Raw genomic sequence first — 72,089 nt, 5'->3', positions numbered from 1 at the left:
ATCATGAGATCACATTAAACATAAGGACACTATTCTTAAAGTATCCGTAGTCGAGCTTTAGTGTGAAGTGGGATAACATTAAAGCATTAAGACTATTATGTTTGTAGACTGATGATCACATCTCATGGATCATGGATAAAGAGTTATCAAGTCTTAAACATAGGTATGAATATTAGGAGTAATACTTATACCGGATTGACCCGCTATGAGAATACTATATAGAAAGTTATGCAAGGTGTCATAAGTTATTCTCATGGTGATAATAGTGTATTCCACTCTTCGACCTGAAACCACTATGGATCCTAGATGTAGAGTCGAGTGCTTTATTGCTGATCCAACGTTGTCCGTAACTGGATAACCATAAAGACAGTTAATGGGTACTCCACAAAGCATGCTGAGGGACATGAGTGTCCTAGATGGAATTTGCCCATCCTGCGTAACAGGATAAATGTCTATGGGCCCAATATTGAACTGAACAAGGATGACACGGTTTATGCCTTGTGTTCAATATAGACATAAGGGCAAAAGGGTAATTATACACATAAGTATTATCACAGAAGGAATTGTCAGATCACATGACATTTTCGTGTCTTGGGTAGCAGTGATGTGTTGCTAGATACCGCTCACTGCTTATTAAGTTAAATGAGTGATTTAATATAATTGCCAACGTCACGAAAACCTACAGGGTCACACACAAAGGACGGATTGATGAGAGATAGAGTAACTAAGGAATACCGTAAGGTACGGTGCCCTTAAGTGAGTTATAGAGCATCGTAAGGTACGATGTACTTGAGTAGAATACGAAATATGGTAAGGTGCCATGAGCTTAAGTGATTTTGGGCATATTATAAGATATGGGCCAAAATACACTTAAGTGGGCTTTTAGCTTGAAGCCCACACAAGTGGTTCTATAAATAGAACCCTTGTGCAGAAGCAAAAATTTGCGGTTGCATTATTTTCGTTTTCTATCACTCTCTCTCTCTCACTCAAAGCCTTCACTCGTACCAGCTAGCACTGAGATTGAAGGAACCCGTTCGTGTGGACTGAGTAGAGACGTTGTCATCGTTCAACGTTCGTGATCGCTTCGTGGATTTGCATCAAAGGTTTTGATCGTCACAAGAGATCTGCACCAAAGGTTTCAACCGTCACAAGAGGTAAATATTCTATCACTGATCATGACCATTCGTAAGGATCTCTAAAGGAGAAATTTTTTAATTTCCGCTGTGTTTTGGGTCGCAATTCTCCTTCACTAACTACCTAAGTGGTGTATCAACCACACTCCAAAGCTCAAGCAAGAGCTAAAAGCAAGCAACTAATGTACCTATACAAAATCTAACCAGTTAATATCTCATTCAGAAAACCAATATACAAACAATGGAACCTTCCAATATTTACAACTCAATGAACAATGCTCAAGCAATCAAGTGAAGCAATAAGCTCAATTAGAACCTACAAAACAACAAGAGTTAGTACTCAACGGCATTTGTATCTCACATAGTGAGAACAAATCAACCATCAATGCTAAATGTCCAAACCTGAAACACAAAGCATAATTAGTTTATGTACAAAACACTAGTGTAAAGACCAAGTTCAAAACCAAATCAAATGATCAAAACAGAAGTCAATCTTTCTCACAATGCACATTTAAACATGTCACAAGATGTCCTCAAAAGGACCAGCATCAATTCACAAGGCAAATGCATCAAATGATCAATGTAAAGCAAAGGCAAGCAAGCGTACACAAAATGGACAATCAAATTAGAAAATCCAAATCAAAACAGAAATGCATCCAATGGCTATGAATTTTTTTATGAAAGTTCCTCATGTTATGAATAAGCATCATGCAAAAAATCAAATCCAGAAGAGTTCAAATGATAGGTGAACAAAAATGCACAAATGCAACATCCAAAATGTGACACAAATTGTCACACTACATCATCATGTGTCAAAAACAGTGATAGCATATGATAAAAATTCCAAACCAATTATCAAAAATTCATATCACATGTGAAGATCAAGCATGCAAAAATTCAGGTCAATTGGATTAACAAGGAAGATTTCACAAAGCAATGAACATAGCATATCAATTTGGCATATGGTTCAAACAAAAAAACACAATTAAAAAACCAGCTACAAACAAATCATGAAAATAATGCTATAAAAAACTAGACATCAAAACAAGATTATGAAAAAAAATTGGGATCAATTTGGAGCATTTTTCAATTTTTAATGATTTTTTAAAGATGAACGAATAAAATGAAATAATAAAGAAAATTGGAGGGAAATGATTATTTGAAAACAATTCAGAAATAATCAGAGCCATCAGATGAAGCGCGAAAACAGATCTAAGGCTCATATTCAAACATCCAAAACGCACAACATCACTTAAATGCGTGGCATGCACAATCAACGGTCAACACACACACGCAAGCAGTCAAAACAAACACAGCCAATGGAATGGACAAGCAAGCAGTACACATGGCATGCACATCACATAAATGAAACGCATCGTTTCATTCACACAATCATCATGCATACATCATCAATCAAGATACATGCGAGCAAGTCAAAAGAAATACTACGAATCAAAAGGCCACACAAGGAGCCACATCAGCAACAACTCAGCATAAAACCTAAGAAATACCAAACGGCGGAGCTATTCTCCGATCGTCTTCTCCGATTGGATTATGGCGGAGCTTCAACAATATTTTTCCAGAATTTTATGAAATGTACATCATTCGAACCAGCATGCAAAGAGGAATCCAAATATCATGTTCATTTAACCTAATTCATGCTAACATGCACGGATCGAAGCAAAACATTTTCAACATCAAAACTTTAATTCATCACCACATGCTCATTTCTCAACCAAATTCAAATGTAATCATATCAGCATGCTCCACACAATCAGATCTACACAATTATGTACATAAAACATCAAAATGTGAGGATCGAATTCAACCTACTTGGAAATGGCAGTTGCTGTACACGTGTCCTCAAGCTTTCAAAATCTCCAGATCTTCTCCCTTGAACCTCTATTGAAGCTTTGTGCAAGAATAATCCACTGAAACCACTCGAATCTAGCTTAATTTTCAGCTTCCATCAACATGTTCATGTACATGAACTGCTCCAAATCTTGCTCAAATCCAATAAACGATGGATGAATCTTACTCAAAATTACACAAGGATCATGAATATGCAAAGAGATTGAAGGTTTGTGTGAAGAAATTTGAATTTCGAAGAGAGAGAAAATTGGAGGGAAATGGAAAATTCTAGATCTGAAATTCTGTTCTGGAGGTTATGGATTAGGGTTTGGCTTTTATATGGTGTGCTAATGATGCTGAAAACCAAATTAGGCCTTGGTTAATCATGATTAGTGAAATATGGAGTAATTTGCAAAAATGCAAAAGTGAGCTTATTTGGCCATGCTACACGTGAACAGTACCAATGTAAGCTTGGAATTCACTTAAAATCAACCAATAATTATGATGGAAATGGTATTTTGCTTGTATCATGAGCCAATTTTGAATTGTTGAAATTCCCTCCAAAATGAACATGAATGAAATGATGAGCATACAAACCTCTCTCATGCATGGCAATGGTTCATTTTAGAAGTCTTGATCATTAGAAGTATTTTGCAAAAAGAATGGACCAATTTGGAGTTTTGTATCAAAAGTTATGTCACTTTGAACTTCCATGCACACCTTGTGATCATTTGGCCATAACTTCTCAACCATTCATCATATGGACATGAATTAGGACTTTTTGGAAAGGGGAGACAAAGATCTACGACTTTCATGTTCACCAAAAATCCATTTGAAACTTCCTTTATGTTGATAAGTCAAGTTGAATGTGGACCAGAAACTTGCCATTTTTGGAAACTTGAAATTATAAGTCACTTTCCATTTTTGGAAACTTTTGCCATGACTTCAAAATCTTCAAGATAGATGTTTAGAATGATGAATGGACCTCTTTTAAACATGATTGAGGCGTCTCAACTCATTTCCTCACCTCATAGCCCTTAGTTTACTGTATAGTTGACTTTTTAGTCCTCAGATGACCTTGAAATGCCCTGATCAGCTTGAACCTCCACCACTTGGGGAAATTGCTTCAAAATGAAACCTTAGCTCATGTAAGTTCCTTATGATAACCATGTAATCCCCATCCCAATAAAATACCTCATCTCCTTGAGCAACCCTAGTTGGAAGAATGTCATTGATTAGGGTTGACCAGAGGTCACAACCCTAATCCAAAGGAACTTGAGAATGAACAATGAAACCCTGGATGATGAAAGAACCACGATGATGGTAATATATCCTTGCAAACAAAATAATGCTTAAGACCTTTGAAATAACCAAGAAACCCTAACTGAAGTGCAAACCCTCAGATGGTTGATAATCAATTCATAGAGACCCTCAGGCTTGAATCTTGTAACTTCTCATCTTCTGAAAAGACTTTGGAGGATGACCTTCTTATTTTCATATGATATGCAAAATGCAATGCCTAATGCTCTAAACATGAAATTCAATGTGTCAAACTAGTCTCAAGAAGAGGAGGGCAAATTTTGAGGTGTTACACCATCTTGATATCGTCTCATGTCAAGCTGTCTCAAACTCACTTTCAAGGTGAACATTTTCAAATACCCAACAGATTGGGGCAAGATGAGCCACAGAGGGGCAAAAGCTCTTTCTTCATGCTTTCAAACTACTCAAACAAATCTTGCCACACGTCAGCAACTATTGAGTTTAAGATGAGTGCCCTAAAATTATGCTAGCACGATTCATTAACCCTCCAAAATAATCCCATTGGCTAAGTTGTGGCTATCAAACTTGATATAATTCTCCTTTGACAACATCTATCACAAAATATTTGGTTGAGTTCTTGGTGTTAAGGAATCATGACCTCCATAAAAGCCTTTACAAACTCCCAGTCCACTCAAGTGTCAGCATTTTCATATCATGGTCATTCATATATCATGCATAAAAAAATCCAAATCATGCATAGCCGAAATGTACTTCGTGCTCATTTTGCATTGACCCAGGTCTTGTTGTTGATCCTATATCCTTTGACCTCTAATTCCAATTTGTCTTTGGTGCCCTTAAACCATCATTCGGTTTTTGCAGTCATTTTCAAGTCCAACTCAGTTGGCACCTATCAAAAAATTTGTCCATGAGGTTCAATTCCTTTTTGGATTATCCGATGAATTTCCGGATTACTCCTTCGTTTATTGATGTATTTCCATAACTTGTCTGATGTATTTCTAGATGTTTCCCCACCTATCTGATGTATTCTTGGATGTGTCTGTATTCTGATGTATTTCCAGAATTTCCTTGATGTATTACCAGATATGTATGTATTCTGATGTATTTCCATAATTTCCTCGATGTATTACCAGACATGTCTGTATTCTGATGTATTTCCATAATTTATGATGATTTCTCGAATATGCCTGTCTTGTATTCTGATGTATTTCAAGAATTTCCTTGATGTATTATCGGATGTGTCTGTATTCTGCTGTATTTTCGGAATATCACTTGTAATTCTGATGCATTTCCAGAATTTGTTTCTGTTACTCTCCGATGAATTCTCGGACATGTCATTTTTGTTTTGACGCACTTTTAGAACCCCTATGCCACTCCCTGGAATTATTTCAAGACTCATTGGTGTCTCCTAAAATTCAGGTGTTACTAGGCATTATTCCAAGCTCAGTGGTCACTAGAACTCATTTTATACCCAATTTTCGTTGGCATCACTGTCACTCCATTTATAAATACAATCGTGATTGGTAGCTACAGTTTGGTCGTTGCCAACATCATTTAAAGTCCAGTTGTTGCTGGCAAACTCCGTTGTAGTCAGTAATCATTTTACTATTACCCTCGATCAAGTCCAATTGTTGTTGGCAGAATCCGTTAAAATATGGTTGTAATCTGTTACTTATGGTCAAAGTCCAATTGTTGTTGGCACTTATTAGTTAAAAGCAGGTTGTAATCCATTGCTTATGGTCAAAGTCCAATTGTTGTTGGCAAAATCCATTAAAAGCTGGTTGTAAGCCATTGCTTATAGTGAAAGTCCAATTGTTGTTGGCACATATCCGTTAAAAGTTGATTGTAATCCATTGCTTACGGTCAAAGTCCAATTGTTGTTGGCACGTACAAATAGTTTGATTACCTTGTCTTTCCTGATGGTTCTGTGAAAGTCATGTATGACTCATCATCTTGAGTAATTCCCAGAAGCTTGGAGGTTTTTTCGTGTTAGAAAACTCCAACGATGTTGGTTTTGTTTGATTTCTTTGTAAAGAATCATCGTAGCCTTTTGCGTGGATGATCTACTTTTAAGAAGACTTCTGCTTATCTTAGTTTTGCATAAATTTCCTGTTAGAAATCTTCAAAATCTTTGATCGGATGAATTTCTTGTGAGAAATCTCCAGAACTGTCAGATGTATTTTAAAGTGTCAGGTCATGAATGAACCTGTTGATGAAACTCACTTTATATGTTTTCCAATATTGTCAGGTCATGTATGAACTTGTTGTTGAAGTTTTCTTTGGGTTTTCTAGTGTTGTCAGGTCACATATGAACCTGTTGTTAAAATCTCTATGAAACCTCCAGAATTGTCAGGTCATGCATGAACCTATGGATATATTTTCTTTCAATTTTCCAGTGTCGTCAGGTCATGTATGAACATGTTGATAAAATTCCCTTTGATTTTTTTCCCAAGTGTTGTCAGGTCATGTCTGAACCTATGAGTGAAACTTTTTTAAATATCCTAATATTGAGGTCGTGTATGAACCTATTGATTAAACTATCCTTGATTTTCTAGCATTGTCAGGTCATGTGTGAACTTGTTGTTGAAATGCTTTGAATTTTCCAATGTTGTTAGCTCACGTATGAGCCTGTTGATGGAACTTTCTTTGTATGGTTTTTAGTATTGTCAGGTCATGTTTGAACTTGTTGATGGAACCTTTTGATATCCCCCAACATTATCAGGTCATGTTTGAACCTGTTATTGAAACTCTTTGAATATTCCAATGATCAGGTCATGTATGAACCTATTGATGGGATTCTTTGATTTTTTTTCCAGTGTTGTTAGGTCATGTATGAACTTGTTGACTAAACTTTCCTATATATTCAGGTTGTCATCAGATCAATGTTTGAACCAGTTGTTCAAACATTCTTTGTATGTTCCCTAATGATGTCAGGTCATGTATGAACCTGTTAATTGAACACTCTTTGAATATTTCGGCTTTGTCGGGTCATGCATGAACCTGTTGGTAAAATCTCTGTGCATATTTCCCAGTTGTCTTTCCTCTAGTAGGATTGTTATATCTAGTGAATTTCTACTCTCATTTTTTATTTTATGTGGGTCACCTTTACTATATGTCTACATCATTCTCCATAGATCTTTATTTCATTCTGCATCCATCATAAAGCATCCTGCCAGGGTTTATCTTATGTCTGATCATATCCCTAGCAGATCAAAATAAAAAAGGAGAGAGTCTTGCATCAGCGCATATCATATCATATCATATCATGTCATAGGGATTCAGGATCAAAATCCGGGTCTTCTTAGTATTTAACTATCTTCCACTATGATCATATGAAAAGTTCCCTACTTCATATTCTCTTGTTGAAGATATTTAAATAGGGGCAATTGTCACACCCTGATTTTGACCCTAAATCACGGATTCTATACATTCATCATAGTTGTCACATCTCTACATAGCAAACCATGCATTCCATACCGCATAGTGCCTAAAATATCAGTCGAAATAAGTTTTTCAGATCTACAGGCAAATCGGTTGAATTAATCGACGGATGTGCGTCAAATCAGTGGACGAATTTTTTTTAAAATCAAGCTTCCAAACATCAGTTTTATTAATCTACGTTTCACGTAGTTCAATCTGGTATGCTCGATTTATTTTTCAGCTAATTTTTTGGCCACTTTTTGATCAGCTCGAGTCTGTTTAACCAGTCAAAATTTATTTCAAAATTAAAAGAAACGTTGTATTTTTCCAATAAATTTATTTCGCACCGATCATTTTGGTGCCTTCATTTTAATTTTTCGAGCACTTTTGCGTCCAACTTTTACTCATTTTGAGTCCATATATTTTTATCTTTTTGTCAACAAGTTCATGAAAAATAAATATGATTTTTTTATAGTTTCATTTTAATTTTATTTTTATTATTTAATTTTGTTTGAAATTTATTTTGGTTAATTTGTTTTAATTCATGTTGTTACTAAATAATAGTTTAAAGGGGCATTTGTGGAATTCTGAAAATATTAGAGAACCCTAGTATGCACTATATATTATTTCATTAGCTAGTGAGAGTAAAAGAAATCCAAAACCCATAGGAGCGGCGCATCCCATGACCATCAATAGTCCCTCTCATTTTTTTGGGGAATTCACAAAAAGAACCCACAAATGATCTTCATTTTCCTGCGTACAGTAAAAAGAACAAAAACTAAACAATCCATTTACTCTCTCTCCATATGCACAAGACTCCATTCAAAAAATCAGTAGAACAACAACTCCATCTCTCTCATTCATCAATTACCATCCTTCTTCAAAACTACGAGTTTTTGCTTGAAATGCCCCATTTTTCAAAATTTAATCCCAATATACCCCCTTTTGAAAAAAAATTCCCAGTCTACCCCCTTTTGTAGTTGGGCCTCGTCACTTGATCTGACGAGGGGATGCTGAAAGATATTTTGCCTCATGGGCTCGGCAAATGGAATGACGAGGGAGTGGGCGAATTTTTTTTTCTTCAATGGCTCGTCACTTCAAGTGACGAGCATGTGCAGGCATTCCTTTTTTTGTTTTTATTTTAAATAGTATTTAATTAATATTAATAATAATTAATTAATGTTATGTGCTATGTTTGGCCAACACAAAAGGAAAATTTAATCTTTATCAACAATTTTTTTATTCTTGTGTAAATGTTTGTAATATCAAAACTCTTTTTTTTATTTATAGTTTTAATTTTTGTATTATTAATAAGTTAGAACAACTTGAATCCATTGAATTATGATGTAAATATTAGCAGATTTGATTTTTAATATAGGTTTTAAAAACATTGATTGATATGCCTCCACATAAATCTACATAGTTTTTGTGTTATTATTGTATTATTAATTTTATTGATTTTGTTATATTAAATTTATAATGGATTAATAATTTATAATTTATGTATAAAATTTAATTTAATATTAGTAATTTATTTATGTATTTATTTAATCATTTAATAAAATGTTTTTAAATTTAATTGATTGTGTCAATTAAACTTTAAAATAGAGACTCCATTGATTCATCCCTTTCTCCCACTTTTAAAACATTGTATTTAACTTAGTTTTTTTTCCATTTGTTTATTTCTTATAAGTTATAATGTTAATTTAAGTATTAGTTTTTTAATAAGTTAGATCAACTTTTTTTAATTCATTGAATATGATGTAATGTTAGCATATTTGACTTTTAAAATAGTTTTTAAACATTAGGATATGTCAAAACTTTCAAATATCAAATTTTTAATGAAAATATCATAAAAAAGGAAATAAATAATGTGATTTACAAGAAAATTATGGATTATTTGGGATTCTTACACTCAATTAAGTTAAATAAGTAGCTTATAGAAAAAATAAAAATGGATTATCATAATTAGAAAAAGATAAAAAAAAGAAATATTTTTTTTATTGTAATGATCTGATTTTCAAAGGAGTGCAATCTAAAGTTTCATGAAAAATTAAATAAATAATAATTAATGATTATTTAATTTAAACTCAAATTTGTATTCTTCAAACAATTAGCTTATAATTAGAACTAATTAATTATTTGAGCTCATTTGCTTGATTAAATAAAATATAAATGATTCTAAGATAAAGTTTTGGAAAATTAAGAGATGTGATATTTTGATTTATGTGGAGGCATATCAACCAATGTTTTAAAATTTATATCTTATAATTATTTATATTTTATTTAATTGAGTAAATGAGCTCAAATAATTAATTAACTTTTATTAAAATTTGATTATTTAGATAATATACATTTAAATTTAATTTAAATAACCATTAATTATTATTCCCTTCAACTTTATTATAAGCAAAAAATAATAATTTTTTTTATCTTAAATAAATAAATATCAACAAATTTAGACACATTTAATGTATTTATTTCAAAATCATCTCCGATAATAATTTAATTAAAAATATATTAGCAATCATATTATTATTTTCCATAAAAGTTGTCTTTTATGTTAAAAATAAGACCGAAATTAAATTTAGATAATCATGTTATTCACTTCTAAAAGAATAAATTTCAGTCATTAAACGACTTGACAAAAAAATTATAAATTTAATAAATTTCAGTCATTAAAAAAATTCAGTCTAAAAAACAATTATATTAATTATTATTATTAACAATTATTAGTATTTAATAAATTTAGTATTCTATTTACACTTCCTATTAATTAATTATTATTAATATTAATTAAATACTATTTAAAATAAAAACAAAAAAAAAGGAATGCCTGTACATGCTCGTCACTTGAAGTGACGAGCCATTGAAGAAGAAAAAATTCGCCCACTCCCTCGTCATTCCATTTGCCGAGCCTATGAGGCAAAATATCTTTCAGCACCCCCTCGTCAGATCAAGTGACGAGGCCCAACTACAAAAGGGGGTAGACTGAGAATTTTTTTTCAAAAGGGGGTATATTGGGATTAAATTTTGAAAAATGGGGCATTTCAAGCAAAAACTCCAAAACTACACACATAACTCCTTCACCAAAACTTCATACTACTTCTAAACACCACCATCATTAACCATATTCTTATTCTTCCATCTCCATACATAAACATTAATCTCTATATTCTCAAACTCACATAAAAAAGAAACTTTCACAAAACATTCTACAAAATCCTTCATCATAAACTTCACCAACAACACTACATAAAAATCAACTGATTCTCTAGCCATAACAAGCCTTAAACTCCTCACACCTCACACTTCAAGATTCCATATAAAACCAAAAAGAAGCTCCTCATACTGTGTATATACTATGAAACCAAACCACGTAACCATTCAACAAAATCTACGCCAATAATGACATTCACTCGACCACCCTACTCCACCATGTACATCCGTCGTTCGCAACAACCTTGTTGTCACCGTCGTTGTTTCCGTTTCGGTATATCTTCCTTTAATTTCTTTTTGTGATGTGTTGTTGTCTATTAATTTTATTTCCGGATCTAAGAATGTGTTTGATTTATGTTTGATTTATTTGTTTTATTTTGTTTGCTATGTTTTGAGAGGAAAAGAGTAGGTCTTTTATATTTGTGTTTTAAGACAAGTAAGAGAGGAGATTTTTGTTTGTTTTGTACGTGGATTTAGAAAAAAAGTTATTAAAATGTTGTAGTAGAGAGAGTAATAAAGTGAGAGAGAGAGAATTTTTGTTTTATAAAAAAAAACTTAAATTCTTTGTTACATGTCAACGTGTAATAGGGAACCTTTTTAAATTTTTGAGAAACAATGTTCTCTCTTTTCTCCAACTTTACTGTCATTGTTTTGTTAACTAGTTTTTTATTTCTTTCTTCTTTTTTTAAATCCTTATTTATATTATTTTTATTATTGTTATTATTATTATTATCAATTAAATTCTATTATTATTATTATTATTATTATTATTATTATTATTATTATTATTATTGTAGAATTTTTGTAAGATTAGGATCTAATTTGCTTTGGGTCTCTTGAACCCAATTCAATATTGATGTTTGCACTCCTAATTCATGCATGCATCCCTTTTGGTTATTTCTTTTTATTATTTATTTTTGTTTAATTTAATTATTTAAATTAGTAGTTAATAAATTAATTAGATTTTTAATTGAACAGTTGATTATAGTTTTAATTAATTAATTATTAAATGTATTGTTTGATTAACTAATTAAATAATAAATAAAAATAAAATCAACCTTTCAAACAAGAATAAACACTTGATCAATATCAAGTTAGTTTTCAAAATATCACCATTCTCAAATCATGAATTATCCGTACGAATCAAATCTTGATCAAACATCAAGTGATTTTCTCAAATCAAACGTAATATTAAAACTTCTTTTCTCAATAAAATCTGAAGAAAAAGATTACCCTGGATGAAATATCCAGTCGTAATCCCGAATATTAGGCCCAAGTTGTAAGAGCTTGTAAGCCCTATGTATTCGTCTTCTCCCCAAAAAGCTCCAATATTCAAATCATTTCCATAAGTGAATTTGAAGAAAAAGATTACCTGGATGAAATATCCAGTCGTAATCTCGAATATTAGACCCAAGTTCTAAGAGCTTGTAAGCCATATGTATTTTTCTTCTCTTCAAAATATTTATAAATATTCAAATGTCTTTTCTCAATAAAATTGAAAGAAAAATATTACCTGGGTGAAAGGTCCAGACGTAGTCCCTAGTATTAGACTCAAGTTGTAAGAGCTTGCAAGTCATAAATATTCGTCTTTCAAGTCCAAAAATACATTCAACCAATCAAACTCTTTTCTTCGCCGCTGTGTGATTGATCTTTAAAAACCTTTTCATAAACGAAAGACACATTGTCTTAAGGTGATGTAAAGCAATACTTCGGCCATAATTGTTGAGTTGAGATAAGTGACGTTTTTCCGAATGTTGATTTGTAAATCCATTCGATGTGTGGTATACGTCCGCTCCTCATCTGTTTTGGGTAATACAATGTTTTTGTCGATTAATACAATATAGATTTTGCTAAAATTGACCAACAAACAAACATTTTCTTTCCAAAACTACGTAAGCCTTGAGTTCTCTATTGAGATACGTAGGAGCAGGATTGTAAAATCTTGTCAGGCCCATTAATAAAAAACTTAGGTTTAGTCCCCTTTATTGCAAAAATCTAAAAACATCTTCTCTTTTCTTTTGATCCTATCTTTATTTCCCACCTAATATCTTGAGAAGCCTAACATTTCAAGCTAACACTAACGCGCACAATTAACATAATGGTTCCCGTTGAGTACAACGAATGTGAGGGGTGCTAATACCTTCCCCTTGCGTAATCGACTCCCGAACCTTGATTTGGTTGCGACGACCATAATCATTGTCGTTCTTTCTTGGGTTTTATAGATATTTCCCCTTTCCTTTTTAGGAATAAATAAAGTTCGGTGACGACTCTGTTTAGTCCATTATGCGAGCGTGCGATTGCGCTTCGCTAAGTCGTGTTCTCATTTTTTTGAGGTGCGACAATATTATTTGCAAAAGGGTCCTTGTCAGCCAAAAAAAAGTTATTTTTCCATAAAGAAAATTTAGAGATACCTTTCATAAATTTAATTCGGATTGATATTTAAAATATGATAGTTGGTTGGAATATAATCAAAGTGAGGATGCTGCATATTGTTTATGTTGTTATCTTATGAGGTCACATCTTGAAGAACATAAAGGTTGCGGTGATGCCTTTATAATGGAAAACTTTACAAATTGAAAAAAAAAGTGAAAGGTTTCGAGTTCATCTTGGAGATGTAAATAACTCTCATAATCAAACATGGAGAACTTGTCAAGCTCTAATGAAACAAAAACAACACATTGAAGATGTCTTATGTAAACAATCCAATTAAATTAAAGAGGACTATCGAATTCATTTGACATGTATAATTGATTGCATTCGATATTTATTAGCACAAGGTTTAACTTTTCGTGGTAATGATGAGTCAATTTCATCAATAAATAAGGGGAATTTTCTTGAACTTATGAATTTTCTTGTTAACCATAATGAAGATATTTATAAAGTTTGGAAAAATTGTCGTGGAAATCTTAACTTAACATCTCCTGATATTCAAAAGGATATTGTTAAAGCTGTTGCAACGGTTACTACTCAAGTTATACTGGACGATCTTGGAGATGATTTATTTGTTATTTTAATTGATGAATCTTGTGATATCTTAGTGAATGAGCAAATGGTTGTGGTTATACGTTATGTAAATAATGAAGGAAAAGTTATTGAGGATTTTCTTGGTGTTGTTCATGTTTCAAATACTAGTGCTCTAACATTAAAATCGGGTTTGGAGTCATTATTTGCAAAATATGGATTAAGTTTGTCAAGGATACGTGGACAAGACTATGAAGGAGCAAGTAATATGCAGGGTGAATATAATGGTCTAAAAAGCTTGATTTTAAAAGAGTATTGTTCTGCATTTTTTATTCATTGTTTTGCCCAACAACTCCAATTAGCTTTTGTATATTAGTAAAAAAGCATTATAAAATTGCTTTATTTTTTAATTTGGTTGCTAATTTGTATAATGTTGTTGGAGCATCATGTAAGCGCCGAGATATTCTTCGTGAGAGTAAAGCTACAAAAGTGAAACAAGCATCAGAACATGGAGAAATCTCTAGTGGGCGTGACTTGAATAAAAAAATGACAATTAAGAAGGCGGGGGAAACAAGATGTAGCTCACATTATGGTACATTACTTAGTATAGTTTCTCTATTCTCTTGTATGATTGATGTGTTAAAAATGGTTGAGGAAGATGGAACATATTTAAATAAAAAAAAGGTGAAACACTAATGCTGATGAATTATATGCAATCTTTTGAATTTATTTTCATCTTGCACTTGATGAAAATAGTTTTAGGAATTTACACATGATTTATCTCATTTATTACAAAGAAGTCATCAAGATATTGTAAATGCTACGAAGTTAGTAAAAATGTCCAAAATAAGGCTACAAGCTATAAGAGATAATGATTACGATTCTTTGTTGAATGATGTTTCATTATATTTGTGAGCATGATGATATTGACATTCCAGATATGGATGACACTTTTCAACCGACACAAAAAAAGTCAAATAGAAAAATGGAGAAAGTATCTAATTTACATCATTTTCAAGTTGGATTGTTTTATGAAGTGATTGATCGACAACTTCAAGAGTTGAACAATCGTTTTACATAAGTGAATACTGAGTTGCTCATTTGTGTAGCTTGTTTAAGTCCAAGAGATTCATTTTCTGCATTGGATAAAGAGAGGTTGATTCGTTTAACTCAATTTTATCTTTCAGAGTTTTTTCAAGTTGAATTATTGTCACTAGATTGTCAACTTGAAAACTATTTCTTAGATGTATGTTCTGACAGTGAACTTTCAAAATTAGAGGGAATTGGTGATCATTCTATCAAGCTCGTAAAGACCAAAAAACATGTTGTGTACCCGTTGATATATTTGCTTTTAAAATTATCTCTGATATTATTGGTGACAATTGCAACAGCTGAAAGAACTTTCTCTGCTATTAATATTATCAAGAATCGAATGCGAAATCGCACGGGTGATGATTGGTTAAATGATTGTTTAGTTACTTACACTGAGAGAGATATTTTTGTTGATGTTGAAAATAAGAAAATCATTAACATTTTCAGAACATGAACAATCGTAGAGAATAATTATAATTTATATTTATATTTTTGAAAATGAAATGTTATATTTATATTGACCCACAACTCAAAATTTATGACTCTGTCCGTGATTGTCTAGTCAATTACAAGAATTCAAGTAACTCATAACTTATATAACTAAATCATATATCTAATAAAAAAAGTATAACATAAGATAAAACTACTATTATTTAAAATATAAAATAAGAGATTAATTGGCATGAACCGAAGTCAAACCCATATAAAAATTTATCGAAAAATATCTTTAGGCTATATTTGGATCAGAAAAAACGGACGGAGCGAAACAAAGCGAAATGAAATAAAAATACCATTCCATTGTTTATCTATTTTATGAAAGAAGATATCAATTTTATCATTCCGTCCAAATTGAAGGATCCAAAAAATGATGGAATGAGATGTAATGCATTACATCTAATTCCGTTCCATTCCACCTATTTTTAATTAATCAAAACAATAAAATTTAAATTTATTTCATTCCATTCCATATAATTCCATTTCATCAATCCAAATATTATTCTTAGATTTTCGATTTATATCAAAGATTTAATTAAAATACATTGACAGTGTAAAAAGATTTTATACCGTGAGTTAATCTTAAGCGTTAGATATTAACATAAGTTTGACTTTTATTTTAAAAATCTATAAAATAATGCAAACGGATGATGATGAATCGACAATGTAAATCTTTTTATACTTATATCTATTAAATTTTTAAAATAAACTAACACCTAATTTACGTTATAACATAAAAATGTTTGATTTATAAGTCACATTTTTATCATATAAATATTCAAATTATCATATAAATATTCAAATTTAAATATTGATACCGAATTAATTAATTAAATTAAAACAAATATCTGGCACAAGTCCATGACTCTCTCGGAGCTTACGAAGGGAATTCGGTGAGAACCAAACTGAAAAGAAAAAAAAACTGTAATTGGTTTTGGTTGCTATGGAGAAGAAAAAAGAAGAAGTTCCCGTTCGGAAAACAATGGAGAAAAACGAATTGGAAGATTCAGTGGTTAGCAAAGTTGCCGAAGTGATTTCAGCTATAAAGAACGCGAATCAAGTTGATCAAGTCATTTCTTCGCTTCACTCCATCGCCGCCCTTCTTTTCCCTACCGACGCTAATCTTCTCTCAGGTTCACTCTCACACTACGTGTTTTTTAACCCAATGCTATTGCTTGTGCGTTGATTTTACCCTAGGAACGAAGAATTTGATTTTTTTTGTTGCAGGTAGTATCGATGAGAGTTACAGAGAACAGGTTTGTGTTCGTTCATTTCTTGCAATTTTTAGTTTTATTTAATTACTTTCAGCTTCATAATTCCATGTTTCTTCTTGTGTTTTGTTCAGTTTTTTTCCGTGAAGGTTCCTTCTTCGAAGGAACGAGATGATTGGTGGCATGTATTTTATCATGGACCTGCTTTTTCTACTCTCGCTAGGTTCTTGTTACTTGGTAGTAATTTATTTTTAACCTAATCCTAATTATTTGCTCAAAATATTATTGCATTTTTTTTTTAACTTTTCCTTGTTTTTCTCATATGGAATGCAACTCCTTGCAGATGTTGCTTCCAACTGGCTGGCTTGTTTCCCCTTTTTGGCACAGAAATATGTTTATGATGTTTTCTTTGTTCACGGATTTGTCACTGAGGTGTTGCAAATATTGGTTCCTTTTCTCCAGCAGAATAGGAGTGATGATCTTGATATTAATGTTGTTATCTCAAATACCGAAAGGTATGATATCAATGTTCATATTGTACTATCACTTAATTGCAGTTTTATCTTCCTTGATTATCATTTACTCTAATGCTGGTTATCAATGTGCGTGGGCTTAATGTGGTGCAGTGTAACAGTCCAAATTAATATAACATTGAGAATAAGTTTCAGATTTTAATATTTTTGACAGGTTGCTTGTACTGTGCCTGCTTGAAAATAATGGAGTTCTTCAGATAGCAAGAGAGTTTGGTGGTCCTTTTACATCAAAAGGTTTTACTGATGAGCGGATGAAGCCAGATATATCTAGGATGGCACAAATTGTCGTATCTATTCCTGACAAAGCTAGAATGAACTCCCTGACTTCATTGTCATCACAGTATCCTTTTATTCCCTTGGTTTTGATTCTATATTGGTTCCATATTAGACATGGTTTTGATTCTATATTGGTTCCATATTTGACATGGTTATGCAGTTTTCTTACTTGATTAAGATCTCTGTTGTTGGGAGGATTTATCCTGTTTATATTATTGTGTTATTGAGTTTCTCCATACAAACTTCACGTTTTTTCTTCACCAAGCCTATTCAGTGTATTCTTCAGGCAGGTTATTGTCCAAGTACTCTCGCTTGAAGAGGAGAGGGAGGTGATTTTGCTAGAAAAGATAGACACCTCAGATGAAATGGACAAAAATGGTGCACTATTATTCATAGGGGAAATGTTTTCTCGCATTTGTCGCCGTGGTTCTGCTGGTAACTAGAAATTTTCAGACACGGGAACAGGTTTTCCAACTGCATATATTAGCTAGTATTATTAAATTGCTTTGAATTAACCATTAGCCTATGTGAAATAGATCGGTTTTGCTTCATGTAAACTTTGTCTTCAGCTAAACCAAACTCCATATATAGAAATAAGTCTTCAATACCAATCAATATGTTGGAATATTGTATATAATGAAGGAAAAAAAACACATTTTGCCACTAGTCATACCCTTCGTAGTTTGTGGAAGAAGTAAATGTTACATACTCACATGTTATAGTTTGCTCGAGGCGTTTTAGTTTCTTATCTGCAACATCTGTCGGTGAGCTGTATGACAGAAGTAAATTGATTCTTTGTGAATCAATGTCAAGTTAACATCAGTCAGTACCCAGTTTGTCCAGTTTTTGAATGTTATGTAATAATTAAGTGCAGTGGGAAATGGTTAAGACCACTGTAAGTTTTTAACCTATTAAACCGCTGAACATCATGAATATTCACGTGAATAGTAAAGATATTATTTGGTGGGTTGGAGGTCATATGTAGTTTCCTTGGACATAATGTGATGTCAGCTGGCTTAGGAAGAACCCAAAGTAACCTCCCAAGTTTCAATCAACAAGTGAATGGTGTCCAATAGACTTACTTGAAGCTGAATTTCTTATATTATTTTATATTATTATGTAAGGGGAATATCTATCTAATCGAATGGTTAATTGAGTAAAAATATTAATTACAATTAAATGAAAATGTTAACCATTATATTAGATTCAATTTAAAGGCTATGATTTGGAGTAGGTTAAAAAAACTTACTCTTGTAGTAAGTTGAACCCCATATATATATATATATATATATATATATATATATATATATATATATATATATATATATATATATCCACTAATTATGGGAGGGAAAGGTGAACTAAGAAAGGAATGATTAAATTAATACAATAGAATAATATCCTAACAGAGACTAATTATAAATACAATATCTCAATACTCTCCTTCAAGGTGGTGCATAGACATCATATGCATCTATTTTGTCACATATGTAAGTAATTCGAGGACTTCGAAGAGATTTAGTAATGATGTCAACAAGTTGATCTTTGGAATTGACAAAGGAGGTTTTGATGATCTCGGAGATAATCTTCTCTCTAAGAATGTGACATTCGACTTTTATATACTGTGTCTTCTCATCAGAGTTATCGATCGCGGCCGCAAAAGGCGCGATCCCGGGCGGTCCGGACGAAGCGGCCACCAGCCGCGCGAGAAGAGGGTGGCGGAGCGCCGTTTGAAAACGCGTCCGAGATCTCCGCAAACGCGGGTCGCGGTTCGCACCCTGGGTGGAGAGGTTTATCCACTTTTGTTATTTTTTTCTCTTCGACTGCATTTCTCTGGTTGTTTTGCAGATGCGGTTGTTTTGCAGATGCAGCGGAGAAGAAAGGTAGTGGATAAGGTTTTATTTGAGTGTGTAACCAAATGGATTGGTGAAGAATAAAAAGGCTTTTTTGACTGAATAAATAACTGAAATGGTCCTTAGAGTAATATGTTAAAAGAAGGCATGTTAACCCTTTAGTTTATAATATGTTAATAAAACTTAATAAATATAATAATATTAAACTTAATAAATATAATGACATTTAATAATGAAAATAATAATAACCGTTGAAATACAAGAGACTAAGAGACATTTGAATAAACCGTGTGTCTTGAAAAGCACTACGGATACTTTATTATATATAGAGAGATTATAACTAATTACATGATATAGTCGATGTGGGACTATTCGATATACAAATATTCTTAATATTATATTTACAAATATCAACACTCCCCCTCAAACTTGAGCACATAAGTCAAATACATCAAGCTTGTTACATATATAATTAGTTCTGGGGTTTCATAGAGATTTTGTAAACACGTCTGCCAATTGATCATTAGAGTTGACAAAGTTTGTGACGATGTCACCTGATTCGATTTTCTCTCTGACGAAATGACAGTCTATCTCAATATGTTTGGTCCTCTTATGGAAGACTGGATTTGAACCAATGTGCAATGCGGCTTGATTATCACAAATAAGTGTCATTGGTCTTGCTTCTTCAATTTGAAGTTCCTTGAGCAACTGTTTTAACCAAATAAGTTCACATGTTGCCATTGCCATGGCCTTATACTCTGCCTCGGCGCTTGATCTTGCAACCACGTTTTGTTTCTTACTTTTCCAGGATATAAGGTTTCCTCCGACAAGTACACAATACCCAGAGGTGGATCGTCTATCAATGGGTGACCCTGCCCAATCAGCATCGGAGTATCCTACTATCTGAGTATGTCCTTTATTTTCATACACTAGACCTTTTCCTGGAGCACGTTTGATGTATCTCAGAATCCGGATAACAGCATCCATGTGTTCCTGACAAGGGGAGTTTAAGAACTGATTTACCACACTAACTGCAAAAGAAATGTCTGGATGAGTGACTGTGAGATAATTCAACTTTCCAATCAATCTTCTATACCTTCCTGAGTCAGATAGAGACTCCCCCTGATTGGATAATAGTTTGACACCTGGATCCATAGGAGTATCAGCTGGTTTAGCATTCAACAAACCTGTTTCTTCCAAAATATCCATAGTATATTTCCGTTGAGAAATCACCAAACCATCTATAGATTGGGCTACCTCAATACCAAGAAATAACGAAGTTTACCAAGATCTTTTGTCTGAAATTGATTTGAGAGATGTTGCTTTAACTGGAGTATACCCTGCTGATCACTACCAGTTATGACAATATCATCTACATACACAATAAGATAAATACACCCTTGGGCTGAGTGACGATAAAAAATAGAATGGTCAGCTTCACTACGGACCATACCAAACTGTTGTACTACAGTGCTGAGTCTGCTGAACCAAACTCTCGGAGATTGCTTAAGACCATAAAGAGACCTGTGTAACCTACACACCATATTTGATGACTCCCCCTGAGGAACAAATCCAGGTGGTTGCTCCATAGATACTTCCTTTTCAAGATCACCATGTAAAAAAGCATTTTTGATGTCAAGTTGATGAAGAGGCCAATGTCGAATGGCTGCAATGGCTAGAAGTCTAACAGATGCCATCTTGACTACAGGCGAGAATGTATCACTATAATCCAATCCAAAAATCTGAGCATATCCTTTAGCTACCAAGCGAGCTTTAAATCGATCAATCTTATCATCTGGACCAACCTTCACTGTATAAAGTCAACGACAACCTACTAAAGATTTCCCATGGGGTAGAGGAACCAGTTCCCAGGTACCACTGCTTTGAAGAGCACACATTTCATCAATCATTGCTTGCCTCCACTCAGGGTGAGACAATGCTTCACATGGAGTTTTAGGAATAGAAACAGTGTCAAAGAAGACAAACAAGTATACTGCAAAGGGGAAAGACGATGATAACATAAATCAATATAATGTGGAGAAGGATTTCGTGTTTGACGTATACCTTTTCGAAGGGCAATCGGAAGATCGGACTCAGGTTGCAGGATCATATCCGGTGATGGAGGAGGCGTAGAAGGAGAGTCTGCAATGACCTCATGGACAGGTATGACCTCAGGGACAGGTATGACCTCAGGGACAGGGGCGACAGGCGTTGGGTGACGACGCTGATATGTTTGAAGTGGTCGAGAAGTGGGTGGGTTAGGAGCCCTAGACTGATGAGGGATAATGGTAGGCGGGACATTAATAACTGCTGGAAAAGGTGTGTGAGTACTTTCTTGAATGGGTTCTGGAGTTACGTGACTGGACTCGAAATATGAAACCGACTCGAAGAAGGTAACATCGGCCAATACTAGGTATCGTTGTAGAGTATGTGAATAACAACAATAACCTTTTTGGGATCGATGATAACCAAGAAAGACACACTTTAGTGATCGAGCTGAGAGTTTATCAAGACCAGGAGAGAGATTGTGTACAAAACATGTGGACCCGAAGACTCGGGGAGGAATTGGGTGAAGTGGGGAATTGGGAAAAAGGATTGAACGAGGGATTTTATTGTTAAGGACAAATGAGGGCATACGCTTTATAAGATAACATGCCGTTAGCACAACATCCCCCCAAAACCGAAGTGGAACATTACCATGGAGAAGTAGGATCCGAGTGGTTTCTACAAGATGCCGATTTTTGCGTTCGGCTACCCCGTTTTGTTGAGGTGTGTGAGGGCAAGATGTTTGATGGAGAATACCATTGCGTGACATGAAATTCTGAAATTGTTGGGATAAATATTCACGGGCATTGTCACTTCTTAAGGTACGGATAGACACACCGAATTGAGTTCTTATTTCTTGATAGAATTGTTCAAAAATAAAAAATAATTCAGATCTATTCTTCATTAAGAATAACCACGTGCAACGTGAAAAATCATCAATAAAGGTGACAAAATACCTAGACTCAAGAGTAGAGACAGTACGTGAGGGACCCCAAACATCGGTGTGAACTAAAGCAAAAGGGGATGAAACTCGTTTATTGACTCGATTGGGAAACTGACCACGAGTGTGTTTCCCTAGCTTACACGAATCACAATGTAAATTAGATACTTTCGATAAATTTGACACTAACTTATGTAGTTTGGAAAGACTGGGATGACCTAACTGAGCATGGATAGTGAGTGGAGAATCTTTGGCTGAGCATGTCTGAGATGACACTGAGAGGTAATAAAGGCCTTGAGACTCACATCCGACACCAATCGTCCGTCCCGAACTCCGATCTTGCAGGGTAACATTATTATTAGTGAAGGTGACACTACAATCAAGAGAACGAGTTAAACGACTGACTGAAAGTAAATTAAATGGACAATTAGGTACATAGAGGACAGAAGTAACCGAGAGAGAAGGTAAAATTCGAACAGTACCAATCCCTTCGGATCGGGTTTGAGAACCATTGGCAAAAGTTATAGTAGGTAAGAAACCGGATGTAGAGAGGGAAGAGAAAAGATTTTTATTACCGTTAACATGATCAGACGCAACAGAATCAAGGACCCAAGATCCAAGAGAAGATGATCAAGAGAGACAAGCAGATGAATTACCACCTGAGGAAATCATCGTAGTTTGGCGTAAAGTTATGAGGAGTAGCCATGAGTATCGGATCTGAAACAATTGGCCTATGGAGATTGGAGCGGTGGAGAAATTGTCGGAGATTGGAGCGGTGGAGAAATTGTCGGGATCGGCTGTCGGACCTGTTGTCACGTGCGGAGGCTTCTGCCGATGAAAAGTGGGGAACAGCTGGATCGGAAGAGGCGCTTCTGCTGGTAGGTTACCGGAGAATTTTGAAAAGTGAGAAGCAAACCCGAGTGATGACACGGTTTGCAAAAAAAAATTCTCACCGGAAGACAGTGGGTCTACCGGGTAAAGCACGGCGAAGAAAGAATTGCCTCTTAGCAGACTCTAGTTACCATGTTGAAATACAAGAGACTAAGAGACATTTGAATAAACCGTGTGTCTTGAAAAGCATTACGGAGACTTTATTATATATAGAGAGATTATAACTAATTACATGATATAGTCGATGTGAGATTATTCGATTTACAAATATTCTTAATATTATATTTACAAATATCAACAATAACATATATCAGAACAAATAATTAAGTCTTTAATCTATTTTTATTTTATTAATTTAATTTTTATAAAAATTTTGTGTTGCTAATTTAATATTCTTTTTAATGTTCACCCAAAATAATATATTTGTATAGATTATTTATATATTTAGTCTAAAAAATAATCAATTCTAAAATGTCAACAAAACTTATCCCGCTATCCGCTATTCCGCCATCCCATTTTTTGGGTCGGCCGCTCCGCTATCCGCTATTAATAACTCTGCCTCTCATGAAAAATTGGATTGGAGGAGAGGTGCAAAGTCGATTGATTATTGCACAGACGTTCCATAGGACGGATTTTACAAAAAATGAAGTTCCAGTGGTAAATGCTTTAACCATAAGAACTCTCATGTATCAGAGGCCATGGCTTGATACTCAACATTTGTACTTGATACTCAACATTTGTACTTGCTCTTACATCAGATAAAATCATCACAAATAAAAACACAATAATCCGATGTAGACCATCTATCACTTGCATCTCTTCCCAAATCAACATCTTAATATCTAATGATATCAATATTGCCTCTATGACAAAAAACAAGCCCCTTTTGAGGTGACTCTTTGATGTACTTAGTGATTCGAATAACAACATCCCGATGGTTGTCACATGAAGAGTTGATGAACTGACGTACTACACTGACTAGAAAAGATATATCGGGTCTAGTCATGGCAACCTGTAAGACTTGTTTCCTCCAAAATATCAAAAACATACTTCCTTTGCAAGATAACAATGCCTAACTTTGATTGAGCTATCTCATTCTTAAGGAAGTTACGAAGAGGACCCGAGTCCTTACTCTGAAAGTTCTGAAATAAATGTTGTTTTAAAGCCTTGATACCCTCACTGTCAACACATGTTGTAATCACAATGTCGTTAACAAAACTACGGGATAAATATAGTTGTTTGATAAGGATCATTGGGTGAAAATAGAGTGATCTGATTTCTTAAGAATGTGTCGTTGGGCTTAACTCAACCCTATAAAATCGGATAAAACCGGCTTTTAAGGTGAGGATTGCCCCCACTTATAAACACATGTTCATGCCATGGGGCTCTTAACATCCCCTCTCACGCCCAATGGTGGGTGGCCCCATGAATCTTAAACGAGACTCTGATACCATCTTAAGAACGTGTGGTTAGACTTAACTCAACCTTACAAAACCGGCTAAAACCGGCTTGTAAGGTGAGGATTGCTCCCACTTATAAACACATGTTCAGGCCATAGATTGTCCGATGTGGGACTCTTAACATGATTCACAACGGGTCATCCTAAATTATTGCAACACTTTGCTAAATCTTTCAAACCATGCTTGTAGTGATTGTTTCAACTCATACAAAGACTTTGTCAATAGCGTAGCGGTGAGGGGTCACACCGCCATGCTATGCCACTATAGCAGCACTATGGGGCACTACTGACAACCTAGGTGAATAGAGTAGCAACTCTGTCGCAAAGGGGAAACGCTTGTAGGAGAAATTTCTTTCCTATTTCTTAATAAATGTGTTCTTTCCTTGGTGTTCAATTCTTGGGTTCCTACATATTTGATAGAGTTTCATACTAATGTGAATCCCTTTTAAGCAACACTTCTAGATGGTTCTTGAATGTTGGATGCAGGGTTTTGAAAGCAGAATTTATCATAAACATTACTTGAATTATAGAGGCTTCTTAATAAATAATTTCTTGTTTGGTTTCTATTTCCATTTGCTGTTTTCAATTTTAGTTACAAAACGTCACCTTGCTTTCACTTTGTTTCCTATACTCAAAATATTGTACAACAAAAAATGAAAACAACTGTTATTCTTTTCATTGTTTCATATATAAAACTTCAAAAATAAGACAGTGAAAGCAAGATGACAGAGCTCACTAGGTAATTGTGTTTAAGTACCTCCTCCTTGTTTACTTGATTTTTGAATTATCCGGTTGGAATAAAGATCTACTAGTACTTTCTCTCTATTATATATAGAACACTTGTTTGGGAAACAGCAAGCATTAGGTTCTGTTTTGACTCTTATCCTATGCTTAATTAAAAATATTAATTGACTTGGTGATCTGCAGTGGTGACTCTTATTATCCTATGCCATTGTTGTTTCCTGATTGAATCCATTTTCTTGTAGATCTTCTATCAAGTGAATTAGTACCCCGTGTTCTAAGGCTTATCAACACCTGCTTATCATCAAGTAACAGTTCTATTACTGAGGAAGTGCTTGAGTCAAAACCAGAAACTATGTTTTGGTTGAGAATGATGGAATCAATTAGGGATCCTTATATCACAGAAAGAATCTCCGAACAGATTTTGCATAAGCTAGCAAGTCAACAAGCAAATGATGTACAAGCATATTGGGTTCTGTGGCTGTTTTTCCATAGGATTTTCAGGCTTCAGGCTTCTGTCAGGTGAGTGAAAGTATTGGTTAGTGTTGCCTTTATTCACAGGTCATCTTGAACTAATCCTCCATTTTGGTTTGAGAAGAAAACTGACGATTTTGTTGCATGGACTGAAAAGTGATGTGAAAAACGTTGATTTAATTTTTTTTGAGCTTTCACGACAGATTTACTCTTCACTAGCAAATTGGCAATTACTCATCTTTCCTTCCACCAGCATGCCCATGTTTTTCCTCCTGCAATCTGAACAGACTACAAAGTATAAATGTTGCAATAAAATAATGTATAATAAGAACAACTTGTGTTCTGGATATCATGGATTAGATTAAAATAATTGATGCAAACATATTCTTCAAAAAGTGCACGATGAAGGTGTAGCTTCTTGTTTGAGGTACTTGGCAAGTAAAACTATCCCATTGTAGTGCTGTGTCACTATGTAATAGAAAGTTTTAAAGGAACTGATTTTACCATACTTGAACATGACTCATTTATTTAATTTATTGACAATCTCTTTGTTTGTGTATCAAAACTACTTTTATTTGAAGATCTAAAAAAATGTATGAAGTGAGTCTGGAACACGTGCCAAAAAAAGTGTTGCCAACAATGTTCTATGTTCATCCTTGAATTGTGTTTTACTTTTGTTTCTGTACTCCGTAGCCCCTTGCTTTGTTGGTTATTGTAATTTGTTGTTGACATTAGGCCATTGCGCTATGATACACACACCTTAGATTATAGCACCATCACAAGCAGTTTTTTAATCTATTTTTTGTCTTACATTTATGGAATTTTAATGATATATCTTATACCAGTGTTAATATAGATATATGCTTACATTACACCATTTTGTCTTGCAATATTTTATCGCTTCTCCCAGGTCCATGTTTGTTGACAAATTCCTGCTCTGGAAGGTATTCCCTGTTAGTTGCCTGAAATGGATCCTTCAATTTGCTGTTTGTGAATGCCCACCTAGCACCTCTTTACCAGGACAAAATCGCCCAGGTCTTTTGAAGACTGTCCAACGTCTACTGGCAACATGGTCTAAGAAAGAATTTGTGCAAACAGCTCCTATTGAACAACAGGCTTGTATCCTTTTTCATCATGCTGGTGTATTGAAAAACATGCGGGAATTGAAGGATATATTATAATTTCCGGATGTGAGTTTAAAAGGACTGCATGGTGCATGAGGCATTCATCATTATTGTGGGATGTGGGGTTGGGTCAAACACTCAAATGTGTGTAGCCTTACTGCCATGCTATGGTTCACCCGAGCAACCCCCTTCCTATTTGATGTTCATTGCTGCATTATGACTATAACAATCTCACATGCTTTCCTTCCTCGACTTAGCATTTGCCAGATTGATGCCATCTTTTTTACCCATGATACATATTATTTTCCTATATTTATGTCAGATATAACTGCTGCTCTTGGCCTTTCTCTAGAGACAATGTCTAAGGAGGAATTGGATGGAATGAAGGAGGCCACACATTTGATTCTTCAAGGAGTTAGTGGTAATTATCACTTACTTGATCATGCACGTCTTTATAATAATAATAAGGATAGCAACACGGATTATGTGAGATACGAACTATTATTGTCCACTCCTAGTGAACATGGGTAAACAACTTAACTAAGCGCTCATTCAATAAGGACTTACTGTATCAAAGCTTATGCACAAGTTGTTTCTACAAGCTATCATGGAGGTTATAAAAATATGTTGAAAACAACTTATGGGTATATTACATATTATTTTTCTCTTTTTTTTTCCACTCTTAGACAAGTGCTTGTAGTTGTACGCTATCACCGAGTCTCTTACCTTTTCCCACCGTTTCTTCTCCCACTCTAAATAGATCAAGTTACATATAGCAATCACAAAGCTCTTTGAGTTTTTCTCGGTTGTCTTCAAGTTGCAGGATTTTCTATTATTTAAGTTATTGTTATGATTTTGGCCATTAACACTAAACGGCTGCCTTACTCACATACTATGATACTATTGAGTCTTGACACTAAAATCAGATGATAAAAGTGGAGATAAAAGTTTAAATGGTGAAGTAAGGTTCTAGAGCTTATAACTTATAAATTTAAAATCAACTAGAGTATTTTTAGTGGAGAAATGAACCATGTAAGACAAACTAAAACAAATTTCAAATCCTTAAAATACCTTCATGAATGGAAAGAAAACTATTGCTTTAAATTATGCTAAATTTCTTTTTATAGTGATGATATTTGTTAAGAGTCTCCCATTGGAAAGGATATATTGGAAAGGATATGGCCTAGAAATATATGTTTATAAGTGAGGGTATTCCTCACCTTACAAGATGGTTTTGTAAGGTTGAGTTAAGCCCAACTCAAATTCTAAGAATATTCTTTCTACATTTTTCATACTACTATAACATTAGTGTCTTATTTTACCTGAAAGAAAAATTTCAGTTGGAACTGTTCTTGCATATGCTACATATTCATGAAGAAACTTGGATATTTTATTAATGCAAAATTGTAATTTCTTTAAGTCACTCATGTTTGTTTATATGGCACCCATTGAGTTAATACCCTAGCTCCACTCTTGCTTATATCATATCTCTTAAGCCCCGGGGCCTTCCAAATAGACAAACGGCCCCTCTTGAACTTTCTGCATTATTTCCTATGGTCTTGCTTTCAGTTGACTAAAATATGTCAGATCTATCAAATTAGTTGTTATTTAGAGCATATGACCTATGATGGTTGTTGCTCTCAAGCTTACAGTTTCGTACTATCCAGTTAGCAATTTTTTGCTGTATAAGCGAAGTTGATTTCCACCGAATTATATGCTTCTGATTAAGGACCTTTCCTCGGTGGCCTTGGTTTTTCAAGAGGTTTCAGTTCCCACATAATAAATTCCAATAAGAAAATATCATTCTATTCTGCTCTTCTTTTTTTAACTATATATAATATAAATATAACTTCATAGTTTCTAACAAGCCATGCCATTGGATTTTGGTCATTGTGTTTTATACTCGCCAATAAAATATCATATTGTAAGGTTAGAGTAATTTATATTAAGAATGTGACTGCTTTGATGAAATCCTTTTTCATCGCCGGTCTGAGGGTCAATCTTATTTATCTCACTCACCCTCAGCAGTCTTATAAATCTGATAATCAGTGGGTCACTATACCTTCTTGCAGATCAGTAGTCAGCATTCATAATCTTCTCTTTTTTTGTGTAATTGTTTCAGGTAGGTTGGAGAGTCCTAATCATTTAGTTCGAAAAATGGCTAGCAGCATTGCTTTGGCATTCTCTAAGATTATTGATCCAAAAAATCCTTTATACCTTGATGATAGCTGCAATGGGGAGACCATAGATTGGACATTTGGATTCACCGACCTCAAGAAAGGGACACTAACGGCCTCAAATTCTAGAAAAAATGGTGTTGAGGAAACAGATATATCTACAATTTCAGGTTCAGAGAGGGAATCCGATTCCCTTCCCAATAAAGAGAAAGACATTAGTTTAAAGGGCAAAAAGAAATTATTGGACTTTAATGTGCTTGATCCAGATGAGATTGTTGATCCAGTATCTCTAAATCTTGAGTTAGATATTAATGACGAGGATGATGGTGATGATAGTGCTAGTGAGAACTCATATTCCTCAAGTGATTCATCTTTACAGCCGTATGATTTGTCAGATGATGACTCAGATTTGAAAAGAAAACTTTCACAGTTGTCAGATGTAGTTGCGGCTCTTAGGAAATCCGACGATGCTGATGGGGTTTGTCTTTTTCTTATCATAGCACCTTGTAGTTGCATTTTGATTATCTGTCTTGTCTACACAAAATGTGATATGTTGTGCCATGCTAAAAGTTTAATTTTCTATTATTAATTAAATTTTCTGACAATCGCTACAACTTAAGGGTCCTGACCGGCCTGATGCTTCTTGCCTTTGGCACAAGTTTCTTGATATCCTTCTTTTTTGCTAAAACTTTGATGCTTTGTAAATTTTTTACTTTTGTTGCAGGTGGAAAGAGCTCTTGATGTGGTGGAAAAGCTCATAAGAGCCTCCCCAGATGAACTAAAACATGCTGCAAGGGATCTTACAAGAACTCTTGTTCAGGTCCGTTGCTGTGATATAGCTTTAGAAGGCGAAGAAGAATCTACGGAAGACAAACGGCAGAGAGCATTAATTGCCTTGGCAGTTACGAGTCCATTCGAGTCACTGGACACACTGCACAATCTTTTGTATTCACCTAATGTAGATATTAGTCAACGCATAATGATACTGGATGTCATGACAGAAGCAGCTCAGGAGCTTGCTGAATCAAAAATCACGAAACCTAAACACAAGACTAGTTCTCTTGTATCAGTTGTTTCAGATACCCGGCCTTGGTTCTTGCCTAGTAGCACAGGGACTCCTGGAGCTGGTTCCTGGAAAGAGATTTCAGGTACTGGCACTTTTTTGAATTGGTCAAACAGCTATGAGAGGGAACTACCCTCAAAACCTTATCAGGTCAAGAAAGGGAAAACACGACGTTGGAGCCTGAAATCGCCTGCTTCCGAACAAGATCTGATGGAGTATTCTCATAACAAGTTTCCCATGTACGCTGCTGCGTTCATGCTTCCTGCCATGGAGGGTTATGATAAAAAAAGACACGGTGTTGACCTTCTTGGTAGGGATTTTATTGTCTTGGGGAAACTCATTTATATGCTTGGGGTTTGTATGAAATCTGCAGCCATGCATCCAGAAGCGTCTGTGCTGGCTCCTTCCCTTCTGGATATGTTGAGATCCAGGTATTGGTCAAGACATTAGTTGTCTATTTAATTGAAAACTCTACTCTATTAGGGTTGACACTATCAAAAACCTCACTATCACCCAGAAAAACGTGTCTATGTGTGTGGTGATAGAATTGAGAGTTTGGCGTTTTATTGGGTTTATGTTTCCTGTTGGCACTTTTTGTGTGGCTAGTCTACTAATGCAGTAAAACATGTCGTTTTTTACATTTTAACTCATGCAGAGAGGTATGCCGTCACCAGGAAGCATATGTGAGAAAAGCCGTCCTTTTTGCAGCTGCATGCGTATTGGTTGCCCTTCATCCCGCCTACGTATCATCTGCCTTACTGGAAGGAAATGTTGAAATTTCCAATGGCCTTGAATGGATTCGCACATGGGCCCTTGATGTAGCTGATTCAGACACAGATAAAGAATGCTATACGGTAAGAAAAGAAAATTTGAAGCTTCAAATCTAATCTCGCTTTTCATACAAGCTTTTCAATTATCTCTGCTACTATTTAACTTTTTTATGCACTGGTTAAAAATATAGCTATAGTAGCTTAAATGCATATCATGGTAGGAGTGGGTTTGGTTGCATGGCACTAGAGTAGAGTACAAATAGCCAAGTGTGAAATTCTAAGATAAGAACAAGTCATATGGATAAATACTTAAATGTCTTCTGTTTTACTATAGATGGCCATGACGTGTTTACAACTACATGCTGAGATGGCTCTTCAAACTTCCAGAGCACTGGAATCGGCAAGAAGTTCGTTCAGGGCAAGTCCTACTCTTCGTTCTGATGCATCCAAAATGACCGTTAAAATCCCCTACTTAAATGGGAGTTAGTCATACTATTGGTTATTCTGAATGGCTTCATTTGTTTAGCCCAGCATATGAATTCTATTTGCTACTCTACTCGTTGTCCTTTTTTATTTAACTTTTGTAGCAGTCCATTTTGTCATTTAATTTAAAATTGTATATATTTTAGGCATCTAGGTTTAACAATTAGTACGACACCAATGTTCATATAGTTATCCCAAATTCATTCGAAGTTTAATTTTACATTCTTACGTTTTTGCTATTAAATGTGAGGTGTTCTCCAGTTTTCAATTCTTGTTCAAATGCTGTTTTTGTAGATGATATGATGTGTCCATAAAAAAATCAACTTGGTCTCACTTATAACTTAACTTATGTTTGCTTTGTTAGAGAACATTTTTATTTTGGATTTTGGGTGTCCGATTGTTCTTTTCTATTTTACTATATATCCAAGAAGGATTTATCTTCCGTCATTATGGGCATCTTTCAGCTTTAAAAAAAATGAATTTTTTGTTTCAGCTTTAAAAATAATATTTTTTTTTGTATTTTAAAAAATAGATTTTATAAAATAGTTTTTAAAATATTAAAAAAAAATTATATTCATTTTTTTTTTAAATTAAAAGATTGATTTTGATATTTTATAACATAAACATGTATTATTGAAGATCAATTTTTAAATTATATTTTAAAAATAATTATGAATAGTTATTTGAAATAACTTCAAAATGATTTTTAAAAAAATTTAATATTCAAAAATAATTTTAATAAAATAATAAAATATCTAAAATTTAAGATTTTAAATTTTTATAAAATAAAATTTGTAAATATTTTTACAAAAAATTATGTTACATTACAAAATAATTTTAGAAAAAAATAAAAAATAATGGACCCAAGATTTATCAAAATACATCATAAAAAAAGGAAATACTCTTTTCATCTTTATGTATGCCTCCACACCATTCTGAAAAGTCCATAATGTTCATAGCATACAAAAATACATCTTCGGATGCATCTATTTTCGCAATTTTTCAGATTAAATTGAAGAGACATCTCTTTTACGTTAAAATGTAATCCAGAGATACATCTCCATATGAGTAAAAAATGTATCCTAAAATACATCTCCGTAAACACCATTTATTCAAAAATGTGTGCGTGGTTCGAAGATGCATCTCCGGACGCTATTCTTTCATATCCTGCGTCAGACCCTTCCCTCTTCCTCCTTCTGAAGGAGAATTGCGACCCAAAGCGCAGCGGAAATTAAAATTTCTCCTTTAGAGATCCTTACGAATGGTCATGATCAGTGATAGAATATTTACCTCTTGTGACGGTTGAAACCTTTGGTGCAGATCTCTTGTAACGATCAAAACCCTTTGATGCAGATCCACGAAACGATCACGAACGTCGAACGATGACAACGTCTCTACTCAGTCCACACGAACGGTTTCCTTCAATCTCAGTGCTAGCTGGTACGAATGAAGGCTTTGAGTGAGAGAGAGAGAGAGAGTGAAAATGAAAAGAATGCAACCGCAATTTTTGCTTCTGCACAAGGGTTCTATTTATAGAACCACTTGTGTGGGCTTCAAGCTAAAAAGCCCACTTAAGTGTATTTTGGCCCATATCTTATAATATGCCCAAAATCACTTAAGCCCATGGTACCTTACCATATTTCGTATTCTACTCAAGTACACCGTACCTTACGATGTTCTATAATTCACTTAAGGGTACCGTACCTTACGATATTCCTTAGTTACTCTATCTCTCATCAATCCGTCCTTTGTGTGTGACCCTGTAGGTTTTCGTGACGTTGGCAATTATATTAAATCATGCATTTAACATAATAAACAGTGAGCGGTATCTAGCAACACATCACTGCTACCCAAGACACGAAAATGTCAAGTGATCTGACAATTCCTTCCGTGATAATAATTATGTGTATAATTACCCTTTTGCCCTTATGTCTATATTGAACACAAGGCATAGACCGTGTCATCCTTGTCCAGTTCAATATTGGGCCCATAGACATTTATCCTGTTATGCAGGATGGGCAAATTCCATCTAGGTCACTCATGTCCCTCAGCATGCTTTGTGGAGTACCCATCAACTGTCTTTATGGTTATCCAGTTACGGACAACGTTGGATCAGCAATAAAGCACTCGACTCTACATCTAGGATCCATAGTGGTTTCAGGTCGAAGAGTGGAATACACTATTATCACCATGAGAATAACTTATGACACCTTGCATAACTTTCTATATAGTATTCTCATAGCGGGTCAATCCGGTATAAATATTACTCCTAATATTCATACCTATGTTTAAGACTTGATAACTCTTTATCCATGATCCATGAGATGTGATCATCAGTCTACAAACATAATAGTCTTAATGCTTTAATGTTATCCCACTTCACACTAAAGCTCGACTACGGATACTTTAGGAATAATGTCCTTATGTTTAATGTGTTCTCATGATTAAGTCACACTTAATACATTAAACGGACTATCTATTCCAGGGACTTTATTAATCAACCATAATAAAGAGAATGCCTTTTATTATTCGATACAAGTACCAAAATGTATTGGCCTCTAGGGTTTACACCAACAATCTCCCACTAGCACTAGAGCCAATCAGGTATACCCCTTATGCCCATTGATCTAGTATGGCCATCATGCTTCTGCTGCGCAAGAGGCTTTGTCAGTGGGTCAGCTATATTGTTAAGTGTAGGTACTCTACATATTCTCATACAACGTCTAAGTATGTGTTTGGATCGTCGGTGAGATCTAGGCTCCTTAGCTTATGCGATAGCACCATTGTTATCATAATAGAGACCAATGGGATCCACAATGCTAGGGACTATGCCAAGTTCACTAATGAACTTTTTGATCCAAACAACTTCCTTTGCTGCACTTGAGGCAGCAATATACTCGGCCTCGGTTGTAGATTCAGCAACTGTATCTTGCTTTGAACTTTTCAAGCTCACAGCGCCACCATTTCAGCAAAACACATAACCATTGGAATCATTCATATTAAAGCGTCTCAGCACCTTGTCTATGTACTCTGACTTAGGCCAAGCATTTTATGATCTATCTCTATAGATTCTGATTCCTAATATATAGGCTGCTTCACCTAGGTCCTTCATAGATAAGCATTTCCCCACCCAAGACTTTGCTTGTTGCAGGGTAGGGATATCGTTTCCAATAAGTAATATGTCATCTACATATAATACCAGGAATACGATCATGCTCCCACTAACCTTCTTGTAGACACAAGGCTCATCTTCGTTCTTGATGAATCCATACAGTTTTACTGTTTCATCAAGGCGAAGATTCCATGAGTAGGTCACAGGCTCATCTTGATCCATGAGTAATACATCACCTTGATCAGATATCCATATATCTCAGGTAGGTGACGTATCCTGCCTGACCTACGCTGGTCTTGTTCTACTTGAGCAGGTTGCTCTTACACAACCACTTGTGTTTCCTGCTCTAATTCCTCCATAGGTGTGTCGATGCTTTGTGATTCTTGAATTTCTTCAAGCTCTACTTTCCTCCCACTGGTTCCTTTGGAAATAAAATTATTTTCTAGGAAAACTCCAGTTCGAGCGACAAACACTTTGCCCTCAGAAGGATTGTAGAAGTAATATCCCTTTGTTTCTTTAGGATACCCCACAAATAAGCATTTGTCAGATTTGGGCTCAAGCTTAGTTGAAATTTGTCGTTTCACATAAACCTCGCAACCCCAAATCTTCATGTAAGACATATGTGGTCTCTTACCACTCCATATCTCATATGGTGTCTTATTAACCTTTTGGATGGAACACGGTTAAGTGTGTAAGCTGCTGTCGATAGTACATGTCCCCAAAAGAAGTTTGGAAGATCGGCGTGACTCATCATGGATCAGACCATGTCCAACAGGGTTCGATTTCTTCTCTCAGACACACCATTCCATTGGGGTATTCCAGGAGGAGTGAGTTGGGATAGAATCCCACACTCTTTCAGATGGTCATCAAACTCTAGGCTTAAATACTCACCACCTCGATCTGATCGAAGAGTTTTAATATTCTTACCCAGTTGGTTTTGTACTTCATTCTTGAATTCCTTGAACTTTTCAAAGGACTTTGATTTGTGTTTCATTAAATACACACAACCGTATCTACTGAAATCATTGATAAATGAAGTACTGAAAACCTCCTCTGGCTGGAATGTTCAGTGGTCCACATACATCAGTATGTATGAGGGCCAAAAGATCATTAGCTCTTTCACCTTTTCCTGTGAATGGAGATTTTGTCATCTTCCAAGTACTTTGGGCAGTTTCTCTTCCAGTGTCCGGTCTTACCGCAATGGAAGCAGGTACCTGCCTTTGTTATGCCTCCACTAGGCCTCAAAACAGTAACAGTGGGTCTGGGTTTGGCAACTTCCTTGCCCTTCCCTTTACCACCCTGCCTGGTGGGCCTTTTGTTCTGTCTCTTTCCATTTCCGATCATCAGAATGGACTTCCCTTTTGTCTTCAGATTCTGCTCGGCAGTTCTTAACATGGCGAGCAGTTCAGGAAGAGATTTGTCCATATCAATCATATTGAAATTTAGGACAAATTGACTGAAACTATCTGGCAACGATTGCAAGACCAAATCAGTCGCAAGTTCCTTTCCGAGGGGAAAACTCAACCTTTCAAGCTTTTCCATATACCCAATCATCTTGAGCACATGGGGACTTACAGGGGCTCCCTCAGCTAACTTGCCTTAAAAAAAGGGTTTTTGAAACTTCAAACCTCTCATGCCTTGCTTGCTCTTGATAGAGCATCTTCATGTGTTCGATCATATCGAACGCTGTCATGTTCTCATGTTGCTTTTGCAACTCTGAGTTCATGACATCCAGCATGAGACAAGCAGTTTCATTGGCATCATCGACATGCTTCTTATAAGCATCTCTTTCTGCCTTAGGTGCAGAACTAGGAGGTTCCTCTTCAGGAACAGGTGTCTCTAAGACATACAGCTTTCTATTATGTTTGAGGACAATCCTCAGGTTTCGGTGTCAATCCAGAAAATTTGTCCCAGACAATTTTTCCTTATCAAGGATTGATCTCAAGATTTTGTTAGAGGTGTTTGCTGTCATGGTAATCTACATAAGGATTAATGAAAATATAAGTATCATTGACATATTTAATCAGGCCTTTAATTAAATATGCTCCCACTATTTTACTCAAAACAAATGACCCTCATCATTTGATTCGGAAAATCCCGTTGGAAGATTTTCTAGTGGGTCGAGATCCATATTTCACTTCGTTCTAAGTCCGCGTAGGCGGATTACACAAAACTAGGTTATTTAGGTAGGAACTCCTTCCAATTGTATCTCATACAACTCTCGAAAATTTCAGTTGGGTGAATAACTCCTTATTCCAATCCATCATATGGATTATTCCCAACTCTTGCTTCTAAACATATATATAATCTTATTATAATTTGTTTAGTTAAGTTTGACCCATTGTTTTAACAGTTGGATATTACAATTATCCCATCGCACCTTACTAATATATAGATCATGCACCTCGCGTAGGCGAAACCTACATTATCCATTACTAGTCTTGATGAGTGTTAAAACTTGGAAAGCATAAACTTAATATTTAATTTTGAGGGAATTGCAATTGTACTGATCTCACCGGCTTGTTTATCATATAAATCGTCTCTCACATGCATCAACATACATTCACATACATTCACATGCATCAACATACATACACAATGAAACAGTTATGGCCCCTAGCGCAATTGTTCTCCCAAGCCAATGAGAGAACCTAAGCTAACCTAATAACGATCTAAGCTTCTCCAAGCAAGATCTTCAAGGTTGTCCTCCTTTAATATTGAATTCTTCTCTAAGCTTCTCCAAGCAAGATCTTCAAGGTTGTCCTCCTTTGATCCTCAAGGTTGTCCTCCTTTGATATTGAAATCTTCTCTTTCTTCATAACATTGTCTTCTTCTCTTTCTTCATAATATTACATTCCAGAAGAAACTCGTTTTACATACGAGGGATTGAGATGAGAAAAGAAGTTACATTAAAAGATCAAAAGGAGAGGCACGACACGCAGGTCGTATTTAAAAAACCCAAAACAAAATAAAGGACAACTAAGGCCATAACTGATCACCACAAGGCAATAATAATAAACACATTGTTATTATTAAATTTTAATTCCTTTAATTAATTAAAACCAAATTAAATTTCGGCGACCGATCACACTACGCAGAGTTAGCCGGGGGTTCCGCTGCCCGGTCAAAATTTTAATGAACAATTCATTTGAAATGGACATTGTTTTGCATCCACACAACTCTTGCGCAGACACAAAACAGAAACCCCAAAATTTTGACTCTGGGAGTGTGACGACCGTCACAGGCGTGTGACGACCGTCACAGGCAATGTGAGTGTGACGAGCGTCACAGGGTTGTTACGACCGTCACAGGTCAAAACAGAAATGCCTAAAATTTTGTGAGTCCGTTACGACCGTCACAGGTCAATCTATGGGTCTGTTACGAACGTCACGCGTCTTGTTACGACCGTTACGCATCCAGTTTGTTACGCTTGTTATGCTCGTCACACGAGCTTCACGCGGCCAATTAACAAACTTTGAAACAGTCAACACACGTGTTCCAAAAACCCTAAATTGACAACTCCTTGACGACACAACCCTTGCGCCGTCACCAACCCTAATGCGCCAATTTCAGACCGTCAAACACACCTCGATTGTTGATTCAGTATGATTGATCAACAGGTCATTGCTTCACCATACTAATGTCGGATTCCGAAGCAAATGACCATTGATCGCTCAAAGGAAAACAATCATTTAGTGTTCGAATGAACGAAACAGAAACAGTATATCACATATACCGTATTTTGCATTAGGATTACTTATATCATATATAAGTTGATCGGTCTCAATTGCGTAACCTATGGACGATCGATGTATCGCTGCTTCACCATACTAATGTCGGACTCCGAAGCATAGTCAACATCAATCATCCAACTCGTACGCTCATGATGCCAAATTTAATTACCCTTTTAATTAATCGATTCATTCTGTCTTTTAATCATATTAATACAGAAATTAAACAGCTATCCGATTCATGGTTTCGTAAGTGGCTCTGATACCACTGAAGGAGAATTGCGACCCAAAGCGCAGCGGAAATTAAAATTTCTCCTTTAGAGATCCTTACGAATGGTCATGATCAGTGATAAAATATTTACCTCTTGTGACGGTTGAAACCTTTGGTGCAGATCTCTTGTAACGATCAAAACCCTTTGATGCAGATCCACGAAACGATCACGAACGTCGAACGATGACAACGTCTCTACTCAGTCCACACGAACGGTTTCCTTCAATCTCAGTGCTAGCTGGTACGAATGAAGGCTTTGAGTGAGAGAGAGAGAGAGAGTGAAAACGAAAAGAATGCAACCGCAATTTTTGCTTCTGCACAAGGGTTCTATTTATAGAACCACTTGTGTGGGCTTCAAGCTAAAAAGCCCACTTAAGTGTATTTTGGCCCATATCTTATAATATGCCCAAAATCACTTAAGCCCATGGTACCTTACCATATTTCGTATTCTACTCAAGTACACCGTACCTTACGATGTTCTATAATTCACTTAAGGGTACCGTACCTTACGATATTCCTTAGTTACTCTATCTCTCATCAATCCGTCCTTTGTGTGTGACCCTGTAGGTTTTCGTGACGTTGGCAATTATATTAAATCACGCATTTAACATAATAAACAGTGAGCGGTATCTAGCAACACATCACTGCTACCCAAGACACGAAAATGTCAAGTGATCTGACAATTCCTTCCGTGATAATAATTATGTGTATAATTACCCTTTTGCCCTTATGTCTATATTGAACACAAGGCATAGACCGTGTCATCCTTGTCCAGTTCAATATTGGGCCCATAGACATTTATCCTGTTATGCAGGATGGGCAAATTCCATCTAGGTCACTCATGTCCCTCAGCATGCTTTGTGGAGTACCCATCAACTGTCTTTATGGTTATCCAGTTACGGACAACGTTGGATCAGCAATAAAGCACTCGACTCTACATCTAGGATCCATAGTGGTTTCAGGTCGAAGAGTGGAATACACTATTATCACCATGAGAATAACTTATGACACCTTGCATAACTTTCTATATAGTATTCTCATAGCGGGTCAATCCGGTATAAATATTACTCCTAATATTCATACCTATGTTTAAGACTTGATAACTCTTTATCCATGATCCATGAGATGTGATCATCAGTCTACAAACATAATAGTCTTAATGCTTTAATGTTATCCCACTTCACACTAAAGCTCGACTACGGATACTTTAGGAATAATGTCCTTATGTTTAATGTGTTCTCATGATTAAGTCACACTTAATACATTAAACGGACTATCTATTCCAGGGACTTTATTAATCAACCATAATAAAGAGAATGCCTTTTATTATTCGATACAAGTACCAAAATGTATTGGCCTCTAGGGTTTACACCAACACCTTCTTCATTTTCTCAAAAGTCCTATACAAAAACTCATTTGAGTTCTGCCTCTCTCAACCATTGAAGCATCTATTCATTGCTTTGAAGCATCAGTTGAGTTGTTTCTCCTCCTTTCCAGTATCTTATAACACCTAAGTTTCTCCTTCTCATCAATCAATTTTATTTGATAAGTTTTTCAAATTTTCTTTTCTTTTTATGTTTTGATTTGTAGTTAGCTTTGTAAGCTACATTACCTATTTAGACACATTATCTGTTTTGGTACCCGATGACGTTTGTGTAAGAACAAATTTAGTTCTACAATGTATCTCTAAGATTTTGATGATAACAAAGGATGAAACAAAAATGGTACCCTAACAAGATTTTCCTAAGTGTGCAGGACTCTGATCAAAACAATCAGATAGACAATCATCAGATACAAAATCAAGCGCTAAGATACTACTTAGAAGATACACAACCAGAAGCTCTGACTCTGATCAAATGCAAGTGCAAGCTAAACTAAAGAAGTCAGACACTCTGAAGTGGAAGAATGACTCTAGATCTGAAGACGTACACTCTGACATAGTCAAAGTAAAAAGAAACTCTGAAGACAGTCAGCAACAATCATCATCTGAAGTAGGAATCAAGACTCTGACGTTAGGATCCCCTGATCCAGAAAGCTTAACCACGAAGAAACACACTTATGGAAAGAAACTATTTTTAGAAGGATATTATGACACTCCAAATATTGCTTTGGAAAGAACACGAGGATTAATGACTTTAATCATCCTTCAATTCTCAAGATTCTGATATTAACATCACTCAACGGTCTGCTCTTTATTCCTATATAAAGGACGAAACGTCATCCAAAGAGATACAAAAAACATACGAGAATACAACACTTCCGCCATTCGTTATTCCTTCTCTCACGAGCTGCTGCTTCAACGCGAGAATAACTCTTGTACTTATCTTGTGTAATCTCTGCTTATTGTTAGAAGCACTTTCCATTACTGTAATCATTTTATTGCTAAGATATTTCCTCAAGTGACTTTGTGTAGTCTGATTACTTGAGAGGGCTAAGGGATTATTATTCTCTTAGACGGTTGTTTGTGTAATCTTTCAAGATTAGTGGATTAAGTCCTTTTTGAAGACGAAATCACCTTGGCCGGGTGGACTGGAGTAACTTTGAATTTCAAGCGAATCAGTAAAAAATTCTGTGTTGAATTCTTTTGTTTCTGCGTGTGTCTTTGTTCTAAAAAGTTTTTATTTTCCAAAAACAATTCAAACCCCCTTTCTTGTTTTTCTCTACCTTCAATTGGTATCAGAGCTTCGACTTTGTTATTGATTTTCTAATCAAACACTTAACAGTGTAGAGAGATCCAGCGTGAGAAAAAACACTATGGCCAACACCAATGAAAGAGATAGTTACAATGTTAAACCTCCAATCTTTGATGGAGAAAAATTTTATTACTGGAAAGATAGAATTGAAAGTTTCTTTGTGGGCTATGATGATGATCTGTGGGACATAGTTAGTATTGGCTACATACCTCCTGTATCTGACGACGGCGTTACAATTACCAGAAGCAAGATGACAGATGATCAGAAGCGCGACTTCAAAAACCATCACAAAGCCAGAACAATACTGCTGAATGCCATTTCCTACAACGAATATGAAAAGATCACCAACAGGGAAACAACTAAAGAAATACTTGACTCCCTAAGGATGACTCACGAAGGAAATTCTCAAGTCAAAGAGACAAAGACTCTGGCTCTAATTCAGAAGTACGAAGCTTTCAAGATGGATGACGATGAAGCTATAGAGGTAATGTTTTCCAGATTTCAAACTTTAATTGCAGGACTCAAGGTTCTGGACAAAGGCTACACAACTGCAGATCATGTCAAAAAGATAGTCAGAAGCTTGCCAAAGAAGTGGAGACCCATGGTCACAACATTAAAATTAACAAAGGATCTGAATAATATCAGCCTTGAAGAACTCGTTAGTTCACTCAGAAGTCACGAGATAGAACTTGAGGAAGATGAGCCTCAAAAGAAGATCAAATTTGTAGCACTAAAGTCCAGATCTGAAAGACGCAAACCAGAAAGGAACAAAGCCTTCCAAGCTGAAGAGGAAGACAATGACGACTATGAAAAGGAAGACTCTGACGATGAAGAAGAGTTATCCCTTTTGACCAGAAGAGTGAAACAACTCTGGAGAAAAAGGAACAACAACTTCAGAAGACTAAGACCCAAGGGAGATCGCTCAGAATAAACTTCCAGAGGTAAATCTAACAAAGAAATAACATGATATGAATGTAAGGAAACATGTCATTACAGAAACGAATGTCCAAAGCTGAAGAAGGAAAGCTCCCGAAGAGAAAGTTTCAAGAAAAGCTCCTTCAAGACCAAAAAGGGACGGATGGCCACCTGGGACGACAATGGATCTGATTCCTCTGAATCAGACTCTGAAGAACATGCAAATGTTGCATTCATGGCTACCACCTCTGGAAACACATCAGATGCAGAATCTGATCTTGAAGAGGTATTTTCTGATCTTTCTCGCTCTGACCTTGAATCATGCCTTTTTGAATCTTTGAACTCATATCAGAAACTTAAACAAAAATTTAAAGCACCAAAAAGGGTTCTTGAAGGAACCATCTAAGAATGTGATAAGCTTGAGATGACAGTTTCAGAACTAAAAGATGAAAATCTAACTCTGATAAAAGAAAGAGACTCCACAAATAAACAATGTTTAAAACTTGAAGAAGCTTTATCTCAAGTCCCACAAACTTCTAACATAATGATATATAAATATGAAAAATCTTTTCAAAAGTTTCTGAAAAATTGGATAGAAAGAAGCAGAATGGCATCCATGATTTATGGAGTCAGTCAAAATAATAAAAGAGGAATAAGGTATGATCCTAGTGAAGATAAAATTTCCACAGATGACAAACCCAAATCTCCTTTTTCTTATCACTATACATATGCACAAGCACAACATTTTGATAACGCTAGAAAACCCAAAGTTCTAAGAAACTCTGGGAAAACTAATCACAAAGGACCCAAAAGATTCTGGGTACCAAAGGATAAGATTGTTTATGTTGTAGATATCTTATGCAGCAGAGTTAAGACACCAATCATGGCACCTGGACTCTGGATGCTCGCGACACATGACGAGAAGAAAGTATATGTTCCAAATCCTGTAACTTAAAGATGCTGGCTTCGTAGGCTTCGGAGGAAATCATAAAGGAAGAATCAGAGGCTCTAAAACTATTGGTAATGAAACTCTTCCCTCTATATATGATGTTCTCTACGTAGAATAATTAATGCATAACCTGTTATCAATAAGCCAATTAAGTGATAACGGTTATGATGTAATCTTCAATCAAAAAACATGTAAAGTAATTAATCAGAATAATGGAACAGTTCTATTCACTGGCAAGAGGAAAAACAACATTTATAAAATAAATCTTTCATATCTAAAAGATCAAAATGTAAAATGTTTGATGTCTGTTCACGAAGAGCAATGAGTATGGCATAGACACTTGGGCCACATTAGCATGAGAAAACTTTCTCAGCTAAATAAACTCGAGTTAGTCAGAGGTCTACCTAAGCTGATGTTTTCTTCAGATGCTCTGTGTGAGGCATGTCAGAAAGGAAAATTTTCTAAAACATCTTTTAAAAAGAAAAATGTTGTTTCCACCTCAAAGCCTCTGGAACTTCTTCACATTGACCTTTTTGGGTCTGTTAAGACAGCTTCAGTCAATGGAAAGAAGTATGGACTAATCATTGTTGATGATTTTAGTCGCTGGACATGGGTAAAATTCTTAAAGCACAAGAGTGAGTCTCACTCTGTATTCACTAGCTTCTGTTCTAAAGTGCAAAATGAATTTGACTCTAAAACTATCAGAGTCAGAAGTGATCATGGTGGCGAATTCGAAAATAAGTTCTTTGAAGAACTGTTTGAATCTAATGGAATATCCCATGATTTCTCCTGCCCTAGAAATCCACAACAAAATGGAGTTGTAGAAAGGAAGAATAAGACACTCCAAGAAATGGCCAGAACCATGATCAATGAAACAAACGTGGCAAAGCACTTTTGGGTTGAAGCAGTAAATACAACGTGTTATATTCAGAATAGAATCTCTATAAGACCTATTCTGGAAAAGACTCCCTATGAATTGTGTAAGGGAAGAAAACCCAACATTTCTTATTTTCATCCTTTTAGATGCTCTTGTTTTATTCTCAATACTAAAGAACATATGAACAAGTTTGATTCAAAAGCAAAAAAAGGTATAATGTTAGGATACTCAGAACGCTCTAAAGGCTATAGAGTATACAACACAGAAACCAAAATTGTGGAAGAATCAATACATGTTAGATTTGATGATAAGCTTGACCCTGAAAAGTCAAAGCTAGTTGAGAAACTTGCAGATTTGGAGATAACTCTTGCAGGCTCTGATGAAAAGACTAAAGCATCAGAAGAATATGAGAAACAAAGTCCAGATGCAACTGAAGTCTCAACTATCCAGAAAAGATCAAAAAGTCGTCCTAACATCTCTGAAGATTTGATTCTGGGAGACAAGGATGAATCTGTCAGAACTAGGTCAACATTCAAAGTATCTGAAGAAACTCCTCTAGGATTAGTATCTCTAATCGAGCCTACTTCCTGTGATGAGGCACTTCAAGACAATGACTGGGTTCTGGCAATGAAAGAAGAACTGGATCAATCCTCAAAGAATGATGTCTGGGATCTTGTCCCAAAGCCTAAAGGAACTCACATTATTGGAACAAGATGGGTATTCGGAAACAAACTGAACGAAAAAGGAGAAGTAGTCAGAAAGAAAGCACGACTGGTGGCACAAGGTTACAGTCAATAAGAAGGCATTGACTACAATGAAACCTTTGCCCCAGTCGCCAGGTTAGAATCTATTCGCTTACTTGTTTCATTTGCTGTAAATCATTCCATCAAACTATATCAGATGGATGTCAAGAGTGCATTCCTTAATGGTTATATACCAGAAGAGGTGTATGTCAATCAACCTCCAGGCTTTGAAAGTTCTAAATGTCCAGAACACGTTTTTAAACTAAAGAAATCATTGTATGGACTAAAACAAGCTCCTAGAGCTTGGTATGAAAGATTAAGCAACTTTCTCCTAGAACATGATTTTATTAGAGGAAGAATTGACTCTACACTCTTCTGTAAAAACATTTGAAATGATCTCATGATATGCCAGATATATGTTGATGATATTATTTTTGGTTCAGCTAACCCCTCTGTATGTCAAGAACTTTCTGAGCTAATGCAGACAGAATTTGAAATGAGCTTAATGCAAGAACTAAAGTTCTTTATGGGAATTCAAATCAATCAAGCTTCAGAAGCTACTTATGTATATCAAAGTAAGTACATAAAAGACATTCTGAAGAAATTCGAAATGGCAGAATGCAAACCTGCTAAGACACCCATGCATCCAACCTGCATTCTGGAGAAAGAAGAAACTAGTCAAAAGGTTTGCCAGAAGATCCATCGTGGTATGATAGACTTCCTTCTCTATCTAACTGCTACACACACTGATATTCTTTTTAGTGTATGTCTTTGCGCTAGATTCTAATCAGATCCTAGGGAATCTCACTTAACAGCTATTAAAAGAATCCTAAGTTATCTGAAAGGAACCTCTAACCTTGGCCTGATGTATGAGAAAACATCAGAGTATAGGCTCTCTGGTTATTGCGATGCAGATTATGCAGGGGAAAGAATGGAATGCAAAAGTACATCTGGGAACTGTCAATTCTTGGGAAACAATCTCATATCATGGGCCAGCAAAAGACAGTCAACCATCGCCTTGTCTACTACAGAAGCAGAATATATATCAGCGTCACTCTGCACTACTCAGATGCTATGGATGAAAAATCAACTAGAAGACCTTCTGATCTTTGAGAGGAACGTTCCTATCTTTTGTGATAATACTGTTGCCATCTGTTTAAGTAAGAATCCTATCTTGCATTCCAGAGCTAAGCACATACAAATAAAACATCATTTTATCAGAGACTATGCTCAAAAAGGGGTAATATCATTAAAATTTATTGATACAGACCATCAATGGGCTGATATTTTTACTAAACCCCTAGCCGAAGACAAATTCTCTTTTATTTTGAAAAATTTAAACATTCTAAATTGCCCAAAATAACCCAAATATGCTTCTCTGAAATAGAAAAATAAGGCTCTGAATTAAACATCTGGCATCTTGATTTGACTCTGATACTTCTACCGGTTAGGAGTTATCTGAATCATAAATCCTCATGACCCAATCCTTTGGTATTCCTGAAGATAAGATAAATCAACATGTGGGGCATCATGCGCCTGACTTTGGATCTTCTAGACAGCTGTCTAGCAGAAATCAAGAGACAAACCCTTGAAATCTCCTCGAGCAGTATGCTGATTTGGGGATTAGACCTCCATCATGGGCTGTAATCATTTCTCCCCTAAGTGTGTAAACTCGGATAATGTGCATCATTAATTTCATAACTTCTAAAATCCTCTAACACTGTCGTTTTGCATGCACCTATTTGGGTATTTATACTTTTCACTCATCATAAGCTCACACTTTACACTCACACCCTACACAAACCCTCTCTCTCTCTCTCTCTCTCAGTTCTTCATCGTCATCAAGGTCTTCATCATCTTCAAAGCAAGTTCTTCATCCTTCAACCATTTCAACAATTTCTACAAGGATGCTCAACAACAACTAGTCTATAACTACTCACAACATATGGAATCCAATGATGAAACACCCATTTCTACGCAACAAACTACTGCAACTACTGGTGTCGTCTCAACCCCCATCTACAGAGAACCCCACATTCTTGACCGTGAACCTCACATCCATCTTGCAACACCATTTGAGAAGCTTGAGGTATTGTGCGAATCGCTGGTAGATTTCGACAATATGAAGCGTAATGGCATAGACCTTACTGAGGAGCTAAGAATGCAAGGGTGGGAAACCTACTTTCAGATACTCTACGGTCCAGTGCACACCTATCTGGTGAAGGAGTTCTGGCATTTCGCAGACTCAAATGATCACTATATCGTCTCTCACGTTCTGGGAGTCAAAATAGTCATCACTGACAAATCAATAGCCTCCCTTCTGAACATGGAAACGACGGGAGGAAGAAGAATCTAAATCCTAAGGCAAAGTATTTGTCTCAGGAAATAACCCCCACCATCTTTCAACAGAACGCTGAGGGTAAACACTCCAAAAACAAAGAACTGCATCAGAATCTCCGCGTCTGGCTGAAGATCATCCTAGGCACCATCCATCACCGCCCTGCATCAAACTCTTTTGAATACATCAACACATATCAGAAGTGCATCCTTTACTGCATCTACAAAGGGCTGAAACTGAATCTACCAGCGCTGCTCTTCAAGTATCTCAGAGATTCTATCAAAGATACCATAAACAACATGAAGACCAGAAACTACATGCCTCTAGGAAGACTTATCTCGGATGTTCTGATCGAGAGTGGATTGGTGGATCATCTGATCCGTCACAATCTGATGGAAGATATCACTGTTGACACTGAAAGACCTCTGAATGCTCGAAACTTGAAGAGTATGGGGATAATTGAGCAGGCCAGAGCTAAACCAACTCTAGACACTTCCTGGGAACACAGAAGGACCAAAGGAAGATCCCCAACGGTCTCTATCTGTTCTCAAAGATTGACCCTCAAGAAGTGGTAGCTCACTATCTGCAAGATCTTACAAACCAAGGGGTGGACATTTCTGAGTTCTCAGTGGACTGGCTACCTGAGCATCCACCAAACTTCATGAAGAGGACGCGAGAGCCCTCTGAGAAGTCCAAGAAGGAAAATAAGGCAAAGTTGGGAGAAACCTCCGGGTCAAGACCTCCAGTCTCTCTGGCTAATTCTCCAAGTAATTCTATGCCTCCTTCTTGCTCTGTTAAATTAAAGTCCGTTTCTTCTTCTCTCCCTCAAAACACTCTCATTTACACCCCATCAGAAACACCTCCCTCAACCACCAGAACTTCTAACCCACCATCCCTCAAATTCAATCTCGCAAACACTACCCTACCCATTTCTGAAGCAGAAATGCTGAACGAAACCACCTCACTGTCATACTCCTCATCTTTATCCCCACCATACTATATTCTGTCATCAGACAACGAACCATCTGACCCCCAGTCCCCCACTCTAGCTCAACTTCAGGCACGTGCTCTGGCCTCACAGCAGCCATTACAACCTGAACCTGAACCTGAAGTCACCTCTCCACCCCCTGAACAACAAAATACACCTCCATTTGATCAACCTCAAACACCAACCCCTACACAACAAACTAATCCACCTCCTAAACAACCAGTACCCTCACTATCTGAACATCAACCAAATCCACAACCTGAACAAACAACACCATCTTGCTCTGATATTCCCCCGCCACCAACCTCTGATGCCATCATCCCTCCTACTCACGATCCCGCTGACACCAGTTCATCTCCACCGCCCTCCCCATCCTCTAACTCTGAACCAGAAATTGCCTTCCCCACTTTAGAAGAAGCAATAACTTTGTTTGCAGAGTCTTCAGTGGAGAAGATCAAGTCTCTGTCTATCAACTCTGGCATCAGTGATGATCCCTCTATAGTGAGAATCCACTGGAACAGAGTGATTAGATGGATGACCTCTGAAGCCTTCAAACTTAAAGGCTTCTTTGAACAAGTATGCAACGGCTTCATCAGAGATGTTGGAATAAGGCTACAAGCTCGCTTGGCCATAAAGGCTGAGGAAAAGGCCAGGAAGGAAGCAGAAGAGAAAGCTCGTCTGGAAGAAGAGAAAAGGATCAGAGAAGCTGAAGAGAAGGCTGTTGCTGAAGCTGCTGCTGCTGAGGCTGAGGAAAAAGCAAAAGCTGAAACTGAAGAAGCAACACGTATTGTTGTAGAGGAAGCCGCCAAGGCCAGTGCTGATGCCTTGACTCAGGGGGAGCAATCTAACTCTGGTTTTGCCCCTCTGGTCTTAAAGAATCTGAAGGAATTGCAAAAAGAACAACAAGTGGTACGAGCAAGGTTGGATCACCAGGATTCCGTTAACACCAACATTCAGAATCTGCTGACTCAGCTGCTCTAAAGGATGCCTCCTCCCCCAAACCGTTAGGCACTTAGGCTTTTTGCTTATTGCTTTTATTATAATGTCTTTTTATGCTTTCTGCTATATGATTTCATTGCTGCCTATCTGTACCTGTTTTCTCTTATATATATGAATATCCATTTCCTGCCTATATTTCTGTCTTTTTTATTCTGACAAAGGGGGATAACTAAAACAACTCTGATGAAAATACATATCTAAACCTCTCAAGGCACTGCAAACATTAAATATCTTAACGACTTATGAGAACTAAAGTTATGCAGGATAATAGCTAAGGTACAAAACAAACTACCACACAAGGAAGGTCCGATAAGAACTTCTGTTATATTTGATGCTCTAACTCAGGGGGAGTCCATTCTCTTTATCTGATTCTGAGATATTACTTACTGTTTCATCATCACTCTGACTTGTTTTATCATCATCAAAAAGAGGGAGATTGTAAGAACAAATTTAGTTCTACAATGTATCTCTAAGATTTTGATGATAACAAAGGATGAAACAAAAATGGTACCCTAACGAGATTTTCCTAAGTGTGAAGAACTCTGATCAAAACAATCAGATAGACAATCATCAGATACAGAATCAAGCGCTAAGATACTACTCAGAAGATACACAACCAGAAGCTCTGACTCTGATCAAATGCAAGTGCAAGCTAAACTAAAGAAGTCAGACACTCTGAAGTGGAGGAATGACTCTAGATCTGAAGACGTACGCTCTGACATAGTCAAAGTAAAAAGAAACTCTGAAGACAGTCAATAGCAATCATCATCTGAAGCAGGAATCAAGACTCTGACGTTAGGATCCCCTGATCCAGAAAGCTTAACCACGAAGAAACTCGCTTATGGAAAGAAACTATTTTTAGAAGGATATTATGACGCTCCAAATATTGCTTTGGAAAGAACACGGAGATTAATGACTTTAATCATCCTTCAATGCTCAAGATTCTTACATTAACGTCACTTAACAGTCTGCTCTATATTCCTATATAAAGGACGGAACGCCATCCAAAGAGATACAGAAAACATACGAGAATACAACACTTCCGCCATTTGTTATTCCTTCTCTCACGAGCTGCTGCTCTAACGTCAGAATAACTCTTGTACTTATCTTGTGTAATCTCTGCTTATTGTTAGAATCACTTTCCGTTACTGTAATCCTTTTATTGCTAAGATATTTCCTTAAGTGACTTTGTGTAGTCTGATTACTTGAGAGAGCTAAGGGATTATTATTCTCTTAGACAGTTGTTTGTGTAATCTTTCAAGATTAGTGGATTAAGTCCTTTTTGAAGGCGAAAATCACCTTGGCCCGGTGGACTGGAGTAGCTTTGAATTTCAAGCGAACCGGTATAAAATTTTGTGTTGAATTCTTTTGTTTCTGTGTATGTCTCTATTCTAAAAAGTTTTTATTTTCCAAAAACAATTCAAACCCTCTTTCTTGTTTTTCTCTACCTTCCGTTTGCTCATGCCCATACGAGGGTCACCTAGGGATGATAATGTGTAGGATATGGGTAGGGTATTATAGTACCCATCCCCATACCGCAGTTTGAAAAAATTCCCGTACCCGAACCCATACCCATGTAATTTTGATATATATATATATATATATATATATATATATATATATATATATATATATATATATATATATATATATATATATATATATATATATATATATATATATATATATATATATATATTGTGCTTATATGGGGCCGGGTGGTTACTAAGATACCCGTACCCGCGCCCATACCCGCTTATTTTAATGGGTAACTGTTCGTGCCCGTTCCCATACCCATTTTGCAGGTTTTTACCCTATCCGTTGTGGATAAATTTTGTGGGTACCCACTGAGGACGCGTCTAATAGCCATCCCTAGTCACCGTCAGACTCGCCAGTTTGACGTCATTTCCTTATACTCCGGCTGACTGGGATGTGTGGCATCTCTTATGTATCATTGTATTCCCAAATGAGTGATGTACCAGTTTGCCTACTTGAAAATTATTCAGAGACCTCCCCATGAGTCCGCTCTTCCCTGCTTGCGCCACAGAGTTCTACACACGATACTGAATGATTTCGAGAGTCACTTGGTACCAAAGGAGTATCGTCGGGAGTCAGCTCATGTACATTTGTATTTTACTAAGGGTTACTTGACATGGTTCTACAGGGTGTCTCACCCTAACATGAAGTCAGACGCTCTTGGAGGACCATCTAGACCAGTTAACCAAAAGGTACTTGAGCTTTGCGATGAGCAGATAGAGAGTGTGACGACAGTCTGTCGGCGTGTTGCGGAGATGTGTATAAAAACCATAGAGTCAAGACTCTTTCAGGATGATAGTTCCTAGTTGTCCCTCGTAAAGTGCATGGTTGTCGAGTTACGACATGCCATGCAATACAAGCGGCAAACGGTTATTACATAACATTTTGACACTTCCATTATTGCATGATGAGACAAACGGTTACATAACTTAACAAAATAATAATAAATAAGAAAATCTAAACACTACCGGATGATTTTTGATATTTTAACATCTTGATTATGTTGTCGACAGATCTAGTAATTGTCGCATCAAACTCGATCAATCTCTTAGTTAGCCTATGGTGATATGCTCTCTGCATAACCTTCAATTCCTCATCACTCTTCAACTTAACACTATCGTATTTCACCCATCCATCAGTATCAATCCATGGTGCAAGAAACTTGTTTTTACTCACCTTTTTGTTCTCGGTATCGGACAACATATTATTCAACTTGGATCTCAGAAGGGCGAGATTTGTGGTGTTCTCTGGGAGCCGAAACTCTACAGGAGGTTTCACCTTGTTGAAGTACAATTTTGCCTTAAATAAAAACTAAGACATTCTAAGATATTTTTCTTAACAGTATATGATACCTATTTATACAACTTTGAATTCATTCCAAACCACCAAAAACAAACGGTGCAATCGCAAATGTACAAAACTGTCAGCAAAATCTCAACTCTTCAATTTACACAACCGGACTTTTCACATATCCACTAAAAATCGGGTATCTGAAAACTGATTTTGAAAAAAAACAGTACCTTTTAAACTACCGAATTTTTCAGCTTTATTCAAAAAATTCGATAAAAGATAAATACTTTTAAAAAATCGGTATGTAAGTCCACATACTGAATTTTTGAAACATCCTGTATTTTTTTTTATATCTATTACCAATTTTTTTTATTTATACCGGATTTTTTTACTTATTCTACCGATTTTTTTTGTCTGGACTTAATAAAATGTTGACAATAATAATGAGTATTATAAAAATACATGGGAAAGCAAGTCAAAGTATGGGGTGACAGGATAAATTCTATTTAAATGTGCTATTTTAAAATAATTGTAACTTCGTAGCATACAAATTACATTTCTGGTAACACAAATCAGACATGGAACTTGTTTGCTGAATACATGTCTTGTTATTTCTAATTCCAAACTTCATTTCTGAATTTTGACTGAATTCTATATCACTGAAAAGCTTTAAATCACTTTCCTTATTTATACCAAATATTTCTTTCATGTTGGAAAACAAAATCATGTTTACCATTTTAAAACTAAGATCCTGAGTTCATAATATCGTCAATGAACACACACAATATTACTAATACATAGTACACATTTTTACTATCAAAACTATATATACTGCTCCTATCAATCTAAACACTTCATAAAAAAGTCAAACAATTGCATCAATAGAAGCCAACTAGTACTGTAAACATCAATTTCAGCAGTCCTAATGAAATTCTTATTAAGTCGAAACTACCAACCAATCTACAATGCTGTATATTAGTATATATCAGTCTCGGTCTACTCAAATTTGGGGACATTCAGATCAATGAGTCAAGCTCTCACAAAACCGATCCAATTCTTCGAATGTAAACCAATCTTTTTTCATCTGCATCATGCCAATGGAAAACAAAACTAAATCGAAATGTGTGATTTCATGAATAATTTTCAAAAACTGCTCAAGAGAAAACTTACAAAGTAAGGGTACCCCTCCATGCTAAATTTATCAGGTGCGAGTTCCAAAAACAATTTAATGAAATAAAGGACGAAGTTCCCACATTCAGTACCATCTTTTTGTTGTGGCACCTGCAATATAGTAGTAATTAGTCTTCTTTTAACCTTTTAACCTGCAATATAAAAAGGGCTCATTGTTATCACCTTGGGCACTAATAATGGGATTTGAGATATCAGATGCTTAGTCTCCGGCCTGTCCCCTGCTTTATAAATGTCTCGTACAAATCTACAAACGAAGATAAAAGCCGGTAAATTTTAAAAACTTTTAGACAGGACACAAATGTCTGATCAAAATAAGTAGATATTGTTGAATGAGGCACACCTTCTTATCTCTGGTTCAAGCCGCCTTGGATTCGCCATTTCAAGAGAATCCAGTAACAACATACAACGTGATTCGGTAACGGATCGCAAGTTCTCACCAAAATGGCAGAAGATCAAGAGGTTCCAATGACCCCTGCAAAATCGTCGTGATTTCAAAGGATAAACTCAATGGATTGACATTTAACGAATAAAAGACTCATAGACATTAAAGGAATTTGAATGCGCTTACCAGCAGACTATAGGCACAAAAACATACGCCTTCGTGAAAATACGTTCTTTATTAATCCAACTCAGCACCTTATCTTTAGATGAAGGATTCCTGTAAAGGCTAAACCATAAACTGTCCAAGTATGCAAATGACATTTTTCTATCTTCTGAGAAACTCTTCCATATTTTCCTGTCAGATAAATTATATTTATATTTAGAAACAAGCCCGTGAGTTTGATGCTGTTTATTTTCCATAACAAATCATTGGACAGTGAATCATTAGACTGTAACTCACACTAAGTAGTTATCAAAGACTTGACTGTTTAGCTTTTCCTTGGATCTAGAGAGAGCTTCATTGCCTTTGGATTTTCGCTTGCATTTTGTCCGCGGTCGCCGAGGAATACTCTTAGAATTAAATGGAAAAATTGAATCAACAGTTCCTATTGCATCTACATGTCTTGAGTCAATTTCTCCTTCCTGATTCGCAAAATCGACTGATAAGAACAATGAGAGACATAATCAACTTCTCTGATTGCCTCCCAATAGATATCAATGTCTAGGTTTTAATGAACTTATCAAAAGACATAAATTTTATGAAACACCATGATAGAAACCTAACCTTCGGGGTCAATTTCTATCACCTCTTTCATGATCTCTGTTTTCTTTCTCCGGCGAGAATAAACTAACTTGCATACACATCTCGAGTCAGTTTCTCTTTCATGGTTCCTAGAATTCACTGATAAGAACAACCATAGACATGTCACATAATCAACAATATATAAATGTCCAGTGTGAATAAACTTCTCAAATAAACAATTCAGAAAAAATAAATATTCAAAGAATCTTACAGTAACTCCTAGTTTTAAAAGCAATAGTTTGTTGTATAAGTTAAAATTAGTTACTGTATATCAACTTTTTCCCACACTAAACTTTTAATTGGGAAGCTATTAGAGCAAACACAACATCTACCTAAGTCATGAACTAACAGTAGAATCTCAATATAAGTGTGAAATAACCTAATGAATAAGATGCAAATGAAAGAACCCTATTAATTTCACGTTGAATTAAGAATCCAGGCATAGAAATCCAAAAATAATTACAAATTCACAAAATTACAAAAATGTTGATATACCCTATATGGAAATATCAATTTTTTTCCGGAAATTTCAGGTTAAAAAGAAAACTTGTAGTGATTAAAAAGAAAGGTTTGTTGATGATGATTAGAGTAGAAATTAGTAAAAAGTGAAGACGGAAGTTACTAGGTTGTGAATCGGAGAATAGGGGCGCGGTGCTTTGGGCAGTTGGTTCTTGAGTTCAGTGCTGCTCTGCTACTCTAATATGAATTTCATGATTATTAAGCCAATACTTTTTGCTTTTAATTTGTTACCTACCCGAGCACAATTTTGGAAGGGAAAATTAATCAGTGGTATAATATTTCAATTTTAAAATGGTTGAAAATAATTTATTTTTTTATTTTTAAATATACATTTTTACCCTCTTAAACCAACTCAATTAAAGGTAGGGTGTAGGATTAAATTCGTGACATCCTACTTATTCATCTTTAAATAATAAATTTTAATTATTATAATAATTGATAAAAAAATAAAATATATTTTTAGAGTTTTTTTTTGGTAATGTAAGAGAAAAGGAAAGAAAAAGGGAGTTACATGTAGATTACCTTTACTTAGACATCCTATTTATTCATCCTAGTATGCATATTATGTATTTACCTTTACTTATACATGTAGATAAAATAGGAAGTTACAGTTGGGGATCTGCTTGTCTTATCTATCTCTATAGCTCCTTGTGCAAAAACTCACACAAAGACATATCTACATTTTCTGGATGTGCTGTTTTGCTCCAAGCATGGGGTTGGTTAAGACTATCGTCCCTAGCACCCGTCAACAACAACCCTTTCACATTCCCGTATGCACAAAAGTAAGTTGTTTAAATTGCTATATATTTACTTACTTCTTTAAAGATTATCATCTCTAACTAATATTTTTTTACCTTTTTGGTGCAGATGGTCTGCACGTGGTATGAGTTATAACAGATGTCATAGACATTATATTACTCAGTATCACAATCTGTTGGATCACCTTCGACCGACATACGTAAGGATAATAACCTCATTATTTCGTTATAATTTGTTAACTTCTTCTACCAAGATTATAATCCTATTTTCTTTCACATTTCAGTTCATTTGGCGTCCATACCTTAATTTGGATCATGACCATGAGGTCAACGCTGAAGACGCGGCCGTATGGACTGCATGCACACCGATAATACGATTCACAACTGTGAAGATGCACAACAGTGATCGTGTGAAGTTACAGTTCAGTATGCCCCAAAACATCTCAGATCCCCCAGCAAGCCTAGGAGAATGACATCTGCACAAAGTTAACGACCAATGGAACTTCAATCCATGGCAAAGCTTCACAAGATCGGAGTGTCGCAAATGGAAGCATCGTCATGACCATGTCTTAACTAACGCAGTCATGCCAAATGAAGAAAAACCAATTCGTACTTATATGGCTTGGTACAGATCGGTTGGTTTTCAGTTCATCGCCGAGGATATGTACCTGTACGACCCACACCAACAAACTTACATACCTGACACCTCAACATCAAACCCCCAACAACATTGTCAGACCGGATACACACAACCCCATGTCCGTCAAACGTTCCGTTCAACCAACACACAAACATACAACCAAAACATGTCATACATCCAACCCCAATACCAAGAGCATACCCCATACCACCATCAACAAATTGACCATTAACCTGAGACCCAACATCGCTTCGCACCCACCACATCACCCTACCAAAGCCGCCTTAGCCAGAACACCCAATGATCATTCAACACCAACTGCCCCTCTTCCTACCATAGCCAAGAAGCTCAAACCTCACAAAACCAAAACCTCCAACAACCATATCTCTACCAAACACCCCAACAACCTTTCCAATCTTTCCTCGAAGCATCATTCACACCCATGTCTCCCTTCAACCGTCCCGGTCGCCCACCAATGAGTCAAATACAACCCAACTACTCTGACATGGGTCATGAACTCAGTTACGGAGGTACACCCTCGATGCATACTAAATACTATGCCGACTTGTCTGACTACCTCAACAGGCCATCTCCTGTAGTTAGTAGTGACGCTCCTGGCCTCTCAGATGCTCAAACACCAATAGTGAATCATCAACGCGGGTTAGGGCCACGAATTAGGGTAGCTAGGGGATATGGGACCGGAGGTCGGTTAAGTGATCCCGGTCATCACCATTAGGATTTTTTGTGTAAACGGGAAATTTTATTAATATCAATTGGTCTTATTTCAAAATTATGTATCACGTAGACCATTTAACAAAAAAAAATGCATTTTACACTGAGGTGCCAATCCAATTGGCGCCTTGATACGTGCGTGATTGTATATAGAATATAGTCAATCGGGTACTTGACTGCAAGTGCACAGTCCAGTCATTTTAGTTTTAAAAGATATCAAACCCACAGGGACCGATGGTCAAACTAGTGCTACTAACGTCACTATATTTAGCTAAGGGAATGATTTATAGAAGTTCGGGTGCAGAAAATTAAGTCTAAGAGAAATTGAGTTTTAAGAAAGTATTAATAGGAGGAATCAGTATGCAACGCATTAATCGTCAGGGATTCGATAAGTCACCGGTGTATAGTTCAAATACCAAATATCTTTCAGTAGAAAATACTTATTTAAAAGGCTTTATCTCACACTCTCGTGATTATTGATTCAGCCTATAGCTTTAAGTCAGAATGTACGCTCTCGCTGTCCCATTTGAAGTTAAAAATACTTTTTGAAAATAAATAAGTTCTAATTGCTTTTAAAGTGCTCTCGCTGTTTTTAAAATCAATGCCTAGTTTTTACTATCCAGCTCGAGCCTCACGCTCTCGCGATTGTTGGTTCTTACCTTAGTTAATTTCCCACTCTCGTGGCAAAATCGTATTAAATAGCTTCTCACTGTTGTGACAAAGTTAATTAAATTCAAATTAAAAACCACAGCCGAAAAGATTGTTTGAGAAAAGGAGTTTTCACCGATTATTATTAAAGCCCATCTAATTAAATTGTTACATACCGATACTGGTAGTTTAGCCGGACATGTTAAATAACGCAAACACAGACGAACATAAATAGATTAACAGTGCAACAAACATAATTATAATAACGAGCAATAATAATAATTGAATAAAAACCTGACAATTGGATTAACAGAGTACGTCGAATCTTGGAGTACTTGAGCAGTCCTCCATAGGTCGGTAGGATTCTGCTTCTTCAATACAATTGCTTACTAAATTAAATAAAGTGCAGTAGTTCCCAAGTGTAGGAAACTACTACTTTGGCTAACTGAAAAACAGAAAGGAAAAGGGAAAACGGAAATTCTAAACGGAATGGTGACTGAATTACAGCAAGGAAAACAAAGTTGCTGAAGGAAAATAACACTAAAAAGCTAAAATGCTGTAGAAAATATAAATTGTAGAGGGAGAGTAGACGTCCCTTTTTTCCAACTTATGTCCTTTTTATATCTCTTGGTAGGTCTTGACAGTTGAGAAAAATAAGGGTGACTGGTTGAGTGAGGAATCCACGGGGAAGTGGTTCTGTTGGAGAGAATTTAGGCACATTTTGGTTGCTTCTGTTGACTGCTTCAAGGCGTGAATTCTGGCCATGTGACACTCGTCATGGGCCTGTGACGGTCGTCACAGGCTGGGCTTTTCGGTCGTCATGCGCCTTGTGACGGTCGTCACGTCAGTAATTTCCGTGTTCTTCTGTTTTCTATTTTTCTGATGCTTTCTCATCTGTTTCTTCTTCTTTTTCTTCCTTTTCTATATTTTGCTCATTTATGCTTGGAGATTGAAATACCTGCAAAAATAACTCGAATACTTGCGGAATAATCGGAATATAAACTAAAGTGGTATGATCTTTGAGTGTAAATCAAGGCAAATATATGATGTATTTTCGCGTTATCACGCCTCCTTTGTAAAAATACACATGGGTGCCAATTGGATTGGCTAGGGCACATGCCCTAGCCAATCCAATTGGCGCCTCCATTCAATTTTTAAGAGGAGTCGCAAATTGAATTGGCGCCTCCTCCTAAAAGTGGGGTAATTTGAGATTTTTTTTGAAACCAGGGGTATTTTGGGAGTTTCCTTGAAATTTTGGGTTATTTTTGTAAAAAGGCAACTATTTTTTTTATAAAAAAAAGTTGATAACTAACATCTCTCAACTAACACTATATCCGCTTTTGCCTGTAAAATAGGAAATAACTCATCAGGTGGAATAGAAAATTCCAGTAAATGAAGCGACCCACTAGCCCCAATCTTGATCAAGTAATCAGTTGCATCATTTACTTCTCTCTAAAAATGCGTAAGTAGGATTCATCAGTCTCTTTCTAATAACTCTTTAATGTTTGAAAATAGATTTTAAAAAATAGCGCTAATGATTAACTTCTGCCTTCACTAAATGGATAACGAGAGTATAATAAAAATAACAAACCAAATCTCGGATCCCTTTATCCTATGCTACTGTGAGACCGTGGTATAAAGCAAGGAATTCTACATAAAGGATTGTAGAAACACCGACACTACGGACAAAACCAATTAACCAAGAACCATCCGGCAACCTAATCACACCCCGGACCTAGATGGGTCGGGGTTCCCCTGAGTAGTGTCATATACATTAAGAACTATAGTTGTCTCTGCCGCTGCATGCCAAGAAATCCATCTTTTGTTCGCTACTACAACCTCTCGAGAGGGAAATGCATCCATTAGAGTCTTCACGAACTTGAAAAACTGCAGCTTAAGATGATAAATAATTATCATTCTTCGTACAAAGTTGGTTCCTTGTCCTCCAAAGTCATAGATAAGTAGTCAAGAACATGTGAAATCTGTCAGACTAATTCTCGTTCCAAGCCATTCCACCAAGTTGTTAGAGGTGAAAAATTAATGCCATCAAAACCAACGTAAAATCAAGCATGTCTAGCAAAAACACAATCTCGGATGCAGTGCAAAATAGTCTTTTTATATCAATACATCTTGGGCAATTAGCCTTCTGAAGCACCCCATTTTGTGGAGCAATTGTCTAGTTGGTAACAATTTATGATAGATAACCCATACAAAAAACTCAATTTTTGCTGTCGTTTATAGACACCAGATCTAAAAAGGAGTAGACATCATCTCCTTCCCCAATAGGCATCGACCTTGTTAACCAAAGATAACTAGCCTTAGCCGAATATGTACCATATGAGTTACCTTTTCAAGAGAAGCCATCATGGACATTGTCATTAAGGAAAACTGGGATTATATATGGATTTGATGACATTGGGAGGAAGTTGTGTGTGTAGTTAAGAAAAATCCCATTTACCATTTCGAATAATATCAGTTATGGTCTTTTGGATGTCATGGATGTCCATATACCAAACCTGATTACCCAACTTGCCAAATCTATACCAAGGTGCATGCCAAAGAGATGAGAAATTATCACCTAACCGAAACTCAAAACCATTTCTTTACATTATTTTTGCTTTCATAATAGAATTCCAAACAACCGGCCCTTGCTTCTTTGGAACTTCTAAGAACTAAGCATCCCTAACATATTTATGCCTCAACAACTTGACCCAAAGCTTCACAGAGTTATTATGAATATCCCAAACTAGTTTCCCCAACATATTTGTATTTGATTCCCTAGCCATAAGAATACCCAAACCACCATCCTTCTCTGGATTAGTTATTTTATCCCATCCCACAAGATGGATACCCTTATCAGAAGTCTCTTTCCATGTGAAATTCCTAGTTGATGTATCAATAAGGTAGCAAACAGTTTTAGGCAACCAGGACAATTGCATGTAATAAGTGGGGATCTATGCCAAAACAGACTTAGCCAAAGTTACTCTACCTATTTTGCTTAAAAGCTTATTTTTCCAAGAACTGAGCTTATGATGGATCTTGTCAACAAAAAATTCAATAAGGACGAACCCTTTTTGTAACGCAAAAAAAATGGTGATGGGATTCGAAACCTTACTGTAAGACCCTAATTTTGACCCTAAGATCCCTCATGGCACCATATCATTGCACATTGAATTTGCCTCAAGGATCATGGCATCTTGGCTCCTTACCCTAGGGTGGGACTTGTGTGAGTTGGTTTGAGATCACCAAGCATGCTTGAATTGTATATTATTGCTTTTCTTATTTTGTTTACTAACCAAAAGCACAAAAATATGTCACTAGCATCTTTTGTTTTGTAGCTTGAGCAATCATAAGATCTAAAGCTCCTAGATGGTCCCTATGCTCATTGATATGGCCAGGTGAAGGTGAAAGAAAGCATGGCAATGGTTCATAAATCTCTCATTCATCCTATATGCCTCCCAAGTATCTCAATTTGTCAATTTGATCAAGATAAACCACAAGGCTTGAGGATTGTTTCCCAAGGAAACCCTAATTCAGCTATGCATCAACTATGCCTTGCTCATGAAGCAACCTCAACCCATGATCAAATACAATCAATGGGAAGTTATTTAATTCATCATTTAATGCATATTTGAAGTTATTTGAGGGTCCTCAATCATCAATTCATCAAGATTTGAAGTTTGGACTTGAGAAGTTGATCAATCAGTTCATCTAACTATTTTGAAATCCACTGAGACCTAACTTTTGATCTCTTTGTCAAATGGAGATGACCCCAAGAGAAAACATGTTCTTAAGAACCATATAAAAAACTTTAATGTTCATAAAAAATTGATTTAAAGCTTGTAAGGTCATCATCCATTTCAAAACATTATAGGTCATTTTGACTGAAACCCTAATTTTAGGTCAACTTCCCAAGGACCTAACTCACTCATTTTTCATGATTTTGAGGTGGGATCAAATGAATTGGAACATTTAAGATGTCTACTTCATTTTTATGTTGAAAAAATATTCATAATCCTAAAATAAATACATGTGATAATGCAAAATATTATAGGTCACTTTGGACCAAAGACATTGAAATGTGAAAAAGTCCAATTTCAAGTGCCCATAACTTTCTCATAAAAAATCTAAATGATTCAAACTATGAGTCCAAATTGATTGCCTTGAAAATATATACAACTTTTATGTTGACGGTTTTGTCATTTGGAGCTTGCATCATTGAAACAGAAGGGCTTGAAGTTGGTCCATTTTGGAAATTGTCACATGCACATGTTTTGCACCTTGAACTTTATGACCAATTTTCACTAATTTCCCATTTCCAAATGAAGTTTTGTTCAACATAACAATTGATACTCATGTCAAGACCTTTCCAACCATTACCCACAAGGCCATGTTTCATTTTGGTAAGGGGTGTTTTCGAAGAGGAGAAACTCTTGGTGCATTTATGGAAACCATGTTCAAAAGCCATGCACAATCCAATTATCTCACATCTGCACGTCCATTTCAGATCAAAATGACTTAAGCTTGCCAAACCAATAGGATTTGGGCCCTCCATGCGACTGTACAGACTCATGCATGGAGGCCTTTATCACTCATGCACATGATTTTTCCATGCATTGCCTTGCCATTTGCTATATATATAGCTGCTTGGCTTCATTCTCATTCAACCTGAAAGCGCCTTAGATGTTGCAGAATTGAATCCATAACCTCACCTAAAGGAATTTCTCTCTTTCACTTTCAATTTTCAGATCCAAATTTCAACCTCTTTGGTTGTTCTTTGGACTCAAATTCCTTAGCCTCATCTCCTTTCCATCTCAAGAGTGAACTGCAATCAAAAGCTGTGAAGAATTGTGCTCCATAGATCTATATTTCAGAGGTGGATGTTCAAACTTTTTTTCTTCGAAACTCATTGATTCTTGCTTGTTTCTTGTGTTTATTGGTTTGGCCGAAGTCCTCTCATCAGAGGCATTTGAATTGCGCTTTTAATTTTGCAAAATCATCAAGTTCAGTTTGAACTCCATTATTCTCCTCTTCTGATTTCTCTTCCTATGGAGATCTAAAAGGAAAACCAATGGTACAGGGGTGATGTACATCACCCCAGCTTTCCAATGATATGAGGATCGCTTCATTTGGTTAAGATTTTTTTGTCTGCAACTTTGGGTGGAATCTCCTTGCTCGCCGGACGTAGAAGACGGTGGTGTACACCACCTTCCGTTTGCCAGTTTGATCCAGACCGTTGATGATGATTTCCATATTGAATCAGGGCTCTTGGATCTTATGACTTTATTTAATGCGCTGTGTGACTCGGTTGACTATGGTCTTTGGTGTGCGCGCATGCTACAACCTTTGGATGTGCCAGCTCAATTAATGAGACTGGATCCAACGCCCCAAATATTTTCCCATTTTTCTTTTTCTGTTTTTAATTTCTTTTATTTTCTTTTATTCTATTTTATTTCAAAAAATCATAACTCCTTCATTTTAATTCCAAAAAATATGGGACCAATTGCATTATTTCCCTTTTAATTTCTAGTTTCTAAAAATGATTTTTAATATTTTTTATTTTATCATTTGATATTTTTTGTGAATTTTTTCTTTTCTGTTTATTTTTAATTCTTTTTAAATAGTTTCCAATATTCAAAAAATGCAAATATATTTTCTTAACCTCTTTGAATGATGATGAATCTATGAAAAATATTCTCATCAATTTATTAATTGATTTGAGATTTATTTGAGATTTTAGTTCAATTAGGTTATTTTTTATTCATTTTTAATTGATTAAAAATAGTTTCTGGTTTCTAAAAATGCTGAAATTTTTTGTCAAACTTTGTTTGACCTTGTTGAACTTAGGATGATCCATATGAACTTTTCAAAGTTGATTTGAAATGGATTTGAAGTTTGACCTTTAATTGTTTTTTTTAATTCAAGTATTATTTTAATTTTGAAAAATACCAAAAATATTTTATTTGTTTCTTGACTTCTAAGTTTCATTTTGCTTCTGTTTACTATTGTTTGACCTTGATTCCATTTATCTTTGGTCAATATACTTTGTTTATTTCATTTGAATGCCATTAATGTACATTCTTATTCATCTTCTTCTTCATCTTTTTATTTTTGATCAATGAGTTAAAGATCGGTGGTTAGCCTTGATGTATAGGAGGTTTAACCTTCCTTGATTCAAATCTAATTCATCTTGATCATAGATCAAGGGAATGACTTTGCATTAAGGATATGTTGCTTCTTGATCAAGCAAAAAACCTAAATCAATACAAGATCATTCTCATTTTCTTTTGGCATGGCAAGTTGTAGGAGCTTGGCTTACTAGTCAAGGTCTCTAACTTGTGTTTGTTGCCTATATTTTTATTGACCGACCTCAGATAGGTGTGACTACTACATTAGTCCACTTACGATTGTTTAACATAGCGCTAGATTGCCTTATGGCACACTAACACTAACTATTGACCATTAACTTTTAATTCAAGTCATTTAATTCTTGCAATTTACTTTATGCAATTTAATATCTTGTACATATTTCATTTGCTTTTGCCCTTTGCTCACTTGACCTCATGTTTATGTTAAAGCAATTTGCCTTTTGCTCACTTGAGCACATAACTGTGTATATACTATTGTGCTTGTGTTTTGTTTTGATTGTTATGAACCAAATACAAAATGGACAAAAGGACTTAGACTTTAGGACATTCCCTATGCAAAATGGAGTCAAAGAGCAACTAGGCCTCATGCCTTTAGAATGCTATAAAAGAAGATATAATGTCAAAGAGTAACTAGGCCTCATGCCTTTAGAATGCTTAATCTTGAAGAGGACTTTGAAAGGACCAATTTCTAAACTCCCTCTTGTCCATTCTTTATTTGTATTATATAACTTTTTGATGTGTGTGTTCTTGTGCTAGGGATTCCAACTTGAGCCAAATTGAAGAACCATTGTCATGGGCATCCAAAGTGAGAGATACAAAAGCCATTGGAAGATTCCTAGGAGCTTGATTGTTATGTGATTGATTGCTTGAGTTATTTGCTTATTTGCTTGCTTATTCCAAAGGATGAGAGCTACTTGGATCATCACTATGATCTCAAGAAGGGAACTCCAATTGTGGTTTTATTTCTCTTCCTTCATCTTTGTATGTTTAGGACTTAGTCATTCTTCTTCTTCCCTCCACTCTAACCCAAGCCAAAACTTTTGTGCAAACATTAACATTTGTTTTCAACATTAGAAACCTAAGCATTATGCTTTTGATTTTCAAACTTCTTTTCATAACACTTATTTTGAATTGAATCCTTAAGTCAACTTTGACCATATTTTGTAAATACTTTTCATTAGTAAATACAACTCACTCAATTGTTTTTGTGGTTTCAATGGCCACTTTTTGCCAAAGATTTTCATAAACATTAGCTATTAGGTTTGAGTTATCCTTGAGGTTGATATAATACTCACCTATATCCTTAGTGAGTTACTATAAGACTTCTATGCTTATTATATGGTTAACCCCTCACTAGCATGTTGAAGCTCTCCTCACATGGTGGACTTGTGGTTTTAGGTTGAGTTTTCTCCCTTTGATAACAAAAGACCTTAAGGCTTTTGGACCAATCAATTCACCAACTTCTTTTGAGATTTTTACCCCGAACTACGAGGTTTTGATCCTAATTTTTTTAAGATGGTAAGTAGGCAGTGGGTTTATCCATTCAAACACAAAATTTTAAATAACTTGTACATTCTTCTCTCATCTCCCTAATCATGTTTGCACAAATAATTTTTTCATAAATACCAACCTACCTTACAACATTGTGAAAAGGGCTCCCTAGGAGTACCTAGGATGTTTTGGGTGCTTAAAACCTTCCCATTGCATAACCAACCCCCTTACCCCGATCTCTGACATTTTTATTAGTTTTTGATTCGATAAAACTTCTCGGTTTTAGTTCGCTTTCTAACCTTTCCTTTGGATAAATAGAAGTGCGGTGGAGACTCGAATTGTATGATTTACTTTTGATTTAGTCAATAAATCTAAAGGTAACGAATACCCCGATACAGAGAAGTGGCGACTCTGCTGGGGAATATTTGCCTAGTCGGTTTTTCCTACTTTTTTATCTTTGTTGTATTGTGTGTTTATATTATTTATGACATATTTTTGTGCAAATTTGGGAAGACTGTATTGTTTGTAATGTATGGATTGCTTGATATATCAATTGCTTGTGTGCTTGGTAGTCTCTTGTGAGATGAGTTCTATACCCGAACTTGAGTGCACTTAAGATAGGAGAATGGCATAGTCTTGTTGACTTGTGTGGAGTTATTCCTTAGCAAGTTGACTGGCAAGCCCATTCACTTGGTGGAGGTTATATTGGGATCAATAATGTCACACGAGTTGTCGTGGTTAGGCATTACTCTTTCCAATGTATGCCTTAGAAGCCAAGGACCTTAGTTTACCAAGCCCATCTTGGCCTATTTTTAGGACGTAGTGCGAAGGTCGTTCAAGTGTAAGATTTGATACGATTGTTACGCGATACTACACTCATAAGAGTCTCTCTTGAGAATATTTTTGGAATATGAGTAGTCGTTTATCCGATAATATCCGAAAGATGGAATGATGACTATGGGAACCTCTTATAGAACATGACTGGCAGGTTTTAACCCTAGTACATTCCCTTTGGGTGGTTCTTAACCGAGACTCCATGCTCGTAACTTGCAACAAACCCTTGATTCATGGTTGATTCGTTCTCGTCTATCCTTAATATCAATGGAACTTGGGTGTTAATAAGGTGTAAACCATAATCCACCAAAATGGATGATTGATATTAAGGATGACTTGATCCATCCCATGACCCTTGTGTGGTGTGATTTTCTTGATCCTTGAGTGTGATTGTTGCATCCATGCATTCATGCATTCATAAACATCCATATCATCAACAATGAGAAAATTTTCAAGGAACTTAAGAGGTCTATTTGCAAATTTTCAGACATGGATAGACAAAGAAGGAATACAAAGAAATATAGTTTCAGACAACCCGACTTGAAAGAGTTAAGGAGTTTGACATCCAATGTATTAGATCCCTTGGAGTTCAAGGCTCCTCATGGGAAGCTTCTGTCTATTCTCGCTACTCAGGTGGATGAAGGTCTGATGAGTGTGTTGGTGCAGTTCTATGATCCCTTGTACCATTGCTTCACTTTTCCGGATTTTCAACTTCTGCCTACGCTTGAGGAGTATGCCTATCTTATGGTATACCTATTCTATATCAGTTGTCGTTTAGTGGCTTGGAGAGGGTTCCTACTTCTCAAGAGATTGTTGATCTGTTGCATATAGATGAATCTCTGGTTGGTGCTTATATGACTACCAAAGGTGGAATTCAAGGTCTCCCTTCTGAGTTCCTCATTGCTCAAGCTACTTTGTATGGGAAGGCCATGAGTGAGGACGCCTTTGAGGCCTTATTTGTACTTCTCATATATGGGCTAGTGTTATTCGCCAACATCGACAAGTTTATGGATGTGAACACTATTAGGATTCTCTCTACTCTTAATCACGTTCCTACTCTATTGGGTGACACTTATTTCTCTTTGCATATGATGAATGCAAAGGGTGGTGGTACCATTGTGTGATGTTTGCCTCTGTTGTACAAGTGGTTTATTTCGCACTTGCCACAGACGGTCGCCTTCAAGGAGAACAAAGGATGTCTACGGTGGTCCACGAGGCTTATGTCTCTCACTAATGATGATATCTTTTGGTATAACCGTGTATACGATGGTGTGCAGATTATTGACTCTTGTGGTGAATTCTCCAATGTGCCTCTTCTTGGTACATGTGGTGGGATAAACTACAACCCCATTTTAGCACGTCGTCAGCTTGGGTTCCCATTAAAGGATAAACCTAATAACATTTTGTTATAGGGTGTGTTCTTTTAAGAGGGTAAAGATCCCCAAGGCTTGAAGGGCAGGATGGTTCGCGCTTGGCACAAGATTCATAAGAAGGGAAGGAAAGAGCTTGGTCCGAAGAATTGTATTGCTTTGGAACCCTATACCTCATGGGTTAGGAGGAGAGCTTCTGAGTACCTTATGCCTTATGACTATCCAAGACCTACACCTTTGGTTATGGTTGGGCCTTCAACCCTCCCTGACCAAGGAGTAGAGGAGTTGAGAGACAAAGACCGTTCACGTGCTTGGATCCGTGAACGAGAGAAGCTACTTCAACAGCTTAGAGATAAGGATACATTGATAGAGTTTCTTGATCATTAGGTTATCGACGAGCCTGATGATGTGGTGACTTCTCTTCTTCCTCAGTCTTCCAAGTATTGGAAGAGGAAGTACGATCGACTCGCCAAAGAGAAGGAAGATATGGAGGCAGCCTGTGAGAGAGAGGTGAAGAGGCTTCGTGCAACTTATCTTCCGGTCTTGAGAGCTTTGGATGATTGCTTCTAGGGTTCCATAAGATGTTCATTTTCCTTCTCTATCGTATTGTATTATTTGGTTACCAAGATTGTACTTCTTTGGTGTAATTTTTTTTCCAGATATTATTGATATGATATTTCCATACATGTCTAAATGATTAATATTTTTCAATATTTGCAAATAGGACTCTAAAAGTTCCTCTAATTAAAAAATAAATCATATGCACAAGCATTGCATACATCATGTGCATAAGCAGGTTTTGCTCTAGGCTTCTTGTTCAGTGGTCTAACTCTGTGTTCTTCATTTATTTTGAAGACAAGCCGACGCACCGGTACTACACCAGAGTCAACTATTCAAGACTAATGGATCACCTTGAACAAGAGAATAGATAGATGAAAGAGGAAGTGGCAAGATTGCTGCCCTGATGAAGTCTTTCTTGGCCGCCCAAAGCCAGTCTACTCCAACACCTTCAACTCCTCCCTAGAGGACAGTCATCTCTAAGATTGCCTCTTCAACAGTGCCTGCTACCAGTGCCCATTTTGTGCCTACTGCTATGCCAACCGAGTTTCCCTGGGGGATGCCCGCAAGTTTTGTTCCTGAGGGTCTCGCCCCGATGTTTGCTTCTCTGCCGGCATCTAGCCCGGTCCTTGTTGTGCCACCTCCGGTCGTGCATACTATGCCGAGAGTAGACGACACCATTTATCACTCTGAGCCATCTGAGGGCCCAGATGTGTATGAAAAGATGGACGCTATGAATGATCAGTTCCTTGAGCTTCGCAAGGAACTCAAAACTCTCAGAGGGAAAGACCTCTTTGGCAAGTCTGCTGCTGAACTCTGTCTGGTTCCCAATGTCAATATCCCTGTAAAATTCAAAGTGAATGACTTTGAAAAGTACAAGGGAAATACTTGCCCTCTTAGCCACTTGGTTATGTATGCGAGAAAAATGTCGACTCAGACCGACAATGATCAGCTCCTCATCCATTATTTCCAGAACAGTTTGTCCGGTGCCGCCCTGAGATGGTACATGGGTTTGGACAGCGTGAACATTTGATCCTTCAACGATCTTGGTGAAGCTTTCGTCAAGTAGTACAAATATAATGTTGATATGACTCCCGATAGGGATCAATTGAGAGCCATGTCCTAGGAGGACAAGGAAACATTCAAGGAGTACGCCCAGAGGTGGCGAGAATTAGCTGCGCAGATTATGCCTCCGCTGGAAGAGAAAGAAATGACCAAGATCTTTCTGAAGACCTTGAGCTCATTCTATTATGAGCGGATGATTGCTAGCGCTCCTTCTGACTTCACCGAGATGGTGAATATGGGGATGCGTCTGGAGGAAGGAGTCAGGGAAGGGCGCCTGACTAGAGAAGAAGGCTCTTCTGCCAAACATTATGGGGCGTTTGGGAAGAAGAAAAATGGTGAGGCACATGCTGTGACCTCCCATATCAAATCAAGAAGACCCTCTGTGAAGAGGAAGACCGTGCGTCCCGCCGGTAACCAGCATCAGGTGGCTCATATAGCACCTATTTTCAGAGAAAATCAGCAGTATCAGCATCATAACCAGCAACAGCAACATCAACAATATCAACAATAATAACACCGTCCTCAACAACAGGCATACCAGCCTCGAAAAAATAATCAGACCAGTACAAGCTATGATAGGAAGAGGGTCAGTTTTGATCCTATTCCCATGACCTATGCAGAGCTATATCCTTCTTTGATAGAGAGGAAACTGATCACTCCACGTGACCCACCGGCTATACCTACCAACCCTCAGTGGTGGTATAACCTGAGCTTCATTGTGTTTATCATTCCGGTGCTCCCGGACATGATGTGGAGAACTGCTACCCGCTGAAGACCAAGGTTCAAGACCTTGTGAGGAGTGGTATATTGTTTTTCGAGGACGTAGGTCCTAATGTTAAGAAGAACCCATTGCCCGAGCATGGGAAATCTGTTGTCAACATGGTTCAGGGTTGCCCTGGCAAGTATAAGGTCCGATATGTCAGCCATATCCGACAATCTTTGGTCGAGATGCACAGACTATTGTGTGGATACAGTCACTATGAGCATGACCATGACAGATGTCGTGTGTGCACTGTCAATGAGAGAGGATGTCGTCGAGTTAGAAAAGACATCCAAGAAATACTGGACAAAGGTGTAATTGAGATACTTCAGAATCGCGATGAGGATGATGAAGTTAATGTGATATCACCAGTATTCAGGATTCCTGTGCCTGTTGTCATTCGATATGATGGCAGCAAGCAGAAGGCTTCTCCTACTCTCATAATAAATCCAGTTGGCCCTGTGCCATATTTTTCTAATAAAGCTGTTCCATATCGTTATAATGCTGTGACATTGGAAGATAGGAAGGAGGTGCCTCTACCCTCCACCTGTGTTGTTAATATCGTTGATGTCAGTGGCCTGACGCGTAGTGGTCGTGTTTTCTCGGCTCCGCCGAAACCCCAGGCCGACACCAGAAGGGTTGATGTTGCTGATAGTGTCGTTCGTCCTATAGGAAATTCTTCCAATTCTCCGAATCTGGCACTTGCTGTTGTAGCGGTGTATTCATCACTTTATGATTTATTGACTAAATCAAAAGCAAAGTATACAAAGATAGAGTCGCCACCGCACTTTTATTTATCCAAAGGAATGGCTAAAAAGCGAACAAAAGCCTACGAAGTTTTACACATAGAAAACTAATGAAAGGTCAGAGATCTGGGTAAGGGGATAATTATGCAAAGGGAAGGTGTTAGGCACCCAAAGCATCCTTGGTACTCCTAGGGAACCCTTTTCACAAATTGTTGCAAAAGATATTGTTTATGAAAATATTTATTGTGCAAACATTGATTGGGAGGATGAGAAAAGAATATACAATTTTTATTATTTTTGTGTTTGAACGGATGAACCTGTTGCCTACGTACCTTTCCATGGAAGGTAAGGATCAAAACGCCGTAGTTCGGCTAAAAGATTTCCAAAAATATGGGTGAATTCATTTTAAACAAAAGCGCTAAGGTCTTTCGTTATCCACGGGAGAAAACTCAACCTATACAACCACAAGTCCACCATGTGAGAAAAGCTTCAACCTGCTAGTGAGGGGTTAACCCTATAATAAGCAAGGAAGTCTTACAATTCAATCACTAAGGACAAAAGGTGAGATTAACATCAACCAACTAGGATAAATCAAACCTATGGCTAATGTATGAAAACTTATCAAGAAAGTGGACTTGAGCCACAAAACAATTGAATGAGTGGAATTAATCAATTAGAATTTATTCACAAAAGATGGTCAAAGTATGATTAGAATTCAATTCAAAAGAAGTATTATGAAAATGAAGTTTGAAAAATCAAAGGCTTAAGGCCTAGGTTTCTAATTTGAAAAGAAATGAAAATGTTTGCACAATATTTTTCTGGTTTGAGTTAACATGCAAAATGGAGGTTTAAGGAACAAAAAGGTGGAGTTTAAGGAATGCAAAACTTCTTAGATGTTCACCTCTTGAGATCATATGTAGATGATCCAAGTGATTCCTTTGGAAAAGGCAACAAGTGATGACAAATAAACAACAAAAATGGATACCAGATGCCAATCAATGGACTTACACCAATCTCCCAAAACAAAGAAAATATGGAAACCATATACCAATTAATGGATTTACACCAGCCTCACAAAACCAAAATGGATACCGGATGCCAATCAATGGACTTACACCAATCTCGCAAAACAAAACATGGATACCAAATGCCAATCAATGGACTTACACTAGTCTCACAAAGCAAAGAAAACAAATGCAATAAGCAAAAAGAAACAAGTTGCCAATAAATGGTCTTACACTCGACTCCTAGGAAATGGAATGCCAATCAATGGTCTTAGTCCCAACTCCTACCAGATCATAGGAAACAACTGCCAATAAATGGACTTACAATTGACTCCTCAATGGACAAACAAGATGTCACAAAATATGAACAATGATCATGAAATGATATATATAAGTAATGAAAACAAATGCACAAAGGCACACACCAATAATTATGCACATATGGGCAAACAACAACAAGCAAACAATTAGCACACACTATACACAATCAATGGGCTCAAGCAAGGTTA

General features: G+C 36.3%; 3 protein-coding genes and 1 pseudogene across 3 annotated transcripts; 3 read left to right on the top strand and 1 right to left on the bottom strand.

Moving 5' to 3' along the window:
* The first annotated feature begins 6,593 nt into the window (after window positions 1-6,593).
* On the top strand, window positions 6,594-15,408 carry LOC127080391 (uncharacterized; annotated as a pseudogene).
* Window positions 15,409-16,288: 880 nt separating this feature from the next.
* LOC127084253 (uncharacterized) lies at window positions 16,289-31,712 on the top strand. The gene is made up of 13 exons (XM_051024677.1): window positions 16,289-16,582; window positions 16,677-16,705; window positions 16,795-16,897; window positions 17,004-17,175; window positions 17,348-17,533; window positions 17,744-17,904; window positions 25,645-25,921; window positions 26,784-26,992; window positions 27,320-27,418; window positions 29,120-29,652; window positions 29,899-30,668; window positions 30,893-31,091; window positions 31,342-31,712. The coding sequence occupies exons 1-13, from the start codon at window positions 16,393-16,395 to the stop codon at window positions 31,492-31,494; spliced, it is 3,081 nt and encodes a 1,026-aa protein (XP_050880634.1). The 5' UTR covers window positions 16,289-16,392; the 3' UTR covers window positions 31,495-31,712.
* Window positions 31,713-47,894: 16,182 nt separating this feature from the next.
* Window positions 47,895-51,448, top strand: LOC127080390 (uncharacterized). Its single transcript, XM_051020711.1, has 3 exons — window positions 47,895-48,565; window positions 48,704-49,027; window positions 51,271-51,448. The coding sequence occupies exons 1-3, from the start codon at window positions 47,895-47,897 to the stop codon at window positions 51,446-51,448; spliced, it is 1,173 nt and encodes a 390-aa protein (XP_050876668.1).
* Window positions 51,449-52,660: 1,212 nt separating this feature from the next.
* Window positions 52,661-55,067, bottom strand: LOC127084252 (probable ubiquitin-like-specific protease 2A). The gene is made up of 8 exons (XM_051024676.1): window positions 54,929-55,067; window positions 54,289-54,405; window positions 53,965-54,163; window positions 53,692-53,859; window positions 53,464-53,595; window positions 53,286-53,367; window positions 53,103-53,213; window positions 52,661-53,016 (listed from the first exon to the last, which is right to left on the bottom strand). Coding segments are annotated over exons 1-8 (873 nt in total). The 5' UTR covers window positions 54,930-55,067; the 3' UTR covers window positions 52,661-52,953.
* Between the last annotated feature and the right edge of the window lie 17,022 nt (window positions 55,068-72,089).

This window comes from Lathyrus oleraceus, chromosome 5 (assembly GCF_024323335.1).
Source record: "Lathyrus oleraceus cultivar Zhongwan6 chromosome 5, CAAS_Psat_ZW6_1.0, whole genome shotgun sequence".
In the NCBI taxonomy this organism is placed as follows: domain Eukaryota; kingdom Viridiplantae; phylum Streptophyta; class Magnoliopsida; order Fabales; family Fabaceae; genus Lathyrus; species Lathyrus oleraceus.
This window is presented reverse-complemented; position numbering and strand designations above follow the sequence as displayed.

Coding starts and splice junctions, on each gene's coding strand:
- LOC127084253 (XM_051024677.1), top strand. CDS start 16,393: ATGGAGAAGAAAAAAGAAGAAGTTCCCGTTCGGAAAACAATGGAGAAA. Junction 17,176..17,347: donor GTTATCTCAAATACCGAAAG/GTATGATATCAA, acceptor TATTTTTGACAG/GTTGCTTGTACTGTGCCTGC. Junction 25,922..26,783: donor AGGCTTCAGGCTTCTGTCAG/GTGAGTGAAAGT, acceptor CGCTTCTCCCAG/GTCCATGTTTGTTGACAAAT.
- LOC127080390 (XM_051020711.1), top strand. CDS start 47,895: ATGCCTCCTTCTTGCTCTGTTAAATTAAAGTCCGTTTCTTCTTCTCTC. Junction 48,566..48,703: donor TCTTCAGTGGAGAAGATCAA/GTCTCTGTCTAT, acceptor CGGCTTCATCAG/AGATGTTGGAATAAGGCTAC. Junction 49,028..51,270: donor CAACAAGTGGTACGAGCAAG/GTTGGATCACCA, acceptor ATGGTTCTACAG/GGTGTCTCACCCTAACATGA.
- LOC127084252 (XM_051024676.1), bottom strand. Junction 54,164..54,288: donor GATAGAAATTGACCCCGAAG/GTTAGGTTTCTA, acceptor TGTTCTTATCAG/TCGATTTTGCGAATCAGGAA. Junction 53,596..53,691: donor TTTGTGCCTATAGTCTGCTG/GTAAGCGCATTC, acceptor ACGATTTTGCAG/GGGTCATTGGAACCTCTTGA.